Source organism: Wyeomyia smithii, chromosome 2 (assembly GCF_029784165.1).
Source record: "Wyeomyia smithii strain HCP4-BCI-WySm-NY-G18 chromosome 2, ASM2978416v1, whole genome shotgun sequence".
Taxonomy (NCBI): Eukaryota; Metazoa; Arthropoda; class Insecta; order Diptera; family Culicidae; genus Wyeomyia; species Wyeomyia smithii.
In genome coordinates this window covers 92,812,375-92,884,463 of record NC_073695.1, presented here as the reverse complement: position 1 = coordinate 92,884,463, position 72,089 = coordinate 92,812,375, and the positions used below count along the sequence as shown (strand labels likewise).

At 38.1% G+C, this 72,089-nt stretch overlaps 3 protein-coding genes across 5 annotated transcripts; all 3 read left to right on the top strand.

Moving 5' to 3' along the window:
* Nucleotides 1–7,920: 7,920 nt before the first annotated feature.
* Nucleotides 7,921–15,680, top strand: LOC129721334 (F-box/LRR-repeat protein 6). Its single transcript, XM_055673781.1, has 9 exons — nucleotides 7,921–10,150; nucleotides 11,644–11,937; nucleotides 11,999–12,209; nucleotides 12,280–12,449; nucleotides 12,513–12,653; nucleotides 12,736–12,903; nucleotides 12,965–13,197; nucleotides 13,259–13,393; nucleotides 13,468–15,680. The coding sequence occupies exons 1-9, from the start codon at nucleotides 9,569–9,571 to the stop codon at nucleotides 13,673–13,675; spliced, it is 2,142 nt and encodes a 713-aa protein (XP_055529756.1). The 5' UTR covers nucleotides 7,921–9,568; the 3' UTR covers nucleotides 13,676–15,680.
* A 19,545-nt stretch (nucleotides 15,681–35,225) lies between these two features.
* Nucleotides 35,226–46,780, top strand: LOC129721335 (uncharacterized). 2 transcript variants are annotated; one of them, XM_055673782.1, is made up of 4 exons: nucleotides 35,226–35,274; nucleotides 35,548–35,763; nucleotides 37,413–37,566; nucleotides 46,093–46,780. In XM_055673782.1, the coding sequence occupies exons 2-4, from the start codon at nucleotides 35,627–35,629 to the stop codon at nucleotides 46,453–46,455; spliced, it is 654 nt and encodes a 217-aa protein (XP_055529757.1). In that variant the 5' UTR covers nucleotides 35,226–35,274; nucleotides 35,548–35,626; the 3' UTR covers nucleotides 46,456–46,780. The 2 variants fall into 2 exon arrangements, with proteins under 2 accessions (XP_055529757.1, XP_055529758.1); XM_055673783.1 differs by having other exon boundaries at nucleotides 35,242–35,403.
* A 17,675-nt stretch (nucleotides 46,781–64,455) lies between these two features.
* Nucleotides 64,456–69,770, top strand: LOC129724892 (uncharacterized). 2 transcript variants are annotated; one of them, XR_008727978.1, is made up of 6 exons: nucleotides 64,456–65,760; nucleotides 66,449–67,280; nucleotides 67,473–68,515; nucleotides 68,572–68,796; nucleotides 68,855–69,081; nucleotides 69,112–69,770. XR_008727978.1 is itself a non-coding variant. In XM_055680170.1 (5 exons), exons 1-5 carry the CDS (start codon nucleotides 64,602–64,604, stop codon nucleotides 69,013–69,015), a joined length of 3,420 nt encoding a protein of 1,139 aa, XP_055536145.1. In that variant the 5' UTR covers nucleotides 64,456–64,601; the 3' UTR covers nucleotides 69,016–69,770. The 2 variants fall into 2 exon arrangements, 1 of the variants encoding a protein (XP_055536145.1); XM_055680170.1 differs by having other exon boundaries at nucleotides 68,855–69,770.
* The last annotated feature ends 2,319 nt before the right edge of the window (nucleotides 69,771–72,089 follow it).

The following is a 72,089-nucleotide window of genomic DNA, read 5'->3' as shown; positions in this document are numbered from 1 at the left end:
CGATCGAGCGAAACCAATCAAGATTTACGATGCATCAATAATGATGATTATTATTAACAGGTATAGATTTTATCTTAGTCGGTAAATCAAAGAAATGGTATGGAAGGTTCTAGTCAAGGACGTTTTGGTCCCATTTTCTCGATGATCTGAATTTAAGTCAATATTTTACCGTCATCTTACATTTTTACATATTTCGATTATGTTTGTTAATGGCAATCTCAGTATTTTTGGATGTCAGTAAAAAATCAAACCGTATCTTTTGAAAAAAAAACTAGAGCACTGGTGAAAATAAGTTTTTAACACCGGGTGTTAAATGTGTAACGTCAATCATCATCCTTTTATTTTTAAAGGGGGATTTGTTAGTAGCTTAAATAGTTATAATAATTATTAGTAAATGATAAGTTGACCTCTCCTAAATGGTGACTTCTCGACACTGTTAGAAATTTGTAACTTTAGTTGTTGGGAGTTGTTTGCTCTTGCAATTAGGACTTATCACTCGTAGAGATTTAAACCTACTTTTGACCTCAGATCTTTTTCATACCTCAAGGTAGAAACACGTCTTCAAATTCCAGTGTTTTTGTATATTATGATTAATGACTCAAAATACCAAAATTGCGAATGTGCCAACATATCAATGTACCTATAGTTCTATTTAAGGGTTCAACACCTAATTTAGATCAGGGTCGAGCTTCCAAATAACGGAGGCTGTGACGCTTCCTAAAATCTGGCCGCAGCTGTCCCAAAAACCCCATGTATTCACCAAACCAACGAAATCATCAGCTTTTTTCATAAACTATATCATCGTACCAACTCGAAATGAGCTAGTATTGAATATATTCATTCTACGGAACACGATATTTATTTGCGGTTATGAGCATTAGATATGCAGAATAGAATTAACCATGCTAGACGGTTGGCCGCACTCATTGTTTAGCTGGTTTATTATTTTCTCAAGCTTTGAAAATAAATATCAAAACGGTTTAGGGTCGGCCCACGTCGTGTTGATTATGATAGGTAGGTAATTCTCCTTAGCTCACAGTGCTAATGAACATTGTTCCTCTATACTGCGAACAACAAAGTTTCAGAAGATGTAATGAAGTTATATCCAGTAGATAACGAAGAAATAATTCATTTGCTTCAATTTTGTTATGAATACTTTGATAAAATATTATTTTAACAAAAATTATTTCGCGGCCGTCTCGAACAAAATTTCTTCAACGAAAATTAAAAGTTTAGCACGATTCGAACTAGAGCACGATTTTTTTCCTAACGAAATGTATGACACGAAAAATCGTACAATTTGTCGCAATCGAAATGCCATGTTATTGTTGAGATTGTTTAAGATCTGACTGCGTTCAGCATTTCAGACTTAGCTACACAATAATCAATGTAAACTGACTGAAATTAATTAATTCCCTTATCCGTACTGAACAGCACCGCTTCCATATTTATTGCTGAATGATCTATTGAGAACGAGCACAAATGTTATTCAGTGTTGAAAAGTAGGTACGACATCTCCGAGGTTCGTCTTTGTTTCTTCGAACCTATTACGCATTTTAAAATATAAATATGAGAAAAAATCTGTTTGAAACAGCCTTACAAAATAACCATAGTAAAAAAATGATAAAACAAATTTTCTTTTTAATACTGTCCCTTTGCGGTCCAGTAACTTCTGCGGCGACGCACAACGCATAAAATACTGGGATGAGCTGTGCAGTTTGTGATTATTTCAGTTATGATAGGCTACAGAATGAAATTATCGTTACTCATGTTGATCGTGTTCAACATTGGCTACAAATAAGGCTGACATTTTTCAGACCGGCTTTGGATTACTGTTTTTCCCACAGAGCCCATAGCACCGGGATCTCGGCCGATGTTAAACACAAGAAATAAACCATTTCTTGCACTACGTGAACTCCGCACTTTATACACGAAAAGGTCTTGCCGTTCTATTGTTAATCGTCAGCATGAAGTTCAAAAACTTGGGAAATTCGTTCGCAGCTCATTAAAAACTAGATCCGAGGCAAATTGGCTGCGCTGGGTGTCGTTTATGGCTAACGGTGGCAAAGGAGCACAAATTATTAAGAATCATGGAGAAGCTTTCGCAATCGGGCACTTAACCGATGCATAATTTAAAGTTGACCTTGCAAATGAATTATTGCCTGGGAAAAATAATATCCAAAATACAGGTCTTAACTATTGTAGGTGATGAACTTCGAGCAACCAAATGCGTAAGGCAAGGGTTTTTTTTGTTTGTTTTTTTTTTTGCGTTTGTTCGTATGTTGTGAAAAGGTGCTTGTGAAGTTCGAGCTCTGCTTGTTTAGTTAGTAACTGCATCAGGACGGAAAGACATTTCTGGCCTAGGTTTGGTTTCATTACTGAATCGATGTTTGTATGTTACAAAACGTCTCCCAGATGGTTTCGAGGTACGATGCTGACCTAATAAGCCAGTCGTCGTAGGGTCGAGTCTCGGCTCGAGAGTGTTAGTGTCAGTAGAATCGTAGCGCTAGCCCCGAAATTATCCTGTATACTAAACAGTTGGTTGCGTAGTCTGTGTATAACAAACAGAAGGCACCAAGGCTTTGCTTTGCTCTATGTTACAAAACTTGACAAGCAAAATGTAATCTACATGATTTATTAATGTATGTTCTAGGGATTAACAGAACTTCATAGGACTCAATTGTCGTGTACACTGACAGTTGGCTACAACATCTGTGTAGAACTGAATGCTCTAATTACTTTTAATCAAACTTGCACTAATAACATCCATGAAGATTGAAAGTTATAAACATAAATGACGGGTTATCTTATGAATCTATCTCATCTCATGAATCTATAAAATCCAGTCTAGGTGTCGAATTTTCATCCAAAAAATAATTCTATATGTTACACATTGTTTATCACTGAAAGTTAACAAATTCTGTTTGAAAGTTGTACTTCTATTTGTAATACTGTCGAAAAAAATGGAGTGCAGCGATCTATTGTAAAGTTTTTCTATCAAGTCTTTTAGTTGTTTATGAATTGTTGCACATTTTCTAATTGTACATATCTTTACATACCTAGTTATACGAACGAAGAATTTTTTGCAACATTTTCCCTAATACAACAATAACTTCAGACAACTGTGATACAGCGTAGAATCTACTTTGAACCTATAATTGCAATGATTTGTTCAATTTTATCTAAAATCATGTGAAATAAAAAGATAAATAAAAGACTAGTGATATATGTGAAAATTTCTAAAAATTAGAGAAGTTTTCTCGCCAAAAATTGAGAATAAAAGGTAATATATTAAAAAACAGATAGTTTTTATGTTCAATACCATTCGATCTGAAACTGTCCATTTATTTATCTATTTATTTGCGTCAATCTTTGTAGACTACATCTAACATTACAAATATACTTATTGATTTCTAGTGTTTAATTTTTTTCTTAGCACACTACAGGACATTGTTAGATCAATAGCTTTACAGTATTTATTAAAAAGACTCATTATACTGTTTATTTAGTTATGTTCAAAATACCAATAAGAATTCACAAGTAATACATCAAAAGCAAAAAAAATTCTATCTACACTAAAGTCTTTTTTACGCGGAGAATGCGTAGCGCGTAAAAAACCGCGTAAATTCCGTCATCCACGTAAAAAAACTGCTGAAGGTTTTTATTCATTTCTGCTGAATACTTTCGAAAAAAAATCAATAGTAGTGCTATTGCCACCTGCGAACCCGCGTAGAAAAAACCGCATAAATTCCGGAATCTGTGCAAAAACGACGCGTAAAAAGAGTGTACTCCAAAAATCACGCTATAAAATTAACGGTGTGGTATTTTATTAGTTTAATCATGTCAAATACTTAGGATCAATTTATAATCCGAATCTTACTGTCAAGGAGGTTATAGAGAGTACACTTCCAAAGTAAGGTGAGTTATAAAATGTTTGGTAGCCTCTTATCAACAGAAATTCTAAGCTTCGTTAACTCGCAAATAAATATTCAGTCCAGCAATGTTAGATGTTTAGAGAAATCCAAAATAAACTTCAAACAAAGTTGACAAAAAATCTCGACAAAAATTGTGGCCATTTAGTGGGGCCAAAGCCGAAAAACGTGATGCGAACCGTAGGTTCCCGAAAGCTAACCTTAAGAAAGGAGTGTAAAGAAACGCGTGCCTTGCTATTCGAAAGTATAATTGGAACTAATTTTTTATTGAGATGAAATCGGTAAGTAATAGTAGTGGTGTTGGGAATATATAAATCTTGACATGATATCGGCAAAGGCCTTTTCTCCCACAATGGGCCGCTAAGATGTATCGCGCCGACATAAGCCGCCCACCAAATTCCGCTCGGGAATTTCCTCTCCTAGTCTTCCTGGAACGTACTCGTCATGGTCCAAAGGTAGAACCCGAAGTTTTCTTACATCACGCCGAACGACGCCTGTTGCGGTTTTCACCGATACCACCCTAGTGTGTCCGTCGGGTCCCGGAAATGCCTCTATGATGCGGCCTATAGGCCACTGCTTCGGTTTGTCGTCCTCCTTCGCAAGCAAGACGAACGCTCCTACAGATATATTTCGACCGGATTGTTGCCACCTTGTCAGACGTTGAAGAGACCGCACGTACTCTGATTGCCATCTTGATCGAAATTCCTGTGATAAACGCTGAATATAGTTCCATCTGGACAACGAGTTGATCTGACGTTCTAACAAATTAAGCTCTGGAGTTGTCGTGAGGGGTCGTCCGATCAAAAAATGAGCAGGCGTTAGAGCTTGCGGATCATGTACGTCATTGGAAATTGGGGTTATCGGACGCGAGTTCATTGTAGCCGCTACTTGAGCAAGAAAGGTTGACAATTCCTCATAGGTGAAAATTTGGTTACCTGCAGTCTTTTCTAGCAGCTGTTTCGCGGACTTAATTGCCGATTCCCAAAGCCCACCGTGATGTCGTCATTCCCCCCCCCCCCTACCGTGGACAAGCGTGGACATTTGCGTACCCCCTTTGCCCCCCTAGAGATTGTTTACGTGGAATGTAGTGACAGTGAGAGTGTCGTCAAAAGGCAAGCATAATGATTATTAATGATAATAAAGTGATATTTTTCACCATTTATTTGAGTGCAAGTTACAAACGTCGTAATTTGTATACAAACTTTTATCAAAAATAATCCCTCTTTTCGTCTCGGTGTTATTTATTTTTCGCCCTCCTCTCGGCTAACTTTGTTAACCTTGGACATAAAAAGAGGAAATTTGTATTAGCATTATTGAAGAAAAATATTTTCGAAAATTTGGATTTGACTAGAACTAATTGCTTGAGATAAATGCTTACGCAGAAGAGACAAGATCTCTGCTCCGCGTGGCTTGTACCAGCAGGGTTGCCAAATTTATTTCTTTATTTTTTCCGTAAATATCTGTATATCTGTATCACGGACCAAAAAATCTGTATTAAAAATCTGTATTCTTCCTTGCAGAATATATTAAAAATAATCTTGTTTTTTGCTTCAGCTTTAATGTTCTTGGTTTCAAACTTATAATTAGGCGATAATCAAATGTATTAAGCACGGTATTGTATTGAATACGGTATTATTCATTTTTCTCTACGTGAAGTTAACACATGGTTTTGTTAAATTTATCATTTGAAGTTTTTGTTAATTTAATATTAGTAGTGCCTCCTTGGTCTACAACGTAGTTTTCAGCTTTTAAAATTGAGCCCATAAGCTAAGGGGCCATGAGACTCCTGGTTTCAGACTTGTTGAAATCATTTGTTCTATACGAGCCGAAAAATTTGGAATTATTAAAAAATTTATCTCAAATGACCTTAGTAACGGAAACATTAATTCACTATTCCGCCTAGTGGTTTCCAACAACTCAGACCAAGTTAAGTCGTTCGTTCCGAAGAATCTTCCGGTCAAAGTTTGTTTTTAGCTTGCAAAATTCGTTATCCAACCCTTTTCGGTCAGTTACTGATAAGTATTTGGGAACCTGTCGCATCAAATCATTTAAATATTTCAATTTCATGAATGTTTCAAGATTAATTGAAGCTGTCGTTTTTACAACAGGATCGTGAAATCGAATCGCTTCGCAAATTTGGTTCACGAATTCTACATAGAAGTGCCGACGAATTTTTCGAAACATCAGGTTTTGCGTTTCAACTATGCCACATTCCGCTTCTTCTGCATCGATACTAACATAAACAGCATCAGGTTTTTCCATAAAAGTTTAAGATTTTCGAATTTTTTTTTAATAGAACTCACCATTCGAAATTGATTCCAGTGCGACGGAATAGGGCAAGATCGCGCCAAATGACCTATGGTCGAATATCGACCATTTTTGATTTGAATGAAACTTTGCACAACTTTGCTTAGCAAACTGAGCATTTTTCACAGATGGAGAGATTTTTTACACCCATGAGTTACATTCTAAAAGGGCGTATGCCTTTTGGCATAGGTTTTATTCGAAGCATTGTAACCCAGAAACCGTTGGTTGCATAGAAAAACTGTCTGAGAATGAGTTGTAGCGAATCGAAAATGCTTCATAAAAAATATCCGCTGTACAAAAAAAATTTTTTTGACAAAAAAAAATTTAAAATAAACATTAAATTTCAATTTAAAAAAAAAAAGAGTTGATTTTTTTTTAAGAAACTTGACGTTAATACGCAACTTTTTAAAAAAAGTCCAGGATGAAGAAATGAAAAAAAAATTGTTTATGGTAGATTAATTTTTTTTATAAAAATTCTAATTCGAACATTTTTCAAAATATTTGTATTCTGATGATTTTAAAAGATGCAGAGAGTCATTTTGAATCAAAAAGCTCTTGGTAGTAAACATTATAAAGCCATCGGTTTTCGAGTTATTTTAAATTTAAGCTCAAACAATTATTAATATTTCGGAAAATACACTTTTTTTCTTAATTTGTCCATGGTTCTCCAGCAAAAACCATACATTCATTGGAATGCTTGATCAAAAATATACAATTCATTCTTTAACAACAAAACGATTGGATAAATAACTCAAGCGCTAAACCTTAGCCTACCTACACGTTCCCCCTTGGGTGTAAAATATCTCTCTACCTGTGAAAAATGCTCAGTTTGCTAAGCCAAATACGTGTGCAAAGTTTCATTCAAATCAAAAATGGTCGATTAAATTTTCGCGTATTTCCAAGCGATTTGAAATGATTTTGCTCAATAGCCAAAAAATCTGTAAAATCTGTATTTTTGGTAATATTCTGTAATTCTGTAATACAAATTCTGTATCGCTTTTTTAGTTCGAAAATCTGTAAAATACAGAAAAATCTGTATATGTGGCATCCCTTTGTACCAGTACCTTTCCCAGTACTAGCATGTTTTCTTTCAGGACATCAAATTATATTCTAACAGGTCGTAAAATTGTCTGAGAAAGGAAGATCGCCAAACTTAGTAAAAGAGTTTCACCTTCAAGACATCAAATTGGCCTCATAAATACAAACTACAGCTTTACAGGTATATTTTCAAAATCACGTTTTGTCCAAACATAACAAGAATTTCCGTAAAATGAGATTTTCACAGATTTCTTCCACCGAAATATCCAGTAACAAGATTTTACTTTTTATAAGGACTTTTATGATGCAATAAAATGGATTAGTTTTATGCGGAGTTATCGACAACGAAGATAAAACGTGAACAATAAAAGTTAACTTTTCAGTGATTTCGGGGTATTTTGTGTTTGTCCTTTATTTAGAATCTACAGTTTTTGCTCTACTATAGGTAAGTTAAACGCAAACGATGAGGTTGTTCTAACAGCTATTTTAAATTCTGTGCTACCTGGTAAAAGCTTTTTTGTCGAGACCAAGGCGCTCCCGGTGCGAAAAATACGGTGAGCAATCAAGCTTCCCATATCGCTACGCTCTTCTTCGTTTATTTTCCTTTCGATTAGTTTACCTTCAAACACACTTTAAAACATAAACAATACATGTGTAAGCGGTCTAAACTGTATAGGAAGAACACTGTAAAACACGAAAAGCCATCAAAGATGAAACTCTTAACTCCACAAAACTGCAGTCAGTTTGCAAGGCTCTTGGTTTGTTCGGTTTTCTAGCGGTTAGTGCAGAAGTGATTCGCAGTTTAATAGTGGAAACGGGACATTTAGTATCGGACATTGTAGATTATGCTGAAGATTATATTACCCACGCATCGAATATAGTGTATTTTTATCGGAAGTTGCTGTCGTGCTGGCAGAAAAACTTAGTTGAAGAACTCCAGTTTCTGACCTAAAAATAATTCAACACAACACTTTCGCTCCTGCTCTCACCTATACAAGTGCGTCATGAGAGAACATACGCGCAGGAGTGTCTCTCGCTGAACAGCGGCTGGAATGGAGAGCATCATACAACACGAACTTGAATGAAAACGGCGACTTACGAAATATGTTGGGTTGTGCGTGCGACGGTAACGCATATATTCCGCACATACGCATACTTCGCAAAATGTGCTCTGTGCAAAAGTAGGTGTGCTATAAAAAAAGGCAAGTGCTTGACTACAAATGCAAAGTTACAGGTCCGAAAATGACGATATTACAGTCATGAAACAGATAATATTTGTTCAATAAAAAGTGAAATAATAACTGTTCGACTGAGCTGTTTTAAGTATTGAATCAAAACTTATCCCTCAAGCAGACCACTCATTTTGAACACTTGAGCCACTTTTGCAGTTCTGAGTGAGGGAGTGCAGCTTTTGAATTAGGAGCGTGCTAGTGCTGACTCTCACTTATACATTTCATTTGTTCAGTGCGCGATTATGTGATAAGTTGTTAATCTTTTTGTTGACGTAAAATATGATTAACACGATTTCGGAGTATCATCAAGTGCTCATGAACGGTCATAATATTAGAACAACGGAACAGATAATACAAACCGATGAAGTGACTGCCGAAGAGAATATGGAAATCCAAAAAAGTTTTCTTGTTTACAATTTATGACACTGGTAGAAGAGAAAATTGAATGTGTGAGCAATCATCAAAATAGAATAAATGGTGGTGTGCGTAGGATACTGCTGAAGTGTGAATGAAATGCAATAAATTGAAGTTTATCCAACGGGCGATTGTCTATAAACAATGTCTCATAGTAGTGACAATTTTAAAATCATCAAACAAGTGGGAATAATGTATCGTGAGCAAATATCAAGCAAACAAGCTCAAAACAACTAATGGCAAATTTAAGATATCATGGTTGAAAAAATTTAAAAATCAAAGTGAAAATGGTTATATGAAGACACCAATACCTGCGTGTAAAAGTAGAAGGCTAAAGTGATAAAAGTATAGTTTGAATGAAGATCTGTGTATAGGTGTAGAAATATGAATCTTGCGTTCGCAAACTGGCACAGTTCTATTAGGCAGACCATCATCATTTTTTGGACATCAACTAATACATCGGTTTACTGCAGCTAAATCAATGAGAAGCAGTTTTTGCATCAATTACCTGTATAACTGTTCGATCATCGCAGTGGGCTCTTTTATACACAATATGAATTTTCGGGGAAAAAGCGATAAAAGGTCTGATAAGTGATAAAATAAAACGTTCATCATTATCCGCGATCGTTTGTGAACCTGATAAATATGGAAACCTTGACCGAAAGTAGTATCGCAACAGAGCTTCGCTCGGAATCACTGATTCCTACATCTCCAGATGAAGTACGAATGCTGCACGGGCAGCACAACAATAATAATGATGATGAAGTCGCCTTAGAAGACGTGATAAATCCCAATAACATGTCAGAAGATCACTCTCAGTCGTCTCAAGATAGTAATAGACCGATATCTGCGCCACCAGACGGTGATGGGCCTTCACAGGAAACAGTTGAAAACAGCTCCAAGGAACTAAATCGCAGCTGTTCTGAAAATAGCTGTAGTGAGACTATCGATTCGCACCCCGTTCCAGAGACCGTGCAAGATGTGTATTCCTGCAGTGTACCAAGGCAACAAACTAGCGTATCACCATCAATCGAAGTGCCCCCGGATAGAGCTGCAGCTATTGCTGCTGCTCCTACGCCTAAAATCACTATTGCGCCAATCTCGAATGGCAGTTTTTTGTCTAAGCCCGGTGGAAAACCCACTACCATGCGTGATTTGGACCGCAAAATGAACAAATCCCGCGGACGACCAAAAAGACGAGCCATGGTGGCAATGTATCAAAGTGAGGTAAGTTTTTCTTAGGTCGGATTTGCTTATACCTAACTCTGAATTTTTTTCGATTTTTGAAATGGATCTTTGTGGGACGAAAATTTGGGTCTGTGTTTTAAATGTATCCATATTATTTTCCCTTATACCACCGGCTATATATTTTTTGGGGATGTACAATCGTTTAAAAATTGCAATAATGATCCATAAAAACTCATTACGCGTCGTACACAAATTACGTAACGCTTGAAGGGGAGGAGGGGCGATTTAGTATACGTAACTTATTGTTTCGTATGTGGGAGTGGGGGGGGGGGTTGTTGAGACGGTTACGTAACTGTGATATTTGCTTAAAATTGAAAATTTTGGAGTGGGGACAGGTTATTCAGCGTAACGTTATTTTAGGGGGGGGGGGGGGTTATATCGAACGCATGCTGTTTAAAGACATGGCGTAACGGTGTGTCAAAAGAAGAATCGGCCGTATTGGGAAAAAATGCTAGAGACTATGTTTGTTTATGAACAACTTGTGCATAAAAATCATCGCATCTTATAATACATCATTTGGATGCATTTTAAATAAATATATCAATACTGCATACCTTGCTACCAATAATCATTCATTTAAAAAACAATTTTCGGCGTTTCATTTGCCTAGTTAGTAAGCATACATCAACAAACATGAAAAAGTTGTTTGCTGTTGCTTAGTAATGCTTCATCTTTCACCCTCCAAAGCATGGAAACGCTACCCCGCCATGTGCCTACTTTTCGATCAAACCACCATGTTCTACCCGTTATGATCGAACGTTACTTACATAGGGGGAGGGGGTCTGAAGTCTAAGAAGACCTAAGAAGACCCCACGAAAATATCTGCCCTGGGCCCCCAAGATCCAAATCCGGCCCTGGTTAGAAGAATAAACGTTGCAACGATTCTTACTTTAAATTCACGAGTATCGGAAATTGTTGCTCAAGCATTTCGAGGGTTGCTGAGTTTTTTTCCAGTTGTCCTTGAGGATTTCATTTATAGATAAATTGGATTTACAAAAAAAGTTACTTGGATTGGATTTGCAAAAAAATAGTTACGGTATGCAGTTCAAAAAAAAAAATTTCTATCAATTCCATGTAACATTCAGGCACTGAATCAGGCAGCGAAATTTCTTCGTATGAATGGTATGCAGCTGAAAAGATAACATGAACCGAAAGTGACAACAGAGTTCTCTTTGGTGTGAATACTGCTGTGAAGCGAAATGTCATTTGTGGCAGTTGATTGTTTGCTTATCCCTCGTCCCTCAGTCCCAAGATGTTTTGGATTGCAAAAAAAAGGGGCAACCAAATGTAACCGCGCTCACTGACGAATGATAACCTTACTATGAAGCTGAGACTATGAAGCATTCTTTGCTGTCAAAATTCCGTTTGGGAAAAATGGCGAATTTTCTGGACCACCTTTTTTTTCAACTGCATACCATGCCTTACTGCGTATTTATAGCTTGTTAATATTTATTTCTTTTTTCTTATTCTAGATAAGCGAAAACAAAATTGGTATCAAGCTATGTATAAAGAAAGCATCTGATGCGATAGTACAACAACCAAAGAAAGCGACCCGAAAACGCTCACGTAAACCTAAAAGCCTCACGGAAGATAGCGATGAGGAGACAGCAGGCGGAGCGTCGCCAGAAAAACGTACCCGGAAACCTCGAGAAAGCACCGGCCGAAAAACCAATAATAATACCGAAAAAGTGACCCAAGAAGAGCACAAACCTCCGGAAGATCAGAGCGTGTGGGCTGATCAACTTCCGGAGCATATTTTGTGCATGGTGAGTATGAGTTCTTGAATTGCCAAGTTATAACGCTTCTAATGGACTGCGTATGTGCTAGATTTTCCAACACGTCATTCAAGACGAAGGTTGCATTCCATCGCTCGTCCGATTTGGCAGAGTCTGTTCCGCTTGGCATAGAGCATCCCTAGTGCCTTCACTCTGGCGAACAGTGGACCTTGGTAACTGGACCAAGGAACGATTCAAGACAGAACTCAAGTTGAAGTGGCTTATCGATAACCGTCTTCGCAATAGTACCGATGTTAGCTTCGGTAGGATTTTTATTCTATAATAACGAGTATAAGTACAAACGAGCTAATTTTGTTTTGTTTTCCACCGAAGGTAACTGGAAAATTACCAACGTGCAATGTGTACTTGATAGGCTGCTGGCAGCTGCGCCTAACCTAGTTGGGATTACACTGAACGGTTGGAAACAACTAACCTCCGATCATCTGATGTTCCTGGTGCAGGAATTCAAAAGTCTACGGCGAATCGACTTGAGCTCTGTTAATGTAAGTTTTCGTCTATTTGCCAAAAATCATTCCCTTATAAAAAGCATTTGCATAATTATTAAGGCTGAAGTCAACGCCAACAAAACAGCGGTGGGACAGGTTTCATTGTGCAGCGCTATTTCCGAAATGGGTGAACGATTAACTCATCTCTATTTGGCTCACAACCGGCTAAGCGGCATTCCTCAAATCGTCAAAGCTCTTTCGGTAAGTACTATGATGCAAACATGCCCTTTTGATCGCTTAGACGTTTAATTATACCTTGTTTCGAAAAAAATCTCTTCCACAGACCCAGTGCCCAAATTTGACTCTGCTTGATCTATCCAATGTCACTACCATAGCTATCTCACATGGGATACTCAATATCGAGCAGCTCCAGAATGGTTGCCAGAGGCTCAAAGTGCTGAGGATAACCAACTCGCACATTAACTTGAGCACAGCGACCCTCCAAGAACAGGTCTGTTGAGAACAACGTAAACTAAGAACTTTCCTTAAACATGAACGCTTGTCTCGAACAGATGGAGTCCCTCGGTTTTCCAGAGCTAGAGGAACTTTCGGTAGCTTCCCTTGCCGATGAATCACGTCTCTTCAACGATGAATATCTACAGCGGATTCTTAAAACGAGTACCCAGTTGAAGTTGTTGGATGTGAGAGGTTGTTCCAGGTTAACGCATGATAGCTTGATCCGATTACCCACGTGGGACCTTAAGCATCTTTTTCTCTCCGGATGTTCCATTACCAGAGATATGGGGTGAGTGAACGATTTAACGTTACAACTTGAAACACAACTAATTTCTGTCTAAAAATTGCAGCTCTGGTTTGGAATTGATCGCATCGAAATGGGCACACAGTTTGATAGAGTTTGACTTGGCTTGGGCCAATGCCACTAAACCTCTAGATGACGCACTCAAATCGCTGGCTGATAAAGGCTCCGAATCCCCATTGAAGTAAGTTTTCTAACTGTTGAGAACAACCTTACGAACAAATCAAAAGCAAACTTATTTTTTCTATCCAAAAACAGCCATCTCAATCTGTGTGGATCTTCAGTTTCGCTGGAAGCGGTCAAGGAAGTGCTCACCAACTGCCCGCACATCAACTCTATCAATTTATCCTCCTGCCGGGGCCTTCCACGTGGTGTGAAGCGACTTTTACAAGGCCCCACGGAGATTGCTGAGTTGCGAGAGAACTTAGGTGTTACGCTAAAACAGCCCAAGTCAAAGGTGGATTAAGTCAGTCCAGTGTGGTACCGCTCGTTGTATGGCAAGGCAAGTGATCGTGTTCTCAAAACAGTAACATTCTCGATGAGATTATGGGCGCGCAAGATTGTGTTTTTCAAAAGTGTTACTTTGTGATATTATTACTCTGGTGAAAGCGGTTGCACATTTGCCACGAAAGAGGATTGTTCGTCAGCATGTAGTTAAGGAAGCATAATCTATAAACCGGAATGTCTCTGGTGAACACAGTGTAGTGCCCTGTTGTCCCTGTTAAGCAGTTTTAGATCTTAGAGTGAATAACATATATTTATTTACTACACAATTTTCCATAATATCCTTAAATCTATTTTTTGATAGATTGGTTACGCAGCTACAATTTTTTTAATATTTTTTTGATACCAACACAAAGCTCCAGAAACGGGTGCACAGCATTCACCTTACAACTCAGTATTGTATAGATTACATTGGCTCTCTAAATTTGGTTTCTCAACGTTTCAATTCCTCCATTAATTACTCCAAAATTCAGTTAGTATGAGATCTGCAGCGAATCATATTTCATAAAATTCAAGTCTATAATGCATGTAATTGAAGTGCTCCTATGGCGCATTTGATTTGCTGGTTCAAGATAGCCAGCAGTTCTGAACAAAATTTGTAATCATGGACATCTCATCCGTATTTTATCACCAATATTTTGCCATGATTTGTTAATTGGTAACAAACTGATCTCAACCTTAGCCCGGGATTTGTTATCCGATATCAAGACAACCACAGTAAGTGCAGTAAATACTTTCTTCAAAATGCAGAAATAACAACAGTTCTGTTCATCGTTAATGTTACGAATCTATACCTTTCAACCATTACGTTTAACATTACTCCACATCATTGTCATTAATTATATAATGAACACAAAATGTCATATTTTTGTTCGAAAAAATAGTCAGTCTACATTATTATAGATAGACATTTTTGAACTCAATATTTTTTTAAACGATACTCAAAATAATTCTTTCGTGGCAAAGTCTATCTTATTTGTAAGAAGTTAACGATGATTCTCTTTCACAATTTATTGCGACAAATCATACGTTGTACTGTACAGTTCCCTCATGGAAACTATTTTATTGGGCATTTTGTAACCGATCAGTTTCAGCAATTTGGTCATTTCAGTTACTAACTGAGCCTTTTGTGTAGCATAAACCTTTTTAATTATATTGTTATTATATGTATCAAAATGGATTTCCGCACCCATTTATCTTTTAATATTCTATGCAGTCTTAACTGTAGAGTATAAGGTAAAATTAGTATGGTCGATAAATCACGATTTATTTAAAGCAAACAAAATTATATAACCCGAGAAGCAAACTTTTTAAAAAAGGAACACACGTTGCAATAATAATAGTTTCTTTGTGTAAGTTAAGGTCGAATTTAGGCCGTAACACGTAGGTAAGACAACAATGCCTAGAATAATAAGAAACAACATGTTTTGTAACACAGCAAACATTATGTTGATGCGAACGGAACAAGAATATTTCGGCAGAGATTACATATGGTACTGTTATTTTAACAAACAACATAAGTTATCAGTATCAAACAAAAATCACAATGTGAAGGATTAAATGCACCAACCAGATGCAGTAGCAAGAGAAAAAAAATCGAATACACTAGCGGTTAGGCATACACAACATTATTATAGAAAGAATTCAATTTATCCGAAAAACACACACACAGAAATGAAGAGGAACACATTTACACATTAAATATGTACTATTGATATAAGAATTACAGTTGGTAGACTTCTAGATAAGGATCAATTCTCTAAAATAGGCAAAATTTAGAGATTATTTTAAAAAGCAAAATGAGAAACATAAACTTACTAACAAAAAAGTACCCGTTAAATGCCAGAGCACATTAATAGTAGCATGATCAACTATTGAGAAGAAAACAAAAAAAAACTGCTGCTCATTTTGTGGCAGCTCAACAAATCCCAACGGCGATGCACGCCAGAAAACAGTTCGGCTTCAAACACGAGGGCAACATCAAACAGAATCATAGAAAGTATCAATAATGTACATTTTATTGACGAAGTGTCGTTTTGTTTAACAGTAATGAAATGCTTTATTACTGAATAAATGTGTTTTTATAGAAAAATGTTAATGTTTGCTAATTTTGTTCACCCGGGTAGAGGAGGGACTGGACCACCCGGATAAAGGAGGTTTTTTTTTGTTCTGTCAATTAATTACAATCGGGAGTGCGCAGATAAGGCAGACATAGGCCCCTATTACACAAGCCGAGGCGAGCAACTCGTCTCGCCAACAGTCATTGACGATGCGAGCAAAATGTTGTATTACACTATAAAAAATCTGCACGTTACTGCCAAGTGGATTCCACTTACTTTTGTGCTAATAGATGAAACTTTTCATATCTAAGTGGAATACACTTGCGTTTCATGCACAGTACAAAATCAAGTGTCTTACACTTCGGTTTGCCATGTCATGCATACCAAAATCAATCTTTTTACACTCAGATTTCAATGCTAAAACGCGTTAAATGCCAAAACACGTCAAAATGCCGTGGATTCCATTTAAAATGGATATGGGTCGACCTGTTAAAATGATTGGGTTGGATTATTGGTATTCATGTGTAAAGAGCATTTGGTATGAGCGTGTGATTTTTTTTCAGTGTAGGGAACGCGAGTGAAACTTGGCTGGTGACTAGCGAACCTATACATTAGAGAAATGACAAGACACTCACCGTTAAGGCAACTGTCAACATCAAAACGGGCGAGTTGTATCATTTTGCATTGCCGTTATCCGTTTTGATTAGCGAACCTATACATTAGAGAAATGACAAGACACTCACCGTTAAGGCAACTGTCAACATCAAAACGGGCGAGTTGTATCATTTTGCATTGCCGTTATCCGTTTTGATGTTGACAGTTGCCTTAACGGTGAGTGTCTTGTCATTTCTCTAATGTATAGGTTCGCTAGTTTTGATGTTGACAGTTGCCTCAACGGTGAGTGTCTTGTCATTTCTCTAATGTATAGGTTCGCTACTGGTGACAGACGAGCTACTCGTTCAAAATTAGCGAACCTATACATTAGAGAAATGACAAGACACTCACCGTTAAGGCAACTGTCAACATCAAAACGGATAACGGCAATGCAAATTTATACAGCTCGCCCGTTTTGATGTTGACAGTTGCCTTAACGGTGAGTGTCTTGTCATTTCTCTAATGTATAGGTTCGCTATTCAAAATCCAGCCGACATCCCATGTGCAATACCAAAATCGCCATATGCAATACCAAGATCGGTTAGACGAGTAACAGAATACCAGAATACCTTTTCCTAAAAAAGTGTTTGGTACAAACGGCTGTTGAAATTTGTCTGTCGTATTATTATAGCCCTACATCTTAATTTTCAAGCATCTTGTTGACGCCATGCTCAAGAAAATACTGATATTTGAGCATTTTCACCTTTTCAGATACTAGAAGTTGCGTTAGCGTTAGACATATCTTCAGTTTTAGGTTTTGAAAGCTTGTTCAATTTTTCTAACGTTTCAAAAATCGGTAGTCGCCACCGTAAATTTAGGAATGACACCGGTTTTCCGTGTCTTTTCCTGCTTTATAAATATCTAAATTATAAGGGAACATTCATAAATGACGTAGCATTTGAGGGGGGAGGAGGGGGTTTGCAGTTTTGTGACGAAATGTGACGAGGGGGAGGGTAGGGGGTCAAGCCAAGCTACGTAGCAATTATGAAACAAAGAAAAGAAGTGTTTTTTTTTTTCTAATTGTTATATTTTATCACTGTATTGTCTGTTTAGGGTTATTTTTATTATTCTCTTGTTTTTTCTTGTTCATTCATGTGTTTCTGATAATAAAAAAAGGCAAAATATCATCATAGGAAGGGGGACGGGGGGGGGGGTTGCTATAAAGCTACGTAATTATCTAGAGGGGGTCTTGACTTTGTGACGAAATGCTACGATGGGGGAGGGGGGAGTTAAAAAAACCTGAAAAAACTACGTCATTTATGGATGTTCCCTAAGCAGAAAATCAGTTTTCTTAGTTTTACAGACACCATAGTTTGCAGGAGCCGGAAGACACCGTCTTTAGTTATATAATGCCACCGGATTATGTATTTGGGAGGCTTGTGAACGTTTCCCACAGTTTTATAAAGCATTCCAAAAACCGGCAGTCGTCATCTTGGGTTGGAAAATGGTGCCAAACATTATGTTCTGGTCAGACATCAACGTCTGACCTCCCTACATGACCGAGGGCCTGCAAATAGTTCCCATAACGCACGAAAATATTGACTACTTTATCAATTAGAACCTCCACTCCTTTTACAGGTTGCTCCACTCTTTTTCCAATACATCTGTGACCACCTTCTATTTGTAAGTAACAAGTATGACAAATTTAGTGAAAATCGGTTGTAGCATTCCGTTGTGGTGGAACATACATTTGAACTTACAAATCTTGACTTTTATGTAGAGATTTGAAATTACAGAATTTGGTCGACAGAGAGTTAAATTTGTCGGTTCTTTTTTCTACGAATACCAGAGCTTTTTTTCTCATTTGGCATCTTTTGATGAGTTACTATTAACAACTGGTCTGTTTCTACTCTGTTGATGATATCGTACATTTTTTAATATCACCCACAATCGCACCTTCAAGGCGGAACGGTGCTGAAGCCACTTCGAATTTTCAGAGGCACAAGACTCTATAATAGTTTTAATGAGCCACCTGTGAAAACGCTATTTTATGTTTGTTGCGGTGAAGCAAACATAAAACAGCGTTTTCACGGGGAACGCATTATCTATTTCCTTGTCTTGTGCTTCTGAAAATTTGAAATGGTGGCTCGAATTGATCAGCCGTTTGTGACTTCAACACCATTTCACCTTAATATCACCCAACATCACCCTAAAAAATACCTAGGAAAGATGTCAAGAAACGTGTCATTGTTCAGTTCTATTATAAAAATAGCTTATTTTTTTAAGAGGAAAGTCAACAGGAGTACTGGAAAAACTCAGCGTGAAGGAAGGGTATGTTGTGGGGTGTCTAATAAAAAAAACCCTTGTCCTTTAACAACCAAATGACTAAAATTCAAGCCCATGACCACCAGCTTATTGTCAAAGTGGAGCTCCTCAGACAAATCGTAATGATCACCACGGGTTATGAAACGATGAACAATTTTCAATGATAAGAATAAGTGGAATCTTTTCCCAATAGATTTGTAAAAAACTTGTTTTGGTAATGCCGCAGCGGTTTCTGTTATACCAACAGATACCATCAACGAATTTATCTACGAAACAAATGTTTTCTAAAATAGGCTAAATAGCTTGTGTTTTCCGATTATGATCGTAGAACCGTCGTTTTGAAGCACTGTGGGGTAGGAATTTCTATCAATGTTTAAACGTTTTACTCCGTGTGCATTGGAAAATTATGCTTCAAAACAATTTACAAGTGGATCCATGCTTGCGATCAGCGGGCTAGTTAAGAGTTATCTGATGAGTTATGATTGAACACGTGGTTTCAAAGTTTGGCTGCCCTATACGTTCCCATTTAATTTGATTATAATCGAACTTAAGCAACCGTTATGTATTAAATTGTAAATAAAACAACGAAAGCCTATTATTTCAAAGATTACATGAATTATTTGACATAACTAGTGTCATACGAACGAGTCATCTCTCAAACTTACAAATAACAAACTTCATAACAATTTGATATGTGGCTCAAAAGTTATGGAAAGAAAAGAAATTCAAAGACTATTTAAAACTATACCTGCTTTAATCGATATATGTGGCCTCAACATAATTTAAATGTGGTATCGTACTATTTGAACGTTCCAAATTTATTGATTCCTTGCGAAGTGCTTGAAATCTGCAAATGCACGACGAATCGGCCATAGGATATAATCAAAGTCAAATTTCAAATCGTTTAAAATCATTGGTTTTATCGAAATGACAACATCCTCGACTTTAGGCTTCTGTACATCGCCTTAATTCTGAATATATTCATATTGGGTGGTATTCGGTCATTTTCAGCAGATTTTCTAGCATCAATCTAACACCGGAAATACCCATATTGGGAGGTATTTAGTTATTTTGGTTATTTTGGTTATTTTCCAGAACTAAAAGTGGTCGTCTTTAAATCCAAAATGGTGTCAAGGGTCAATGTTTGGTTTTTATGCATCATCTCGATTACGGAAATATCCATATTGAGTATTATTCGGTCATTTTCGACTGTTTCCTAGAAGTTGCCATTTAGCAATTTAAAATGGTGCCTGAGGTCAATTGTTAGCTCCTTGCATCATTCTGGTTCCAGAGGTACTCACATTGGATAGTATTGGTTTATTTTAGGCTTTTTTTCACAAACCGGTAGTCGCCATCTTGGATTTCAAAATGGTATTTAAGATAATTTCTGGCCTCTGAGCGTCATTCTGGTTGAAGAAAACCCCATATTGGGTGTTATTCAATCATTTTCGGCGGTTTCGCAGGAACCGGAAGTCCCCAACCTGGAATCCAAGTGGTCGATTTCAGCTGCTGTGTATCATTCTAGATCCGGAGATACTCATGTTAGACGGAAATCGGCCATTTTTGCTGTTTTCCAAAAACCAGAAGTTGCCATCCTACAATCCATAATGGTATCTGAGGTGAATTTTCAGCTTCTTGCAACATTCTGACTCCGGAGATACTCATATTGGGTTGTATTTGGTCACTTTGGGCACTTCAGAAACCGAAAGTCGTCATTTTGGACTTTTAAATTTCCTATGAAATCAATTTCTGTCATCTGGGCGTAATTCTGGTTCCGAAAACATTCATATTGAATGGTATTTGGTCATTTCCGGCTGTTTGCCAGACACCGGAAGTCACCATCTTAAAATTCAACATTGTGTCTGTGATCAATATTCAGTTTCTGTCCATCTCTCTGGTTCCGGAGATACTCTAATTTAATGGGAATCGTCCATTTCAGGCCGTTTTCCAGAAACCGGAAGTTGCCATCTTACAATTCAAAATGTTGTCTGAAGTGGATTTGTGGCTCCAGTGCATCATTACGGTTCCGGAAATACCCATAATGGGTGGTATTTAGTCGTTTGCCGCTGTTATTTCGAAACCGGAAGTCGCCATTTTGGATTTCATGATGGCATTTGAAGACAATTCCGATCGATTTTAGCTCCTGTGTATCATTCTAGATCCGGTTATTATTATATTGGGTGGAAATTGGCCATTTTTGGCTGTTTTCCAGAAACCGGAAGTTGCCATCTTACATTCCAAAATTTTGCCTGAAGTCGATTATGGAACAAATTTGTTACCCCTAAAAAACATTCACATGCTAAATTTGGTTCCATTTATTCGGTTAGTTCTCGAGATGTGCAGAAATTTGTGATTTGCTTGGTTTGCTCTTGAGGTGTGCAGAAATTTATGTTTCATTTGTATAGGACCCCTCCCTTCCTGAAGAGGAAGGGGTTTCGAACTATCATAGGAACCTTTATCGGCACCAAAAACCCCTACATACAAATTTTCACGTCGATCGGTTCGGTAGTTTTCGAGCCCATATGGCTTAGACAGACCGGACTGCATTTTTATACGTATAGATTACAACATCTATATTTTAGAACCTAAAGATTGAATATACATTTATTGGAGAAGCGTTCATGTAAATCTATTTAAACAAATAAAAGTTAGAATGAGAAAGGCTGGGTCTGACCGCTAGGTGGATTAATTTAGGTTTTTTTTGTAAAAGGTGCTGTATCTCTAAAATCTCAATTCCTAGAGGTTCGAGTTACTCGGCAAACAGTTTTGTAATAAAATTATGCACAACTTTGCAAAAGAAACTATTCGTCTAGCAAGTCACGTTCAAAAGTTAGGTGTGGTGCCCTCTATATGATGAAAATTGAAGCGGGTTGCATTGAAGCATATGAAGGACTACAGTAAACGAAACAAACTGATAACATTGGACTTCAAAATTTCCTTTTTCCGTCCGTTTCTAGATTTAGCCCCATTGTGATGTCTGTTCGTTGGGCATAGAAACGGAAACGTAGTGTACGCGCCGGCCTTTGTGCTATAAAGAGCGCACAAATGCATGTAAAAATCGGAAACTTCAGTTGGTCATATATTCAAAACTACAAATAACCCACTGTAGTTTTGTGTTTTCCTGTTAGTCAGAAAAGTAATCAATCGGATGGCTTCATAGAAGCTTGGATTCGTTTGCGCCTTTTCGAGATTCAACTCAAATAAAAGAAGCCTTTAAAAACACTTTTTTCCAGTTTTTTTCATGAATACTGTATATAATAACCAATATATCATTATAAGTTGTTCATCTTGATTTACCACGGCACTCACAATTACATACAATCATGTTTTAGGCCTCAGAGTTGAACGTATGGATGAAAAACTGCTTTTAAAAAGCCTTTTTAGAGAACGTCTTGTAGCTCTGAAATCTCAATTTCTAGAGGTTTGAGGTATTCAGCAAACAGTTTTGTAATAAAATTTTACACAACTTTGCAGAAGAAACTATTCGTCTAGCAAGTCACGTTCAAAAGTTAGGTATGGCGCCCTCTATGCGGCGAAATTTGTAGCTAATTCCATTCGAGCATATGAAGGACAGCAGTAAACTAAGCAACTTTCTTGAAGATATGGATAACATAGGACTTGAAAAAATAGTTTTGCCGTCCGTTTCTCGATTTGGACACACTGTGCGACGGGCGAGCAAGCACACCGCACGCCCGTGCGAGCGGACGAACGGGCGGCCCACACCACCACACGGCCGAACGCCCCGGAGTGCGTTGAGGCAGAAGCGCCGGCAGGTCCACGGCGCGACACCCGCACGAACTGGGAGCACCCGAAGTTACGGGTCTAATTTGCCGACTTCCCTTACCTACTTTGATCTATCGACTAGAGACTCTAAACCTTGGAAACCTGCTGCGGATTCGGTACAAGTTGTTGAGAGTTTGCGTGCGCTAGTCCTCGATTTTCAAGGTTCAAGAAGAGAATATCGACACAGCAATTTAATACCATGCTCTACCAGCCTGTCCAACCATACCTCTCTATGAAAGACTTCCATGGCTAGTAAGACTGTTAACCCGTAAAAACCCGGGACGGAACTCGTTTTTTGAAAATGCTCGTTCTCAGCACTGGAATGGCCGATTTGGGAAAACTTGGAATTTTATTCCAGGGGAATAGTTGCTCTAAGTTTTGGTATAGGTGTCACCCCTCTGGACCTCTCCCCGTTTTTGTGAGACGCAAATATGTCTGTGTTTTTTTCTAATTTTTCAAACAGATTGAGCAAACACTGGGAATTTTCATACGTATCAATTGCTCCATGTATCAAATCATGTCAGGTGGATGAAATATGGCATGTTAGTGTGAATATCGTAGTTTCTAAATTATTTCAGTACAAAATCACAAAACTACGTATTTTTATAAAAATTCCAATAACAAAATCTTTCTTCAAATTTTAAGCACTACATTTTTGAGGTAAGGTCTCATGAATCCATCCATTTTGAGGAAAACGAGTTCAAATTCACCAAAGTACGTATTTTTATGGAAACCTGATTTTCTCAGTTTCCCACGGTAGGTTTCTACTTAGCTCTTCAATTTTCAAGCTCTATATTTCTAGAGTAACGTCTTCTGAATCCAAAGAATAAATCTTTCACAATCTTTGGATTCAGAAGACATTACTCTAAAAATATAGAGCTTAACCCGTAAAGACCCTGGACGGAACTTGTTTTTTGAAAATGCGTTTTTTGAAAAGCACTGGAATGGCCGATTTGGGAAAACTTGGAATTTTATTCAAAGGGGAATAGTTGCTCTAAGTTTTGGTAAAGGTGCCACCCCTCTGGACCCCTCCCCGTTTTCGTGAGACGCAAAAATGTCTGTGTTTTTTTCTAATTTTTCAAACAGATTTAGCAAATACTGGGAATTTTCCTACATATCAATTACTCATGTATCAAATCATGTCAGGTAGATGAAATATGGTATGCAAGAGTGAATGTTGGAGTTTCTAAAATATTTCAGTACAAAATCACAAAACTACGTATTTTCATAAAAATTCAAATAACAAAATCGTTCTTCAAATTTTAAGCTCTACATTTTTGAAGTAAGGTCTCCTGAATCCATACGCGATGAAATATTTATTTTAGCATGCAAATATTTTGAGAAAAACGAGTTTAAACTCACTAAAGTACGTATTTTCATGGAAACCTGATTTTCTCAGTCTCCCACGGTAGGTTTAAACTTAGTTCCTCAGTTTTTAAGCTCTATGTTTTTAGAGTAATGTCTTCTGAACCCAAAGATTGTGAAGGATTTATTCTTTGGACTCAGAAGACGGTACTCTAGAAATATAGAGCTTGAAAATTGAAGAGCTAAGTAGAAACCTACCGTGGGAAACTGAGAAAATCAGGTTTCCATAAAAATACGTACTTTAGTGAATTTGAACTCGTTTTCCTTAAAATGTTTACATGCTAAAATAAATATTTCATCGCGTCCAGAGGGATGGCACCTATTCCAAAACTTAGAGCAACTATTCCCCTTGAATAAAATTCCAAGTTTTCCTGAATCGGCCATTCCAGTGCTGAGAACGAGCATTTTCAAAAAACAAGTTCCATCCCGGGTCTTCACGGGTTAAAATAGAGTAAAACACTAAAAACTTTATGCAGACTAGTAGCATATTGAAGAAAAATTCCGAACTAAACTGTTAGCCAACCAGAAACTCTTGATCTTTTGAGTAACTTTACTGAAAATCGCAACTCTCTAAATGGCGGGATTATGGAGCTAAATAACGTTCAAAACACTCGAAACTACATGCACACTAGCGCGGCGTTGCGGCTGAGTTCCGCACTATACTGTCTGCCAATTACAAGCCCTTGACCTCCTGAGCAACTTTGCTAAAAACCAAAATTCTCTAAGTTTCTTGAATCAAAAGATAGAGTTACATAAATCTGCTCATTTTAAGTGATGCTAAACTTTTCGGGGTGTTGCAATATTCAAACTGGGTGTTGCAATACTCAGTAAGGCGATTCCAAACTTATGACGGGTAGTGTAGGTGTGGAGGATAGCAGCCCAAGACCGAGTGATATGGTGAAGTTTTCTGGATTCGGCACTGGATCAAATTTGGTCTGTTGCAGCAAAAGTAAAGTAAAGTAAGTTAATAAGTAAGGCCAGAAATTGACTCCATATGCTGATTTGAAATCCAAGATGACGACTTCCGGTTTCTGGGAAATATCCTAAAATGACGAAATATCACCCCATATGGGAATTTTCGAAATCGGGGTAAAGCCAAAAATTGAATTCTAAGATTGTTACTTCCGGTTTCTGAAAGACAGTGAAAATGGTCAAATACCACCGAATATGGGCAGTCCCGGAACCAGAATTTTGAGTAGAGGCCAAAAATTTACCATATCTCCGAAACGATATGACGCAAAGCATCTAAAATCTAGGACGAAGATGTTCTCATTCCGATAAAACGATTTCGAACGATTTCGCTTCAACCGAAAATGTCACCACAGGACAATGACTTAGTGCATCCAGGAAGTGAATAGAGAAGATCTGAAATAAGTACAGTCAGGTTTTTACGCGGATTTTTTAATCAACGCAGATTAGAAACCAAAAAGCCTAAGTGTTTATTTAGTAAAAGACTTAGTCAAAAAAAAAAAAAAACCCTCCGCCCTCTGAAAGATCCGAGATGACCGTCAAAAAGTACAATTTTAAATACTGGTCGTAGAGTGTCTCGGGTTTTCTCTAAAGCCTTTCTTGGTGGTTTACTTTACGCGGATTTAATTACGTGGTTTTTTTATGCGGATTTTTTAATTGACGCGGTAGTTTACGCGATGTTTTTTACGAGGTATGATCCTCTGCGTAAAAAAACTGACTGTATGTTGTAGAGGACTGAACCCTAATTTGAAGACTTCGAAGTGTAGTTCCAGTGGGATAGCTATTCATCTCCAATAGTTGAATTCTCATTGGTGACATCATCCTGATAAGAATAATTCAGTTTACCAATCGAAGAGAGCAAACGGGTTGAATGATCACTGAAAGTCTTCACTGAATTGGACGAGTTATTTTCACGTCTTTTCACAATTTAGGAAGACATGCAACATTTGAGCATTTATTGATTGCATTCTCACGTGCATCTATGTTTAATTTCTGTCTGTAAATCTGCATACATTTTTCTAACGAGCAAAATACTGAAGATTTTCGTCAATTATTGATGAATCAAATTTTGCTTGACGTATTCCTACGTAGAATAATGTGAAAGATGAAAACACTCACATCAACCGAACAGCAATGTAGAGCAACAACAAAAGCCTTCGAATAATGATCTATAAATTCCACGTAAATATGATTTCTAGAAGATTAATTACGATACGAATCAATTATCATGAATCCTTTTTTCTTTTTTTTTTTCTTATTAATCAAACGAAGTTTGTTTTATGCTGCATACGATCTAGAATCTAGAGATCACTCTCGTTTCTGTTAATGCTATCCCCGCACAAAAGTTTCCATACTATCGCATCAAAACAAGAATCTCGCTTTACAAGCTTCTGCATCAACTGCCCCTCATCGTGATACAAATGAGTGAAATACCCTCCAGCACCAGCCGATCGATCGATCACCTAAAACGTATAGTCACGCATGCTGCTTTTTCCGTTGTCTGCAGCCACTTTATGTAACATTTTGGTTTAAGGAACGACTGTGAATGCTACATTATTCTTTTTTTTTTTTCGAAGACCTGTTGTAGACAAACTCAAATGCAGACATAATGTATTTCAAAAAACCATTTGCAGTTAATGTATAGAATATCCAAATAAATTATTTGATTGAAAAACGTGCTGAACCCAACTGATTCGCGAAATTTCAACATATAAACATGAACCACTCTAAAATAAGTCTTGTAACCAAAACCATTCGCGAAAAATTCATATCATCGTATGGTCAACTGTGCCATTGGAAATGTAAATTCCAAAGCGGATGCCTGTGATAACGTAACAGCCTCTAATGTATGGCTATGCCGCGTAAATAAACCACAACAGCTCTTCTTGGTGGCTTTTACGTTTCGTCAGTCATCGGACAGACCGTCTCAGCCGAGGTTTATCCTCCCGCTTTTGCTCGCGCTGAAGGTCGCATTAGTTGCATTCAATACTCACGTGCGTTTGGGAAGCGTTTGAAGTCTTGCCTGACCCAATTGGTATTCCGATGCGAGGAAGAGTTCTAGGTTGCGCTCATGTGCAGACGCAGTTATATGAGTCAGATGTCCTTTCGTGTCGCGCAACCGGCTTTATGATGAGATAACCATCTGATTGAAAAATAAAACAAATATTTAAATCTATTGTTTCTTGTCAAGCTTATTTACGCTTCAATCAATAGAACGCTTGTTAAGATGTGTATTTTAAAGCTGACGGTATCTTGAGCTTGAGCTAGTTGCATGCATGATCATGACCTTAATTTTTCATTCAGTTAATGTGACGATTGCAATCGTATCTCTTTATTTACTATGGCACATCAACGAGGTAACAGGCAGCCAACATCCGGTTTCTGATTACATTCAGACATGAACAGGGCAAAAGAATCTGTTTTGTTTAATCTTTGACATAGAACATCACGAACCGAGTTCAGTTGACGCATCCGTCAATTCTAAAAGCTACAAATTGTTTTGTCAACCGCTTGCTGATGATGCACCTTTCTATCTTATCTGATGCTGAGGATCTTGTTCACGGGCGGTTGCAGACAAGCTTATGCTCTTCACGCTGAGATTTATCATGAAGCACAACGATCAACTATATCGAATCAGTCCAAAACCTGGAACGATTAAAACGTGTGTTTAAATCATTCCGTGAAACTTCCTGGGCGTTTCTAGCCCACGTCTAATTTCTAGCTATTCATCTTTCTTTTGACCATTCTAACTCCCACTGTGAGTGATCAAAAGGATAGAATAGAAGGGCCTAAAGAATAATCATTCATTTTCCATTGGAAATCGGAGGGTTTCAGTTTCAATCGATCAATATCTAAGGTGTACTTCTAGAAGACATGGGATTTTAGAATTTTCTTTCTGCATCTGTTAGATATTAAAACTAGATTATTTTAGATTAGGTTAGACGTATTACTACGTTAGACTCTATTATCGTGATGATGTTTTTATACTTTGTTGTCTACCTTACAGGGTATTGATAAACAAGTTAAATCCGGCCCGAATTTTGAGCTTGCTTATTACACAACAGGGTGTGTAAAACGATGAGGGACAAATGGTTGCACCGGTACTGTGATAATGATCTCGATTGATTGGGTCAATTTGTCTTTCTCTCTTTCTACACCATATAACGTTTAATGTTTTCATATACGTTTTATCGTAGAGATGATTTGGATCAAATCATACAAAAATAACTGATAAATCGGGTTTTTGACCAATTAATTTACATTTTTACCCAATACACCCTAAACAGTAGGTGTGGAATATTCGCCAATAATGATCATTACGGTGTTGTTTGCATATTTTATTTCCTGCTGAACCGGCATTTCAAGACCGGACTTAAAGAGAAAGTCTATTTTGCATTTAAAAACTATACAGTTATTGCATACTCCAGCCCTTACGGGGGATGTTTGTTGCTAGTAAACACAATAATTCACAATGAGTAATGTTATTTAGAGTTTTTTTTTTGGTTTAATTGTGAACGAGCCGTTCGGTGAAAACGACTTGAAACTCAATTCGCCCTTTTCACCGCAAAGGAACTGTAAAGCAGATCCGCACAGACGCGAACAATAGGTGATACTTTCGATGTCAACCATTTTTAATTCTCAAAAGATTTTTTTGAGACTTTTATTTCGAGAACGAATGATTTTATTTTGACAAAAAATAAGTCAATCTCTATCTTTTCAATAGTGGACTAAAATAAAAGATAGAAAAATGATTTTATAAATGAACAGTATGAAGCTGGCTGCCAAAAATACAATAGCAATTTTTTGCAACTCAGAACAGGCAGAAGCTTTAGTAAATTCGATAATACTTACTTACATTACTTTTACAGCGACACACCGATCATCGATCCAATGCCGAATCCAAATAACGTCGCCATGTCACTCAGTCTTGGGCTGCTATCCTCCAATTCCACCAACACCTATTTCGCGGGCATCCAACGAGTGCGGGATCTCGAAGTCGACGGCCTCTATCGGAATTTCTGCTAAATATAGTCTTCGCTAGTCGTTCTTCCGGCATTCTAGCTACATGTTTAGCCCACTGCAACCTGCCTTGTTTTATCCGCAGAGTAGGTGTTCCGAGGTCTCATTTTCGAGTCCGCAGAAGCGGCATTTCTCGTCATTAAGTTTACCTATCTTCTCCAGATGGTACTTGCTCGAGCAGTAACCAGTGAGAAGTCCTGTTATCGTACTTAGGTCTTTTTTTATTGAGCCTAAGTAGCGTCATGGTTTTTGCGTAGTTTGGTTTTATAATTTTTTTTTTATTGTCGTTAACCAGATACAGTAATTTTTACTTATGACCATCCCCTCCTACTCATCTAGTTCTGTTTTCAAAGCTCTTGATGAGACGCCACAGAAGGGCTCTGGCCTTATTAAATTTTCAGAAGTCGACTTTTCCATTTCTTTTAATAACGCAGTGTCCTGGCACCCAATATGGTAAAACCTGTTTTTTTTTTTGTGCAAGCTGCTGAAGTGCTTTTGGTGTCAAATTGTTAGTTTTTGTAGATGATTTTGTTAATAAAAATATGTGTTGTAGTGATAAGGGACTGTGCCCGGTCTGATCATCATAGAGAGTTAACTTGGTGCGGTGGCGAGTTCTACTCGGTCGTCACGAGCTCGTTGATCACCTCGATTTCATCATCACCAACTTTAACTCGAGATGGGAGGTTAACGCTGTCTTCTCGTGAACCTCTTCCTTTCACGTACTTCGTCTTCGATGCATTGACGACCATGTCCAATCCGTTTGGCTTCGGCCTAGTCCGGTATACGCCTGGCTGGCAAATAGTTGGACACGTGTAACTTGGGTTTCAAGTGGTCATTTTCCTCTGTCCAGCAACTCCTATCCCAACCTTCACGAAGTGCCGACCGGGATACGAGTAACCTTAGCGGAGATCGGGTAAACAACCCCCGGTTGAAACTCTGGTCGTATGCTGACTGGGAAGGAGGTCATATTAGGGGCGGTGTACAACGACGCTGGTCTGACCCGGAGCGGGTGGCTGAATTATGGAATGCTGTATCCCGCCAGCTACACCTGAGATGGCAGCCCCATCAGCAGGATGTAGGTATCGCGACCCTGGTAAGGTAGCATACCGAAACCTAACTTCAACCACGAACAACAACATTTGTAACACAGAACGGATCAATCGGCAAAGACCAAGGCTACGACCACGGAAAAAGATCAAGGAAACCATTGGAAATTGAGTACTTGGAACGTCCGATCTCTCAATGAACCGGCGCGGGCTGGCTTGCTTGCTCGAGGCATGGAGTCGAAAACGCAGCGATTCAGGAGGTTCGGTGGCCAAATTCCGGGGAAAGGGAATTCCGTGCAGTAGACCCTATTGCACGCAATTCTTTCAAGTACCACATTTCAACAGCGGAAGTGCTGGGAAATCAGAAAACAAGAGTCATCCGGTGGAGGCCCGTAGAAGACCGTATATGCGTGTTGAGGATTAAGGGCAAATTCTTCAACTACAGTTTAATCAACGCAACGACAAATCCGATGAAGTCAAAGATGAGTTCTATGGCAAGCTTGAGCGAATTTATGACGAGTGCCCAAAACACGACGTAAAAGTCGTCATCGGAGACGCAAACGCACAGGTTGGGAGGGAGGAATTCTTTCGTTCGGTCATTGGAAGGCATAGTCTCCACTCTTCAACCCATGAAAACGGCCTGAGGCTGATAAACTTTGCCGCGGCCACAGGAATGGCCATATGTAGCTCCTATTTTCCACGTTTGAATATTCAGAAACGCACCTGAAAGCATTCAAATGGAGAAGCCTGCTCCCAGATCGATCACGTACTGGTTGACAGTCGGCCTTTTTCGGATGTTACTGATGTTAGATCTTTTCGGGAACCCAATATTACTACCCAGCGTTGCCAACCCTCCAGTTTTTTCCGAGTACGCCAGCGAAACAGCTAAAGGTTGAATATCTCCAGTTTTTAAAAAATTGTTCCAGTTTTAACCAGCTTTCTATTCGTCACCTTTCTTTTTATTACTTTCCCCTCAAACGTATGGTCTTTTAAATATTTCGTGCATTCATGCCCTTCAGTTTTTTGGTTTAAATCGAATTCCAGTCGCATCTTCATAACTTCGAGTACGTCAGACTTTATACCTAGTGACTATAAATTTCATCAGTGAAAAATCTAAATGGCAACCCGCGTTATCAATAACCATAAACGGATGATAATCCATATTGTTTAACGATACCCCATACAGTCGGGACTATATCCCGAACTAGTTGTTAGGCACGTTTTATGGTTATTGATTATGCGGGAATGCATCGTCTCTCCCATCCTTTTTGTTTACATTAAATAATACGATGTAATATATGCATGTAATTGTTATTTATGCAACATTTTTGTACCGATCAAACAAATTTCTACAGAAGCTTCAAATTTTTTATATCCAGTTTTCTCCAGTTTTTTATTTTGAATTCTCCCAGTTTTTCATGAAAAAAGGTTGGCATCGCTGTAAGAAGGGTCATCGATTGGATTGTGGCAACTATCGAGGTATAATCTTGCTCAACTCCGCATATAAAGTGCTCTCATGTATCCTGTTCTTCAGATTGACACTGTTAACGGAATCCTTTGTTGTCGAATACCAGGCTGGTTTTCGACAGGGGCGTTCCACGACGGATCAAACTCCGGGAATACAACTTACCGACTCACTATCTGTTTGTGGATTTCAAGGCGGCATACGATTCAGTGAAAAGAAACGAGCTGTGGCAGATCATGATGGAAAACGGTTTCCCAACGAAACTAAATAAGCTGAGTCGTATGACGCTGGAGGGATCGACATCGTGTGTGCGGATAGCTGCCGAGACATCAGCCGCGTCCATAACGTTGGATGGACTGAAGCAGGGAGATGCTAACTTTCTGTTCAACATCGCTCTTGTAGGTGCAGTACGAAGAGCAAACGTGGAAAGAAACGGTACGATCATCACAAAATCTCACATGCTTCTTGGTTTTGCGGACGACATCGATATCATCGGTACCACCATCGGTACCTTTTAAGAGGGAAGCAGCGAGATTGGAACTTGTCATTAACTCTGCCAAAACGAAGTACATGGTAGCTGGCAGAGAGCGTGGGAGTCCCCGTGGTGTTGGTGCTGAGGTGGGGATAGATAGGGAACGATTTGAAGTGGTTGACGAATTCGTTTATCTTGGTATGCTTGTGACATGTGACAACGATATAAGCCGTGAAGTGAAACGACGAGTTGCAACTGTGAACAGGGCCTTCTACGGACTACGTAACCAGCTAAGGTCCCGTAGTTTGCAAACTCGCACAATACTTGCGCTGTATAGGATACTGATGCTCCCGGTGGCCCTTTACGGACATGAAGCATGAACGCTGAAGGAAGCTGATCGACGAGTGCTTGGAGTTTTTGAGCGTAAAGTTCTGCGATCGATACTTGGCGGTAAACTGGAAGATGGAGTGTGGCGCAGACGCATGAATCACGAGTTGTACCAGGTATACAAACATGCTGATATAGTGAAGGTAATACAGCGGGGCAGGCTTCAGTGGGCTGGACATTTAGCCAGGATGCCTGACGAGAAAGCCGCCAAAACTATCTTCAGTAGTGAACCAGGAAGAGGCCGTCAACTCCGTGGTAGGCCTCGCACGCTGTGGTAGTGCACGGTGGAAAAAGATGCACGATCTGCTGGTGTACGAGGAGACTGGAGCTAGCCAACAAAGTAAGTAAGTACGCATCCGCCATCTCCACAAAGGTCCGAGCCAAACTGTCGATATCGTAGACGAAGCCAAAAAGTTGAACCGACTTTTGGAATATCATGTTACTTGTTATAATCCCCGCTCTACTAATGACACCTTCCAGGTCAATATTAAACAGTAGGCACGAAGAACCATCACTCATCACCCTCGATCCATCGTCACTTTGATTAACCGCGTTGAATTGTTCAGAAACCTGCAGTCATACCTAATTTGCCATAATTGGTCTCGGTCGATTGTGTCGTATGCCGATTTGAAATCGATGAACTGATGGTGTGTGAGCACGTTTCTGCATAACCTGCTGGACCACAAATATTTAATACGTGGTGGCGCGGGTACCCATGAATCCCACTTGGTAGTGCCCCACGAACTGCTTCGCAATTGGTGATAGTCGACGGCAGAGTAGTTGGGAGTGTCCAGGAGATTGGGGGGTTATCTTCTGCTCGTGCACCAAGATCAATTACCATACCGTCCTCGCCTGCATCACCGTTCAGATGCTCATCAAAGTACTGCTTTCACCTTTCGATCACCTCACACTCGTCCGTAAGGAGGTTGCCGCTCAAGTGCAGGAGCACACATCGTAGAACTTCCGAGTGTCGTTAGCTTGGTATCGCTCCTCTTGCTAGCGCTTCTTCCTGCGGAGGACTGTGTTTTTGGTGTTCCGTGCCTGTCGGTATCGTTCCATGTTCGCTCTCGTACGGTGTTGCAGCATCCTCGCCCGTACTGCGTTCTTTTGCTCGACTAACTGTTTGCATTCGCCGTCAAACCAGTCATTTCTATGATTCGGAGCCCTTGTATCTAGTAGCGCTACAGAGGTACTTTCTATGGCAGATCAGATGCTCCTCTAGCCATCTTCAAGAGTAGCTGAGCGAGGCTCCTCTTTCGTGGGTAACGCTGCCTCCAGCTGCTGCGCTTGTTCCTGTGCAACCCCGGCGTCACGCAGTTCCTCGTTATTTGGTCGCGGCGTTCGACTTCGGCGGGTGACAGAGCTCCACTTAGCGGTGGAAAAAAGAGCAATAGCACCTTGCCACACAACTAGAAACGTTTTGATTATTTGATTATCATACCTTATTTATAGTCGCTTTGACCTTTTTTTCAATTGGGTTCAAAATTATCAATTCAAAAGAGGTAAAGAATAAAACCTCAATAAATTCTAAATCACCATTACAACAAGAGGGAGCTGATATTGAATCTCGAGCAAGATCAGGTACTCAGCTAGTTAGTTCTTATAGGATTAAAAATAATTGCGATGCAGAGATTCTCTTGATGATGAGCTAATATATTTGACTTACACTTGAAGATAACAAAACTCTTTTATCTGTAACCATAACCGAATTGAACAAAAAATGTGCGAAATAAACAGGTTGTCTTGTGAACCCTTGACTAATGAAAACTATAAAGTTTGAGCATGTGGCCGAATATTACAGAAAGAAACGTGATAAAAACCGTTAGAAATTATATTTGAAAATGTAACACAATTCCATTGCAATTCGAAAAGTACTGAGAAACCTCCTCCAAATGTAACTAAAATTGTTATAATTAGCCGTGTTCAAGCTTTAGGATACGAATATAAACTATCTATAATTGAAACAATCTTCACTTGAATGTTTATACGTAGTCGTATGAATGCATTTGTATACTGCAATTTTACTATCTATTACTTTGCAGAAGACATCATCTCAATCGAAAATCGCCATTTCTTAATAACTCTTTTCGGAGAAGCGTTTATGTTCTTGAATTTAAACTGATATCATGAAATAATATCAAAATCAGAACTGATATCATAACCAAAGCAAACTTACAGGTCAATCAGAAATCATAGGTTCGAATTGATTCGCGAGGTATCGCAGAATGCTTCAAAAATAAACTATTTCGCAAACGTTACAATACTTTCGGCAGCAATGCGTTCACCCTATTTTCAATCATATTTACATCTTCTAAAATAATTCAATGCAAGCATTGTAAAAAATTGAATTTTTTGCATATAGGATACAGCTTGTTATCAAAAATGTACAATTTTTAGCCTAATATAATGCTTATTGTTTTGGTTAACTTTAACCGGCTTGTTTTATACGCATTACGGTCCACAACGGTATAACATAAAACAATTCACTCCAGATCTACCAAACTAGTCGCAGTGAGTTTTAAGACAGGAAAGAACATAATCATTTTCAAAATCGTCGAATTTTACCAAAACCAATATTGAAAATAATATTGAAAAACAAACTCCAATCAATTTTTCACAAGCACCTTCGAAAAATTACAATCAGGTTCTAGTAAAAAAATAAAGTTTTAACAAAAACATTTACATTATATGAGTCTTATCAAGCAACAAATATTGATATGTGACATATTTTTAATGTAACACAATATGTATTGAGAGCTTATAAATACGGTTAAGTACAAACAATTATTACAACCGAAGTGCAATTCATGAACAGGTACAGAAACCATGTTTGAAAAATTTGAAAACGAAAATATTCTAACCTCGCATATACCAATTCATCGTCGCACCGGCACTGCAATTGCAACATTTGTCCCGAACGCCAGCGATCATTGCGCGACGCAACATCGCTACGGTACGATCGCATCTCACTAGACCCGGGAATGCGAGAGTGTCTCTATAAATAAAGGTGTATCACCAGGTTTTTTGTCCAGTCTCGAAAAACCTGCTAGTGTGTGATCCACAACGCGCCGTAAGGTAGCTACCTGAAAAACCTGAAGCGGGATTTATTTTTGTTTTCAATAGCTTCATTGTCGATGTTTTCTCTCAAATAAAGATCGTTTTTGAAACCGCCCGTCAGAGTTTTGCACAACCGCAATCGAGCAGGTGGAAAAATTTAAAACAAAATTCAAGTGATTTTTATCAGCTTTGGGATCTATTGTGCGCTTGTTCGGTTGGGAACGCGAGTGTTAACGACTTATTTTAATTTTCCTTCTTTTTTACATTTTCCTTGTCTAATCCGAATTGTAGTGTAAAAATAAGTGTTGATAGAGGCAGAAGTTGCACATTTAACAGCAGCGGCATCGGTGGTACAAGCAAGTAAAACAAAATGCAGCGCTTTGTAGTGTTCGTCGCTCTGATAGGCCTCTCTATGGGTCAGTTCCCCAACGGAAGGATACTGGAAGCACCGAACCCACACCTGTGCGCGAACCGTATTATCCACGAGCGAGCTCCCGATGGAAAGGGGTGAGTTATGTTTTGTTCCGTAGGTACCTGCTTTCAATCTCTCTCAGTGCCGATGCGTGGGAATCTCTAGCTGCGGTGACTTCAATCGTAGAAAGCTACGAACTCTGTGAAATTAAATTTCGTTTGCTGCGCTGAATGATAAAGTTTGAAATTACAATTAGGTTTGTGTAATAGTGCAACTTATGTAGTAATTAAGCTAACGGGAAGATGTTTTTCATTCAAAAACGCATGCGTAATAATACTGTTCGATACGTTTACGATTCCGGGAAGTTGAGCGAACTATGTTTAAATTCCCAGCTATCGAACTTGAAAACGAGAAAAAAAATCCTACTAAACTTTATAATAATTAACAACTTGCATTTAGCACTATTTTGCACATTTGTTGGCCACTGTATCGTCGCATGTTGTTAATCGCATGGTCGAAGGGCAGACAGAAAAATTTTGCTTTCTAGGCCAAATTTAGCGTTTTGTTCAATTAAAAATATGTCTGGAGAGTAACTTTTTAGAAGTATTCGTTCTGATTCAACGTTATAAATGTGTGCCCATTTTCGGGGGTTCATTCCTTCGAAAAAGCTAATCCAATGAATTGAATTACTGAGTTTTTGAATTGGACAATGTTTATTTTCTAAGTCATAGGGTCTAAAGAGCATAGGACTCACTTCTTGGCGCAACGCAATGAATTACCTAATTCAATTCAATTTTTGAATCACAACAAAACACGCGATGCAAAAGTGATACCATCTGGAAATTCCGGTTAATGTGCCGGAAACTGGATTTCACTGGTTAATATTCAGTTACGATAGGAAGTTGACCAAAAATAAGCGCTGATTAAAAACATTTGATAAATAATTTGTATTGTGCCTCGTAATTCCAATTAAATATTCAGCTTGCAAATGTGTTTAAAAATTTCGCGATATTGATAAAAAAAACTTGGTGCGCTCCGATCCTACTAGTGGACGAAACAGAACTTCCCATTTCAATGTTTCCAAATAAGCTTTTACGACTTTGTTAACATAAGGTCTGACACTGTCGTGAAGAAATATCACTTTGTCGACGAATGTTTTTTCTTTCATGCCCAGCTGAAACGCATCAATTGACGTCTCTAGAGGTTCTGTTCACCATAAATATAAACTAAAATACGGCGACTTTTCGCGGCACTTTTTTCTCTCGACATAATTGCCTTGCTGCATCCTTTCAATTGCAAAGGATAGATTGCAGTATGCACTAATTTAACGTCTACTTACCAGGGTGTAGGGAGCTCATACTACCTTTCAAGAGGTTAGATGATGTAAAAACATATGTTAAAAATAGATGTGTTAAAATTTTAAACCGTTTTATATGGCATGAACCTAATCAAATAAATTTAGCTAATTTCGTTCAATATTGATGTCGTTTAGCATAATCCAACTTTTGCGTGTATCAACCTTCAGAAAACCTTGTGATGGCACTAGTGTTAGGCAATTCTAAGTAATGTGATGTGGTACACAATAGTCAGGTTCTGGCAAAACGAAACCATCTCTAATGATCTATTACATTCCTAAACGCGAAGCACTTCAAAATTGATAGTTGTTTTGTTGTTTATTTTTCTGGTCCGTGAGCGGTGGGATCTTATCATCATTCTCCGTTTCTTCTTCCCTCTTCTTCTTCAGCTATTTCTTCTCTTGGCGTGACCCTACTCTACAAGGCGCTGAGAAAGACTGGCTAGATGCGAGAAACTACTGCCGGCAGCGGTGCATGGACAGCGTGTCCGTCGAAACAAGCCCCGAAAACGAATGGATCAAGCAGAAGATCGTCGACGGAAAGGTAAGCGAAACAAGGTGACGGTGGTGGGTCCTAACGTATACGAAGTAGAGACATTTTTCTCACCAACTACTAGTTCTGGGAAGTTCGTACAATGATGAATTTGTGAAATAAATTGCGAACACTATTCCTTTCATTACATAAATCAGAAACAAGTTGAGCTGATTTTTATTATCAAATTTGCTTTAGTATAACATGAAATGATTTCAAATACTAATAAATTCTGAAAAATTATTCTATTTTTTGAAATACATTAGAAAACTGACAAAGGCGCCAACTTTAGGGAAGCAAGGCACTTTATGCCCTCCCAATAATTTATACGAGGGTCATTTTGGGCTGTTTAGCTATACCAGTTTCTTATATCTGCGTTTTCTGAGCAAAACATGATTTGAATTTTTTTATAACGTTCCTCGATTTTCAAATAAAGCATAAAAATTGCTCGAAATCTCCTGAACAATTTAAAAACTGAAGTTAATATTTAAAAATCAGAAAATCGTGTATCGCTACACCGTGTTCAATAAATTTGGATACAATTTCCTTAAGTTGAATATTTACGTCAAATTTATCTCCTGAGTATTATCTATCGAAAATGCTTTTCATAGTGAAAATCTATAGCATTTTTTTTGGAAAAACCCTTCCCTTTGTTAGCTTCTCCAACTTTGAACGCTTTCCTGATGTAACAGGCGGCACGCACGGATTCCATGGGCATTTCATTTCAAATTTTCTGGGTAACCACTGTAAACTGTTCCAAGTTTAAGATCTCTCAATCAGCAAGCTTCAACATCATGTACGAACAGACAAAAAGTCTATTGGGTTCAGATCTGAGGAGCTTCGCACCCATTCATTTTTATCCAGCAAATCCATCAATTATCCCTACACCAGCCTTGAACCAAGTTCTCAGTATGCGCTGGTGCACCGCCTTACTGGAACGAATAGTGATCATCTCCGAAGCGTTTCCGAAACCTCAGATTTTCTCGAAAACTTTCGTTTGATAATAAACAGCATTGACTTCGATACCTTTGTCGATTAAAGCCAGGTGAAACTTACCTCGCTTTCAAACTACAGGACAAATAGCTTCTCATCAGAAAAAATGAGCTCGTGATCAGCGTGCTGTGAAAGCATAATAATTTTCACTCTTAGAGCCTCTTTTTCTGAGAGGACTAGAGAGGACGCCATAAACTTGACGCTTCTCACACATCCAAGGTCAGTTGCTAGAAAATTGTGGGCAGATTCAACAGATATATTTAGATCTCGCTTATTCTCACACGATTTTAGACGTTTGAATATTGGAAACCGCTTTCCTACGGTATCCCGAAATTGCTTCATCGCGCATCAAACACAAAATCCAACTGACAGACAACCAACACCATGCGCATTTGTGAGTGCATACGTAGAGTGAGAACTCTCACTAATACTTTCATATAATATACGGAAGGAACAGAAAACACTCGAAAACTTTCGAACTACGAAGTTGGCATTTTTGTTCGCACTACCACAAGAATTCGTATTCCTGATCGTTTTATTTGTTATTTTGAAACTCCACAACCCGCACGCCATTTTTTTTTTCTAAACTATCTTGTCCCCTCAATAATTCTATAAAGTTGGCGCCTATGTAAACTGATCGTTTTTATTTTCGGCAAAATTGGCACATAGCGATTGTCGAAAGATTGTAAAATGTTGGCTGTTAATGAGGACAACAGATATGTAGATTCCTGTTAATTTGCATTTCAACTTATGTTGAAGTCGTTTTCACTCAGCTGTCATATTTTTCTTACGGCATTTGACAGCATTTGTTTTTGTTGTTGGCGTTTTCAAACCACAATCTGTCTCTTTCAAATGTAATCTGGACAGGAAAAGTGTAGTTGAAAACCTAACCTCCACTCAAAAGATCTTGTAGACGGAGCAAATAAATTGCCAACGTGATACTTGCAACTTGCAGCGTTGCCACTAAGTTTCAAATAAAATCTGGCAAAACGAAAATAAAAAGTCTGGCACTCATTTTTGGAGAAAATTCCTGGCAGAATTAAAAGTGATGACCTTTTTTTTTGCTCTCGCCGGGCGTAGGTAGGTAAAGGCCATTCACTGCTCAACTTGCAGTAATGACCTTTTTGCGAGACGACGCGGATGAAATCTGGCAAATATCTTGATTATTTTCAAATATCTGGCAGATTCTGACGTTTATCTGTTTGTCTGGCTCGCAAACAGAAATCTGGCAAAATCCAGATTTATCTGGCACGTTGCTTGCAAGATACACAAAACAATAGACCATCTCTCCGAATCCCTTTAACCTCACTTTTCTGACAGTCAGTAGCAACATTGTTCAGGTTTAGAATTTTGTGCTTTTTTCTGGAGGAGTAATTGTGAGCGTAGTGGAAATGTTGTTCAATTTATAATTGTTCTTAGTGTGCTGGCACTTCACGTACAACATTTGAAGGGCATTTTAGTCACAATTGAAATTATAAATGACAGCAAAATTGCGCCGCCCAAAGGTAAACAAAGTTACCAGTACGTCTCACAAGGCAATCAATTCACATACGGAAATGTTGCTGTGATGATAAAACAATGCTCTCTACAGCCCTTGTTGCAACTTTCGATATCTTTAAAACGCAAGAGAGGGAAATATATTAATAACGTTGCTCATGTTACTAATTGACCTTTTATTCTACTGCGACGTAACTTTTGATACTTGGATTAGAAGTCACCCAGAACCCTTTTTCACAATTTGGTAGAGAGTTTATAAAATGCAAAATATTTTTAAGATCGTAGCTACGATTTAAATAATTCTCGAAATTACCAACTGATAAGTGGATCAAGTTGCTGGAGATAGTAAAAGATCAATCCTTAGTCAGACAAACTTTCGTTTACCACAACTTCATGCAATTTCTATTTCGTCCAAGTTGCTTCTACGATTTATCTACGTTACTGAATTTGATGGGTGTTATCTAATTTCATACGTAAGTTTATAGTCATTGCTGTTTTATTTTTGAAATTTTTGTTGAAACAACGAATATTTTGCAACCGGCTCCACCTTTTGCGTTTTTTTTTTTCATTATAAAATAAACTGAAATGTAGCTGCAACTTAGTTTCACATAAGAATTTGTTACTGTGATGCCCGAAGTTCATGATCGAAACAAATTTTGTTGCTTGGGAACCCTATTATTGTCGCAAAACTATGCCATTGTTTAGGTATCAAATCTTTCAGCTCTGAGAAGGGCCGTTTATATAGTTTACGTGCACGAATATGGTTAGGGTGATATTCTAACTATAGACCCAACTAATTAAGTTAATTTAACCATATAATTTTCAAAACCAACTTCAAGCACTGTTACAACTCTTCTTGGTATGCGTCAGTAAAGTTGTGCGTTTTTCCAACCCTAACTTGTTCTACAACATTGGAGGGTAACCAACTGATCACGGGCCTTATTTGAATGAGACTTATCCGACGTTAACTAGCTACTAATTTTCTAATAATCATAATTTTCTTTCATTTTTGAAAGTTATTTGAATTATAGTCACAATGATACTCCCCTGTAATGCGGCTGTTGAAATGAAGAAAGCAGTAGAAATACCTAAAAGAGTGAAAAGTTCACAAATGCACTTATTTGAAGATATAATGTAGTTTTTAATAAATTTTAATGTATCTAAACTGGCAGAAGCGTTCTTGAACCATCTCTGCAAATCTCTGAAATTTCATGCGTAAAAATAAACTTAAGGCTCAAAAATAAACTCGGAAAATGTCTGTTTTTTTTTTGCAGAATTAATGCTAATAGTTAATCACATGAAACGTAGAAAAAGTCTTTTTGCTACAAGGCTTCAAGTTACCGCGTAGCTGATTGGTTCAATACGAGTCGATTAATCATCGGTTACTCCGCTCAAAACAAGCAACAAAATCTTGATTCACTACTGTCAGTCATAAGCTTACCTACCACAGATTGAAAGGGAAAATAAAATTATAAACAACTGACGAAATGCCGATTCTGCGAGAGTTTCTCATTCACAACATCTTCATCAATTTTACAACATCATAAGGAAATTGATGCTGCATTTGTGTGCTAAGCAGGCATAATTGCTGTAAGCATTTGTATCCGCGTAGATTTAATAAGGTATTTAACCTAGTAGTGAAGATTGCAAAAGCTACTTTCGATGATTCCACCCGGCTTCAAAAATGAAAAACGAGAATTAAACGATCTTTCCTAAGGTTTTCAACATTGAATCTTTAAAATTAGTGCACAGAATCACAAAATACCGCTGAAAAACGAATATTTTATTATATTCTCCAGACAGATTCTATAAATTTCTCACCTGTTCTAACCGGTCATTAATATAATGAACGAAAAGTGATGTAGAAAAGCTTCGATGAGACTTTAATACGCACTTTGCATAGTAATCGCCAATCCTCAATAAATGTTATAAAACAGACAGACACTCAACGTCAATCACCTTTTCGCAGATAAATAACTCGTTACAAAAAACCAGTTTGATGTGAAATTTTCAGCCACCGCCCAGTGTCCTACTTAGGTCCTTCCGAAAAATACGACTTACGTAATTGTCTGGGTCGCAGCTACCGGAACGTAATATGGCTATCATATAGGAAACCTTTAAGGAACTGCCATCATTCATTTACAGCACTCGATTGGAAGAGTGTTACAAACGACCAAAAGGGAAAGTTTTCTTTTATTTCTCTTGACTGGTTTGTGTTGTTCGAGCGTGTCACGTTCCAGTGTCAACGAATCCTGCGAGTCTGAATTCCACTCTGAATTCATTGAATGAGGGTCGTCTCGTGATGCGATGCCTGCTACTCGAGTGCCGAGTCCCACTTTCACCTTCTGGGTGGAGGCTGACCGCAATGTGCGAAGACTGCTGCATAAATTATTATTGTAATTTTTTTTAAATAAATTTTATGCCAAGTCTTTTTTTTTTGCCGGGTGGAAGCATAGTAAACAGCTTCTCTCGTGTGCGTGTTTTTGTAACCATTATGCTTTCGGTATACGATTTGGACAGTCTGGTGAATTTCATAATTGAGTTGGCCCTTTTTTCCCGACATGTTATATAAGGCATTGATTGATGGTATTTTGCCATCATAATCTTTTCAAACCACGACAACTGATTTATTGAGCAGTACTCAACCGTCATGGATCTTCGATTCTCAATTGTATAATTACAACTACGAATTTAATAAAAATGTTTGATGACCCTCGAAACACCGACCGGTATTAACACTGACAATGATTATTTTGTTTCGAGCCACTGAACACGGAACAAAATGCAACAGCGTCATGAGAAATTTTATTCTGTTATCAGCATCGGTTGCATTAAAGGTTGCATACAAATTCAAAAAAAAAAAATCGTAAAAACACGAGTAGGTACTGTGAAGTGGAGGTTTCACGCACATCAGTTAAAGCATGCATCCCAAGTTCAATCACGCTAAGAAAGTTAAATATCACATTTTTCGATCATTAGTAACCAAGAAAATGAGAAGAAAATCAAAAAATCGAAAAAGACATTAACTATTAAACGACGAACCCAACAACATAGGACACAAAGCACGGCAATTTTTGCTATTATTTATAGTAATCATCAAACTCTTATAACACTTATGTATCAATATACTTAGCGTCTACACCGACAAGGAAACACTCCACACTAATAGAGTATTGTATGGTATGCAGCATCAATTTCAAGCAGTAGTCACATTTTAAAACACATCTCGTATGAAGTTAAGTACCTCTACATATGCCTATTGGTGTGAAAAATTGAAAAGAGAACCCGGATAACAACAAGCCGCTTTGCAGTCACATATTTTGCTCAGCATCCCACGGCGTTTAAATGGAATTTATGAATCAAACAACACGAGACAGCGAGAGTGAAAATCGAAAGTTTCACATTTTTTTTAAACTAGTTGTGTCCATCCTTGAAGACAGAGGGAGCTTAGATTTATTTAGAATACTTACCAAAGGTTGTTACTAACCAGAAATAGTGTTTCATCCGACAACTGCAAAGCTCGGATATCTGATGCGACAGTAATGCTTCATCTAGTGTTGTTTCACGTCCGCCAGCCGAAGACGACCCACTTTGTGAGATAACAATTATCACATATTACGTAAACTACCAGGTTGCTATATCTTTGCAAACCGATTAATGTTATACGTGCGTGTCGCTTGTGTGGCCTCTGCCTTCAATGCAGTTCGAATAAGTAGCATATTTACAGCATCTGTGATCTGTTGAGGATCAACATCTTCGCTTATACATACACGGGTGCTTGTTTGTGTCGGGTTTCCAATGTTTTATAAACGTTTTTACGGTCGAACGAGAGTAAACTTACCGTACCCAATTCCGCGTGACTGCACAGCTGATGCGGTTGGTTTATTTGTCCGCATACAGTTATGAGGAGAGGAATTTACCACTTCACTGGAGAGACCTTAAATCGAACAGTTTTATGGTCATGAGCAATTTTGTTTACACTCATCAACTCCCGGCTCTTCCACAGTATTTGCTCCGCAATGTTTAACATAGGGCAGCGTAGTTTCGAAAAATAGCCCATCTTAAGGCAGTTTTTGTTGCGTAATATATTACTTATTTTTCTACACCCGCATTTGCATGTAGGAAGAAAAATCCGCATTGAGAAATAAAACATAATAACACCAATCATATATTTTGATACATATTGTTAAGTATATTCAAGCATAATATATTCCTGTAAAGGTTATTTCGTATCATATTGAACCTGTTTATATGATATCGTTAGATGCATTTTCTCTGGAAATAAACCATCACAGTTTTTTTTTTTTTCAAATTCTTTTTCATAATGCCAAAAACCACTTGACATATGACAGTTAAACGCGGTACCTACATTTCCGTATTAGCCAAATCCCCCCAGGGCTATCATTCCAATTTCTGTATGTCACACTAGCTAGCCTCACTGAACTAAGTGCACTTCAATTAACACTATATCAGCGTACATATATCATTCACAATGTCGTTGGCGCATTATCGAAAGCCTTAACATCAGCATTCAAAACAATCGATGCTCGGAAGCGTGTTTTCCGCATTTATTGTCTCTCCTGAATGACGATTTGAACTTTCCGAGATTAAAATCAAAGCATGTGTTCGATGTTTTAGACCAATTCCGTTGCATAATCTATGAATCTTCATTTCAAAGTGGACAGACCGGCGCGGTTGGCTCAGCTTGGTAGCTGGGGGGGGGGGGGGGGGGGGGTGCGGGCATTATTCCGGCGGCACGTTGCTGACGTGCCTGTTGAATATTCTTCTGATCAATCGCTAGACACCGACGACACCTGACTACTGGTCAGTATGCACAGAAGCTACCGATTGAATAACAACCAATACGGCGCTTTGCAAGCATCCGAAAACTGACTACAATGAAACTATCGTCATATTTTGCTATGTAACAGTTGCAAAATTGTACGTTTTACCCGATGGGATTTATGTTATCAACAGGGACGGCCAAGAAAACGGTATAGTATTCCATTATTACGACGCGAAGCGACCTAAATCTTCATAAAACAAATGTTGAATAATTACGATCGGACACACCTGCTTATTGGGTACGAATTACAATGGCAAGCGCTACAACTGCGTGCAGTTATGCCTCATTATTTGTTTTATTTATAATGCGTGATCCGAAACTCTTTTTTGCTGACATCATCGTAGTTTGACACGGTTTTGATAAAACTACCTATATGTTTGGGATAAGAGGGATATTTGTTTAATACAAATTAGGGTTGAGGACCCAGATGAAGTCGAGAATTCCTTACCTTTAGGTCCTTTATTAATTATCATTATTCATGAAAAGATGTGGTAGGGTGGATCGCTGCTTGTCGTTTTTGCCTATCCCCGTCCTGTCAAACAAAAATTATCCATTTCAATTCTCACAGTTTGAAAGTGTAAATTTACAAAATATACATTTTACTTAGAACAGTATTCCTGTTATAAAACATCGAATTAGAAAACACAGGATCTAAAATAAACTAAATTTCAACAAAATTGAATACAAGCACCTCTGAAAGATTTTTTGTTGAAATTAAGGGTGCTTATTAAATCATCTATGATTACCTTTTTCACATGAAATTAATAAACATAAGATTGACAGATATGAAAACTAAAAGAATCGGTGTTGTTTGAACCGATTTCTCATAGAAAAATATTTCAAAACATAAGTTTTCTAAACTAGTTCTTTTGGGTAGACTTGATTCCTCAAATTCGTGGAAACATGATCCCTTTGTGCCGAAACAACAAACAACAAATATAATAGAATATACACTACCTACTACAATCAAAACAAACGTTGCCAGAAGAGTATTGTTCACTCACTTGAAATTTTAGAGCATTTATACATAAATTTTAAAACCCACTTTAAGAAGTAAATGTGACCGCTGTTCATTTTAAAATCACATTTTATACATCTCAGGCCATAACATGGTGAAAAACGTTTTTTCAAATAGGTGTTTAAAAAAAGATTCATACTTCATCCTTTGACTAATATTTCAATTTGCATATTTTCTTTCATAGCAAAAATACATCTGGACCAGTGGGCGGCAGTGTGACTTCAAAGGTTGCGATCGTCCGGACCTGCAGCCGGTAGCAGTGAACGGCTGGTTCTGGACTGCCGAACTGCAGAAACTGGCACCGGCCAACGTGCGAAACCAAAACGACTGGTCCGAGAACGGAGGAATCGGAAAACCGCAGCCGGACAATCGAGAACTGCTCCAAGGTGGTGCTCCTGAGAATTGTTTAGCTATTCTGAACAATTTTTACAATGATGGAGTGCACTGGCACGATGTTGCCTGCCATCACGTGAAGCCGTGGGTTTGTGAGGAAAACGATGCCTTGCTGAAGTACGTCAAGTACACAAACCCCAATCTACGCATTTAGATTCATCAAGGAAATGCTAAACGTCCTCATGTTCTTAAAATGTTCAACTTTACCGTTCTTCGCTAGGCTTTAACAATTTTGTATCAAATGTCGTATTATCCTTTTCATGCTAGTGCTGAACTACTACGGATGTTACTGATTTAAGTTTTTATGCATAAATTATATTTGTACATGCGCGTAAAACATAAGACTTCACTGTTTTGAAAAAGCGTTTTCGACTGCCAGGTTTGAATGAAACGTTCGTTTTTTAATGTTTGTCAGTGAAATGATTGTAAGATTTAATCTCTAATCTATTTATTAAATAAAGTTTTAAAATAAACTGAAATGATGTTTCCTTCTCATAAATTGAAAGTTTATACCATATGTTTGCATCAGAACTAGGTATAGTATAATATAACTAAGAAAGAGATGATTTTAAAATATCTGATTAAAAGTAAGTTTTTAAGTGAAAATTGTTCGATATTGATTATTTATAATGTATCAGTTATGCATTCAGTGTTCAATAAGTTGAAAATATCTGAATCGGTTATTTTCGTGATTTTTAATGCAAATTCATGGTTTGTTATTGAAATATCAAGCGTTGTTATTCATATAGTCTTGAAGGAACAATATTTTGGTATTATTATATTTTTTTTATTTTACCAACTATGTAAACCATATTAAGATCAAAACGAGGTGTATTTCCAATATCTGGTTGTGATATTATAATGATATTTTCTCCTGCTCGGGATCGAGCATTTTCTGCATGTATGTGCACCTTTTTTTTCGCACTCACTTTTCTCAGAGATGGTCTGACCGATTCTTTCTATCTTGGTGTCAAATGAAGGGTCCATTGGCCGCTTAGGTTGCTATTGAATTTCATTGTTATCAAACTTTTAGTTTTGGCGCTGCGTCAGAATGTAAAATTATCATTACTCTTATATCTCAGAAGCTATGAACATAATTGAATTCAAACTAATGGGCTTTTAAACCGTTAAACAATGAATTTCATAATGTTTAAACGTGTGGTTTGAAAGTTATAGAAAGAAACGTAGCCCGCAGACTGTTTAAAACTATAGCTACGATCAAAATATGTGGCCTCAACATCATTTAAATTTATTATTGTACTATTTCAATGTTTGCGGCCTTGCTCGGGATTAAAGTTGAAATTAAAAGTCATTTCTATCATTTCACTTTTTGCCTTTCTCCTAGAAAGGTATAGCAATCACTGCAAAAACTAAAGGTATAAAAGTGCTCAAAAGGGCTGAATGTCGTATATCACTCGACTCAGTTCGACGAGCTGAGCATTTTCTGTATGTGTCTGTGTGTGTAACGCTTTCCCAATCTCACTCGATGTTCTGAGATGGCTGAACCGATTTCAATGAAATTAATTACAAACTAATTGAATATTATTACAAACTATTGATTTTTATTGTAATTGTGATTTCTAGTTTAGAGGTTATGTATCAAAATGTGAAAATCACGAAACATCAGTATACCAGAAACTACACAACCGATTTGAACAAAATTGGTTTCAAATGAACGGGCTATCTAAAAAACCCTTAACTTTTAAATTTTATGAAGATTGACCTTGTGGTTCAGAAGTTATGGAAAGAAACGTGTTCTGGAGACTATTAAATAGCACTCATGTTTCTCAGAGATGGCTGGACGGACTTTCATAAAATCAGTGTCATATGGAAGGTCTCGTTGCCCCATAAGACCCTATTGTTTTTTTTTTTTTTGCAAACGGATTATTACTTTGCCTGTTATGTTTAAAAAGGTGAAATCCAGCTATTAAAAGAAACATATTCCGAAGACTACTTGGACTCACTCACTTTTCTCAGAGATGGTTGACCCGATTTCCACAAAATTAGTATCAAATAAAAGGTCTAGCTGCCTCATAACACCCTATTGAATTTTGCTGTAACCGGACTGTAACTTCGTCTGTAATGTAACGAAATGTGAAAATCACGAAACTTCATTATCTTAGAAACTACACAACCGATTTGACAGTATTGATGTCAGATGAACGGGCTAGTTAAGAGTTAACTGATGAATTATGATTGAACACGTGGTTTCAAACTTTGGCTGCCCTATACGTTTCCTTTTCATTTGATTGTAATCAAACCTAAGTAACCGTTATGTTTTAATTTGTAAATCAACGAAAGTCTATTATCTCGAGTATTAAACGACTTATTTGAACATAACTAGTGTCATACAAATGAGTCATCTCTCAAGCTTACATATAACAAACTTTATAAAAATTTGATATGCTGTTCAAAAGTTTTGGGAAGAAAAGAAATTCAAAGACTATTCATCACTAAACCTGCTTTGATCAAAATATATGGCCTCAACATGATTCAAATGTGGTATCGTACTATTTGAACGTTCCCGGTATCGCTCATGATTAAATTGTTCGAAACTAAGAGTCATTTCTTTTATTTCGCTATTTCTTAAGCAATAACATTACGTCAAATTTCATATTTTATACTTTAATTACAACCTTACAAAACTGTCAAAAAGTTGTTTACAAAATCAATGCTGCATTTTTCGAGTGGGAACGAGACAAATGCAACCTCCATAAACCACTCAAACAGTGTTTTTTTACAGAGGAAATGTTTTTGTAAACATTTCGCTAAAAATTCAGTGTTTTCTATGTTGTAATATATCATTTTTGTTGGATTTTGTCTCCGGAACAAATGTCTAGAAGAAACCAAGGCTCAAGAACTTACAGCAGACCAGATATCTGAACGTATGCCATCGAAGGTTGAAAAAGCGAAATTCAGCGATGGTGTCGCGTTACAAAATGTATCGGGTTGCAGTGCATGATACAACCACATACATAAGACATACGTAACATTGGCATTTTTTTCTGGTACACGTTGCCCCACAGTACTCCGTACCTCGTCCGGTCCAACTGCTCGACAAATAATGAACAAAATGAATTTTCTTTGTCTCGGCATTTTCGAGCCCCAAAGAAAATCCCATAAGAAACTGTCAAAAAATTATTTACAAAATCAATGCAGCATTTTTCGAGTAGGAACGAGACAAATTCAGGTCTGCGCGGGTACACTGCCTTCAAAAACAACTCGAACAGTAATTTAATTCAGAGTTTGTGAAATATAGTGTCTTGCCCCATGGCTGTGTAAAATACAAAACAGAGTAAAAGTTACATAGTTTAGAGTTAGCGTTTGCATGCGTAAAAAAAGTAAACCCAAGTGAAAAAGATGAGATCCACAACCTTCGTTTTCGCTGGATCGAATTTGTTTACAGTTCCAAGCGAAGTGAATTTTTTGCAGGTTGCATTTTTCACGGGCGTGAAAAAATGAACATTTTCTATGAGATTTTAACTTCGCTTGGAACTCTAAATAGGGCTTAATTGCGAAAATCGAGAAAAAATACTCTCATATGCACTTGTCAAAATGTGCGGGATGACAAAAGCAAAAAAATCCTTCCTTCATTTTCGCATGTAACACGAATTGCGAAATTCGTAGGGTTGCGTCAAACGTCTTTTGGCCGTGTTGCCAACTGCTGCAAATCTGGTTTTTGTTGGTTTTCAAACATGATACTCGCGATATAATGTAGCCGAGGTGATATCAAAGATAACTAGAACAAGATACCTAACTTCCATATTTTTCATACATTTTGAACACGACCGGTTTTCGACGGTTAGTGCTGCCATCTGATAACTTGAATTCTCATAAAATTGTCACTATGAGCAAAACCGATTTATCGTGCGTAGTCCGTCATCGATCGTTAAGCTGTTCAAGATGTATATGAAAAAGGTGTAGCAGTTTGGTCAGCTCGACGATCAATATAACATGCAGATTGTCATTTTTTGCACTTAATGCTATTGCCCTATTTGCCATAAGCTACCATGAAGGATGATGAGACAGCAATGGACGCGCTCGTGCTTATTTATTCATTTTTAATTGTACTGAAATAGTTTATTGTATTGTATTGTATTGATCCTTGCAGCCTTTCAGTTACCAAATAGCTCTCTGAAATTATAACCCAGTTTAGGCCCAAATCGGGTTGTTTAGCTATTCACGGATTTCTGATTTTTATATTCCAGCTAAATGAGTGTATTTTTCTGAACAAAACGTGATTTTTTCAAATTTTATATCATTGTCCGTCGATTTTTTAATGAAATATAAAAATCGTTCCAAATCGCTACAATGATAGTTGGTATATGGGCGAACTGTCATTGTAGCGATTTCGAGCAGTTTTAATTCGTGATTCGTGATAAAGGACAACGATAAATTTTTTTTTGAAAATCACGTTTTGCTTAGAAAATGCAGCTCTTTCAGCTGATATAAAAACCTGATATAGCCGAGGGGCGAGACAGCTTTTATCTGAGTCACTCTTATGCTTGGGAGTAACTCTATTTTACTCAATATTACTCCGAAATTACCAGATGATTCACATCTTCGATTACTTTGAGAATAAGACAAATATATGAGCGGTGAGACCGAGTAACATTCATATTTATATTCGCGGGGGGAAAAGGTTTAAGGATGGGTTTTCAGAGACACGAGAGTTACTCAGATTTGCTCTTTATTTTTCACGTTTTCTCAGAAATACTCAGAGTTTCTCACTTTTATCTGAGTTACTCTTTTACTCGGGAGTTACTCTAATTTACTCAATATTACTCTGAAATTCTCGGATGATTCACATCTTTGATTACCTTGAGAGCAAGAAATATATATGAACGATGGGACCGAGTAAACATTCATGTGTATATATGCGGTGGGACAAAAATCAAGGATGGATGTTCAGAGACACGAGAGTTACTAAGATTTGCTCTTTATTTTTGAGGTTTGCTCAGAAAAACTCGGAAAACCTCAAATTTACTCACTGTCTTACCCCTCGGATATAGCTAAACAACCCAATTGGTGACAAAAATAAACAACAAAAATCGACCAGTTTCAAAAGCATCAATCAGCAAACTCGCGGACATCCTCCACAAACAAAATGTATACAACAAATATATGGTTATTTTTCAAAAGGTAACGTTTGTGATTTCATCCTTGTTAGCTTTAAATATGATCATGTTAGCAGTTCCATAGCATCATTTGTCATCTCATCCATATATGGTCCATTTCACCATTTGCTTTTAATAGTTGCATAAACCATAGAATAGTAGTCTGATAACCACCGTAAAAATTGCGTAATGCAATTTTTCATGGTGGCCTCGTGCTGTTGAACCCTTCGTTGAATCTTAGATTATTAAAACATAGATTCCCAACTCAACCAACAATAGATCATTGCACGATGACGTCACAAAACAAGTAGAAGAAAGAGATTTGACAGTTGTCGCGGGTTTGTTTACATAGTAAAATTTTCGGCTCGATTAAAAATGCGGAAGTGTCTTGTTAAAAATTGCGTTTCCAACAATAAATCTAAAGATCACAGTAATGAATTCGCATAGGCGGAGAATTTTCCATCTTTTTCGTATTCGTATCATTCATTTTCACTCCTATCACATAAAAAGTGGATGGAACGCCTTGTAAACAAACCCGTGGGAAGTGTCAGAAAGGTGAGGTTATTCTTCGTGTGCAATGATCTATACGGGCAACAAAAATGTGGCGCCCCTCCGAGTATGATGGCGGTTGGGTGAACTACATTTCAAGCGCACACACAGAAAAATATTACGGTAATTGCCAGGACTAAGCTATCGCTGTCAAATCTCATATATTTGCTGCGTACCCAACATCTCAACGGTCCGCGGTTCCCCTGACAGATATGACAAAAGTCCAGCAAAAATTCCATTTAACTTAAAATGGTTGCAGGAAGAACTCTTCACTCTCACATTAGAAAGGGATAGCATGATGTCATCCCCTTGGTAATTGCTATCTTTTTAGGCTTGGCCAGATTTGTGCGGTGTCTTCAACAGACTAATCTATATGGTCTAGATAAAAGTAATAATTTATTACAACAGGACTAAAAAGCAAATCAATGAATATCTGCACACGGACTCCAAAAATCTGCGTTTTGCAGACAAATCTGCACATTTGGTATCCCTGATACTGTTAATTTGGTGATGACGACAAGGTGGTGAAAGGTGAAGCATTTTTTTCAATATCATTGTACACGCTCGGCCATTTTTACTCTAAATTGAGTAAAATATGACTCAGTTTCGTTAAAAATGGATCTACCCTCAATAGAGTAATCATGTTGTTACTCACTTTTGAGTAGCCCTAGTATATGTCAAAAACTGAGTACTACTTACTCATTTCAAACACAGCAAGAATTAGGCAAACTTAGTAACTGTTACTCAGTTTCGTAATATTGACGTTCCTACGCAAGGGAAAAAGACTGGAATTTCGGAAATTCGAATTTGAAAACAACATAAGAAGCATCGCATAAATGTTATAGATTTATTTGGTTAATAAAGTTTACATTTCATATCATTTCCATATCTTCCGCATTGATTGCCTCGCGGAAAGAAGCGGCTATTTTGTTTACGGTTATGCGGCAGCTGTGATCTAAAGTTTTATTCAGAACGCATCCTAAAAAATCCATAATCATGCTTAAGCTAGTTGGAATTTTTATGCCAAACACACTGTAGGCTTTGTAGAAGGTGTCTATGGCATGTAATGATGCCCCGGAACCAGAATCCGGCATGAAGGAAGATGACAACGAAATCCTTCAATAATGATTATTATTTATTTTTCCAAAATTTTTATTCAAATAGCTTACCTTTCAATTTATCTCGGCGTCTACTTTAGCTGCAATTTTATCCATTTCGGTCCTTTTAGCAAATTTTACTCCTTTATTTCACTTCACGAATTAGGTTCTGCACATCCAATCACGAAATTAGCGTTTGAATCGCGGAAAATAAAATGGCCAGTTACTCAAAAATGAGTAAAATAGAAGAATACGTAAACTGAGTTAAAGTTACTCAGTTTCGTTAATTAAAGTTACTCATTTTTTGACATTTTTAATTAAAATACGAAAGTGAGTACCTTTTACTCAATTTAAAGTAAAATTGAACGAGCGTGTATGGTCCTGTCATCTAATTTTCAATATCCTTGTATTGCCATCTTGTTTTCGTTTTCACCTTGCGGATTGAGCATGATAAATCGATTTTGCTAATAATTACAGTGTTGCTGATCGGTCATCAGATGGCAGCACTTACCGTTATAAAGGTGTTGCGGGCAAAATGTATGAAGTCAGGTATCTTGCTCTAGTCATCATTAACATAACTCATGCATTTGTTGTTTGTACCAATTTTAATAGTCGATTGAAAAACAACATACAGTTTTATTCCTTTGCGGCACTGCTTGGGTTACTAATTCTGCCTCAGCCGTCATGAAATGCTGTAGAATGTTCTCCTATTCTGTTTGTAGCTTTCGTTGCAGATTATTGTTTGTGATCTTATACATTATCAATTTCAATATTCCTTGCTTAAATTTTCAAATCGATTTATCAACATTTGCTAAGACCTGAGAAATTCAAATTTGGCAATTTTCACTCATCCTTTTAAGTCCTACTTAAAAACGAAACAATACTTATTCTGATGAATACTGCTAAACGCTATTTTTAACTAATGTTTTACATTACTGCGTTGAATATTCTAGTTATGTTTGTAATTAAATGAGTTTTTAGCAAAAGTAAAGTATTGATCAAGATTTTGTATCAGACTGGAAATCGTTGTTCTATTCGTCTCTTAATATCCTCAAAATTCACTTACAATGAGTAGCAAAGCATAGCATAACATATTTCGCCAAAATTCACAAACGTCAAGTACAACATAAACAATGTAAAAAAAATTAAAGTGAATGAAAAGCATTTTTTTCTCTTCGTCACCTTCGAGATGTTTACATTTTGTGACTCACGCTAATTTGTAAAATTACGTGGGATTTGATTTTTAGTATTGTTGTAATAAATTGAAATTGCAAATCATCTAGACCATGGATAGTCGATTGCAAACCACCGTACAAATTTGATTGAAAGTAACATGATATTTTTCTGGGTGTGCGAATCTGGTTAAGCTCACCACTGAAATGATAAGAAGTACCATGATATTTTTCCGTGTGGATATGCTTTAGTTCACCCAACGGCCTACAGATGGCAAGTTCATAATGTTGCCTTGAGATTATATGCAGCAAAGCCCAACTTGGATATCTATGTTTCTTTAGTTTATGGTTGAATACTGCGAGGGAGAAACGGATACGAAGCTGTGTGAGTGTCAAAATGAACCAGAATGAGCTGTCATTGACTGTCAATTTGAACCAAGGAAAAAAGAGCATTTTTTTGCGATGAGTATTCTGACGTGATATGACATTGTGACGTAGATCCAAGTGATCAGTTTTTCAGTACGGCCCAAAAACGAAAGAATTTCTCGTCACTTTTGTATGGAAATGTGCGCCAACGTCACTTTGTTTTTTTTTTTTTTATTTCATGCAACGTACGAATAAGTAACAACGAAAAAAAAAGATACCAAAAGATAGGTCTTCGGATAAAGAACAAATTGACATGAAAAACTCATATTCGAGAAAATGGCACTTACGTCACTTTGACGTTTTTAAATAGTTTATTTGACACGGCACGATACAATTTATGTTTAACTGAGCCAAGTACATTTTTGAAGTAGAATACTTCTCTCAGGAAGTTCGGCTACATAGGGATGTGAAATGAAAATCTAAAACCGAAAAAAGTGAAAAATATGTCCAATTTCAAATGCTAATAAATCGGTTAGTATTCGATAGATTTCCTTCGTTCTTGCAGCAATAGATTGGAAAATCTTCTAAGATTCTTCCCAAAATAAGATCATTGTAATTTTATTATTCACACTATTGTACTATTGAAAATAGTCAAGCCTTGTCAAAACGAAAAATTCGACCTCTAATTGGTCGTTATATGCTTGCTTCCCAAGCACGGTCAACAGGATCATATACCTTGCAATTGAAAACATGCTATTTGGCCTATATAAGAGCCTGTTTCAGCCGGAACCGCTCATAACAGTTCTAGACAGCGACAACAGCAGTCGTCCTTCCTTAGCAGCAGCACTAGCTCTGTGGTTGGTCACCACGTCTCAGGAGCAGCGCGGTTTTTCTCAGCGTGTGTCGCCAGACAGCCATTATTCCCCCCGTGTTGGGGCAGCATGAAGATTGCCATCAGGAAATCCAATTTTGGGAATCAAAATGCCTTTTTGAAGGCAAATAAACAAGTCATTGGAAGTTAATAATTTTTGTCAACGCAAGCAAGTATTCTGTGTTGCATCCTAGCAATTTAAATTTGTCGCACCCGTCTAATTTACTGAATGTGAAATAGCTTCCACAGTGCATGTTGTCCGTGTATCTTAATTCCCCCAATGTTAGGGCAGCTCAAAGGTTGTAATTAGCAACCGATTTTGAACAGCAAAATGCTTTTTTGAAGGCAAATAAAAAAGTAATTGAAGGTTAATAATTTTCTGGCATCAAAACAAGCAGACTAGCAATGGGCAAAATCGATCCGATTTTTGCAAAATCGATCTTTTCGGGCCGATCCATCGATTTTTTGAATCGATTTCTCTGCGCGCGATCTTCTACTGAATCGATCCTTTGGATGGCAAGATCGTTTTTTTTTTCGCCTGAAAAATAAATGTGTGCAAAACGGATTGAAGACAATAGTGATTGCATTTATTGTTGCTAACGTAATCTGCGGCCGAATTCCGAGAACACTTTTTTTTGAAGAGAAGAAAGTTTCTTCATTGATAGTAATATATATATGTCTATGTCCGGCGGGTTGCTTCTGATTGAATAAGTAGTAGTCATTTGCTTTGATCCGTAGCTTATCTAGTTGGCTCTTGTTAAGCCAGGACGCGGAAACAGTCTCTAAGAAGATACAGGTAGAGGTTATCAAATTGTTCCGTTTAAATAAATAGAAAAGATTTTTACTTTTGAGAAAGGGTTTCTTCTTTTGATTTTTTTTTAAATGTTTTCAAGCGACACAAAGAAACACATTTGTTTTTATTTGAACGTAACTTAAGAGTTAAGAAAAAAATATCAACAAAAGAAACATACAAAATGGCGGACATATTCACAATTTCGTAATCATGCAATTCATAATCATTGTGAAAATCTGTCTGTCTATTATGCTATTGCTACTATGTGGCAATAGAAGTTTTGAACATTGTAATATTTTTTTTTTCTTAACTGTGGTAAAATTAATTGTCTTCCCGGTCAGAAGAGCACAACTAAAACATTACAAAATTCTATCAACGTGAGAAACAAATAACATATTTTGATACAATTTTGTATTTTTCCATATAATTTTGACTACAAAATTGAATCTGAATATATATATAATAACAAAACGTGTAATGAAGTAGTTCTGAAACAAGTCTAACTAACTTTTCGTTTTTATCAAAACCTGTTGTTTCTAACAACAATATACCATCTTATTTCGTTAGAAAGCTAATATGTTAGTAACAAATTTTAATATGTGTTTGATACTAGTAGAATCATTTCTGTTAAATTTCTGTTATTTTAACACCTAACGGGACCAAATTGAAAACACAGCCTGGAAGGTTTTTCCCGTAACAAACTAACAACTTCTGTTACATTTTTGTTTTATCTTTCTGATCGGGTTTGCAACAAATGTAAATTTGTATAAAAAACTTAAGTAATTGTTGTATACACTAAAGTCGCTTTTTACGCGAGGGATACGTGTCGCGTAAAAAAACCGCGTAAATTCCGGAATTCGCGTAAAAAACCCGCGTTAAAAAAACGCCTATGAAGCAACCTTAGTTTATTTATGCACGCCAACCCAGCACACAAGATTGTTAAAATATGCCATTTTGTGTATTCTTAATCAACATTCATTTTCCTATGCCCAAACCTATCTTTAAGTGTATGCAAAAGATTATTTCGCTGTATCGCATTTTTCACCCCGAAAATGAAACTAAGAAAAACCACCTCCGAGCAATGAGAAAACTTTGAAGAAAGCGCTATACCTTTTAAATAAAATCTGTTGGTTGCAAATTCGTTATTTCATCTCCAAGATAAATAAATTAACCCTCTAGTACCCAGTGCCGCCTTTAAACGGTCTTCAGTTGAACCTCTAAAAAGTTTCAATCAATACTTAAAAAATGTTTATAAAGTTTCAAAGTGATTTTTTCGAAGTCCGTCTGAAAATCAATTTGGGCACTAGAGGGTTAAAGCTGCAATTTAATTATTTACCGTATATTGCAAACATCGATTAAAAAATAATTTTTAAATATTTATGTAACCATATTTACCGAGTACAAGAATTATTAGTAAGCACACTAACTGTTCGGATATTTCAAAAATTTGGTTATTCGGATTGAAATATTCTTAAAAATTCTAGATAAATGAGACAGACCTCGCAAATTAAGCAAATGATTAGTTGTATTAATTTACAACTAACACGGCGCTGCCATGCATCTTCAAAAACCGAGAAAAATATGAACAATATGTTCCCCGTCGTCAATCATAATAAATTCAACTAAATTTTGTATGATTTCCAACATTAATTGTTTTCTTAAGAAACTATGCTCGCTGTTTTATTGAATCCTCACGACATAGATACAAAAATAAAAGCTTTTTTGATCCCGGCCGTATGAACAAAAAAGTTTGTCCTGCTTGTCTCGTAGTATTTGCAGCGGCGAATAAAGCCAACGCTTTAAGGCCATGAACATACTAGCGCCGTAGGCTAATGTACAGCCCTAAGTAAAGCCCTGCCGCAGGTTAATGTACAGCTAACGCACGGCAAGGCGAACCGTCTCCGCAGTGCAAGACGCGCCAGTATATTTTCGGCCTAACTCATACGGCCTATTGTCTCATAGCACCAGCAAATGTATGAACAAGCTCAGAAATTCTGGTAAGCTTCAGTGAACGATTCGATGCGAATGCTATTTTGTCTTCGTCCCGATTTTATTTGCCATGATGAATCTATCAATGCCACGGTGAACCGATACAAATATTTACTGAGTTGCATCGATGTGATTTTGAACCGTATCCAATCGGCAAATAATGAGAAACAGCAGGAAAAAGGAAAGACACGAATCGATCGTTTCAGTTCATCCGAACACATGTACGCGCCCGATGAAGTATGCGTTCGTGTTACATTGACATTAGTCCACAGCGAACGGTTCACGAAGCGAATGAAGATTCAATGCAGGAATCAGGAGCCCTGGATAGTATACAAAATTTTTTTCTTCACGGAAGAAGTGTGTGCTCGGAACTTGGACACTGATCTGAAAAATGTGTCAATTTTTTACCGGGATGACCATAGTTGAAGAATGGGCTAAAGTTCAATAGACATGAAACCGAGGAAAACGCATTTTAAATGTTTTTGCTGGTTAAAAAAATTGTCTACGTCCATGACAACTTTTTTCATGAATATGTCACCACCCCCACAAGGTTCCAGAATATCCAGCTTTCCACGAACGGTAATGGCGGATAGGGCACGCTGCCCATTTTGACGTTTTCTGTAGGTCAGGGAAGCTGGATAACCTTGTCGTCGAGCTGAAAAAGAACAATCTGCAGCCAAATTAAGTCCCTCCAGTATTTTTAACGCAGTAACCATTTTTTTGCCTTTGTAAACGCGACATCAATAGACAAACCCGTATGAAATTTGGCTAATACGCATGCGTTGTGAAATATATCAAGGATTAGGGGTGGGTGAAACGGCTCTTTTGCAAGAGCGGCTCTGAACTGACTCATGGTTCACAATGATTCACGAGCGTTGACAGTTCGTGTTGTCTCGGTAAACTTCGGGTTCACGCGAACCAAACAGTTCTGCTGCGCTTAAAGAACCGTGGATCTTTTTCGTGAGCTGTTCGTTCTTTCGCTCTTTTCTAAGAACCGGTTCATATGAACGGCTCGTGATAAGTTTGCACCTCGAACTGAATATAAATTACCGACCACAAGACCGCCTCGAAAGTTTGACATATATTGTATACAATCATTACTAACTGATTGGTGTAGATTGGGGTGGCAATGGACTTTGACAGTTTTATTTAGAAGTAGTGTTCAATGTTCACAGTTAGCAAAATATCGATTTTTTGGATAACACCCGACCTCGACGTTTTATGTATTTCTAATAACCCGTTCACATGATGTAATATTGCTCATCTTGATTTCAGATCCCATACTCCAAATTTTCCGTGAAAACTAGATGTATGTATGTTTCAAGATACGCGATATCACGTGATATCTGCTATAGTGTGAACAAGGCATAAGACATTTGGCACAAAAAAAAACTATTACAAACTGTGCTTTTTTTAATTCTAAATTAGCAGGGAAAAGAGGGAGGCACATTTTTTATATCTCGTGGCCGACTACGAGCTAGTGGGGATTTAAGGTGAGAGGAGGGGTGTTACAATTTTGTTTTTAACTATTTTATATTACAGAATGTATTCATTTGTACGTGGCTAACCAGTGATGTTCTATTTGAGCAGTTTTGGTCTGAGGTGTCTGCGTAAACATAGAGATGCCGAGTCTTCGTTTTAGTGTCTCCAGCCGGGTGTATTCTCTTTCAGTTTGTGACAGAAATTGTATTCTAGCAAATAGATAGAAGAAATCAAATTTTAATGTCAGCATTTTTTATAAACCCGTATAGCTGTGTCATGTACTGGAGATCACCGCTTCCCAGAATGTCTCTAACGGGTACGTTCGGTTGTTTTCCTCGGGCCCGAAGGGAATCTATAAGCTCAGACCTAACACCACAGTATTCGGTACACGACCAAACAACATGCTCGATGTCATGGTAGCCATCGCCACAAACGCAGTGATTACTGTCTACAAGCCCTATACGAAAGAGATGCGTGTTTAACGTATAGTGATTGGACATAAGTCTGGACATCACGCGAATGAAGTCCCGACCTACATCCAACCCCTTGAACCATGCTTTCGTCGATACCTTAGGAAAATGGAATGTAGCCACCGTCCCAGTTCATCTGAGTTCCATGATGATTGCCAACTGTTGAGTGTTCTCTGACGCAAAATGCTATAAAATTCATCATAAGCAATTGGTCTTTCATAAATATCGCCATCAATAGCACCCACCTTAGCTAAAGCGTCAGCCTTTTCATTGCTCGGAATGGAACAATGAGAAGGGACCCACGCTAAGGTAACCCGGTAATTTTTATCTGTTAAAGCACTCAAAAACCGCCGTATTTTCCCCAGGAAATACGGGGTGTGCTTCACAGTCTTCATCGATCGCAGAGCCTCAATGGCACTGAGACTGCCTGTGAAGATGAAGTAGTGGTCTATGGGCAGGGTTTCGATGATCCCAAGAGAGTACTGAATAGCAGCAAGTTCTGCGACGTACACGGAAGCAGGAGCATCGAGTTTGAAGGAGGCGGTAAAATTTTCGTGGAAAACACCGAAGCCAGTGGACTCATCTAGATTAGATCCGTCAGTGTAAAACATTTTATCACAACTAACTAGTTTGAACTTATTGGAAAAAATCTTATGGATCTCTTGCGGTCGCAATTGATCCAGGATACCAATAATGTCTTCTTTCATGGTGGTGTCGAAGAATATAGCATTATTAGAAGTATCTAAAAGTGCGACATTGGAGGAATCGTATGAAGAAGGATTAATATCTTGAGCCATATAGTCAAAATATAAAGTCATAAATCTGGATTGATATTGAAGGTCGACCAACCTCTCGAAATTTTCAATTACTAATGGGTTCATAACTGTCCATCGAATTAGCAACCGGTAAGAGAGATTCCAAAAACGATGTTTCAACGGAAGAATACCCGCTAGCACTTCAAGACTCATCGTATGGGTCGACTGCATGCAACCTAGGGCAATACGCAAACAACGATATTGTATTCGTTCCAGTTTGATCAAATGTGTGTTTGCTGCGGAGCGGAAGCAGAAACACCCGTACTCAATTACAGACAATATCGTTGTTTGGTAAAGCCTTAGAAGGTCTCCTGGGTGGGCTCCCCACCAGGTTCCGGTAATCGTACGAAGAAAATTAATCCTCTGTTGGCATTTTCGTTTCAGATATCTAATATGGCAAGCCCAGGTGCATTTAGAGTCGAACCAGATCCCGAGATATTTAGCGACTAAAACCTGAGTGATTGTTTTACCCGTTAGTAGGAGCTGCAGCTGAGCTGGGTTATGCTTCCTAGAAAAAACGACCAGCTCAGTTTTCTCCGGAGAGAATTCGATACCCAGCTTAAGAGCCCATTCAGACAAATTGTCTAAGGTATCTTGCAATGGTCCTTGCAGATCGTTAGCCTCGCTTCCAGTAATGGATACATCGCTATCGTCTGCAAGTTGCCGTAGCGTGCATGAATTTGCAAGACATTTATCGATGTCATTGACGTAAAAATTATATAAGAGAGGGCTTAAACATGAGCCCTGGGGAAGACCCATGTAACTAATTCGGGAAGTTGTCGAATCATCATGTGAGAAATACATATTCTGACAACAAATTGAGCAAAAAATTATTCAAATTTGGTGAAAGTCCCTGCGAATGAAGTTTCTCGGTTGAAACTTCAACAGAGACAGAGTCAAAAGCCCCCTTTATGTCCAAGAATGCAGAAGCCATTTGCTCTTTTCGAGCAAAGGCTAGTTGAATTTCAGTAGAAAGCAACGCTAGGCAATCGTTCGTCCCTTTGCCCCGGCGAAAGCCAAATTGAGTATCTGAAAGTAACCCGTTTGTTTCGACCCACCTGTCTAACCGTAAGAGGATCATTTTCTCCATTAATTTCCGGAGGCAAAAGAGCATAGCAATCGGCCTATAAGAATTGTGATCAGAGGGGGTTTTCCGGGTTTTTGAATAGCAATGACTTTTACCTCCCTCCAGTCGTGCGGAACAATGTTTAGCTCAAGGAACTTGTTGAACAAGTTCAACAAGCGTCTTTTTGCAGAGTCGGGTAGATTCTTCAACAAGTTGAATTTAATTCTATCCAACCCTGGAGCTTTATTGTTGCACGAGAGGAGAGCCATTGAAAATTCCAACATCGAAAATGGAGGCTCTTCCGTAGCTACTAAAAACGCGTCGCGAAAGGTCTTCTGTTGGGGACAAAGTCCGGACAGACCTTTTTGGCGAAATCGAGTATCCAGCGATCTGAATACTCCTCGGACTCATTCGAAACGTTACGATTCCGCATGCGTCTGGCGGTATCCCAAAGAGTGCTCATCGCTGTTTCCCTCGACAACGCGTTTACAAACCGCCGCCAGTATCCGCGTTTTTTTGCTTTTATGAAGCTCTTCATCCGTCTATCCAGTACATCGTACTTTCGGAGCAAATCGATAGTGCCTTGTTCTCGGAAGGTCAAATACACCGAGGACCTTCGCGCGTACAGGTCTGAGCACTCTTTGTCCCACCACTTGGAGGGAGGGCGCCGTCTAATCGTTACCCCTGGTATCGGTTTCGTCTGAGCTTGAGTCGCGGCGTCGATGATCAAGCGAGAAAGGAACGCGTATTCTTCCTCCGGAGGAAGTTCCACGTGGGACTCGATTCTTTGCGATATTATGGTCTCATAAGACTTCCAATCAATGTTACGTGTGAGGTCATACGCAATATTGATTGGATCCGTTGGAGTTGACCCATTAGCAATTGAGATAACGATTGGAAGGTGATCACTACCGTGGGGATCGTCGATTACTTTCCACCGGCAATCTAACGCTAGTGATGTCGAGCAAAGGGATAGGTCAAGCACGCTTTCACGTGCTGGAGGATAAGGTACACGTGTCGCTTCCCCAGTATTCAAAAGTGTCATATTGAAGTCGTCGATTACGTTACAGATTAAAGAAGATCGGTTGTCGTCGTACAGCGACCCCCATAGCGAACAGTGAGAATTAAAATCTTCCAATATCAAAAAAGGCGCGGGAAGCAACTCTGCTATTTTAGTGAGATGCCTCTGTTCAATCCGCGCGGATGGAGGGATATATAACGAAACAAGGCATAGGTCTTTTCCATTCATATTCGTTTGAATGGCAACGACTTCAATATTCGAGATCGATGGGGAGGTCGATTCTGAAGGAGGAATAGCACTTTTTAATCCCTAAAAGTACCCCCCCACCGTGTGAGTCTCGATCTCGACGAATAATGTTAAAATCGTGGAAATTGAGTTGATCGTTTGAATTGAGAAAGGTTTCACAGAGCGCAAATGCGTCACAATTGTATGTATTTATCAAATGAGAAAATAGATCGAATTTGGGGACGATACTTCTGCAATTCCACTGTAATACAGTGATAAAATTCCTAACCTTTTTCGACGTATTAGTCATCGAAAGATATGATAGCTGAAATGAGGGGCCAAGTTGCTGCTAGTTGCTTCAAAAAGGTTTTCACTGTAGGAAGAAGGGCAAGAAGAATATTTTGTATGTTGAATGTTTTAAATATCCAGTCCACAACATCAGAAAATTTTACGAACCCTGTTTCTTTTTTATCTTCTGATCGAGAAATGGGTGCACGAGGGGCTACGTCACTTTGTCATCTCACGGCAGTATTGTTGAAACTGAAAGGTATCGCGTTGCTCGCAAAAATATTCATCGCAAATAGTTTTTGTATTCATTGTCGTTTCATTATATATTTTGGTTTGTTTTTACGTAAAATAATAAATTTCATTAGCTTTAAGTAATAATCATGCTAGCGTACTTCGACTATTAAACTTGCGCTTCTCTGGATTTAAGGCTTTGGTTACAACTTCGAACACACTTCATCACGGTCGAACTCAAAACTCTGAAAAAACTTTTATACAACGGCAAATTGAAAAAAAAAACATAGACTCGAAAAGTTAGTCTGTAAAATTTGCACATTCAGTATTCCTGATGTTACTGAAAACTTCATTTGAGTCATGCATGCCTACAGCCAGAAGACAGTTACACACTATCAGAAAACGACGCATGTGCGTGTTCTCTGTTTTGAGTGTAGTATTCGTTTCTCCCTCCCAGGTTAAATACAATCTCCCACCCTTCCTGTGCGCGTTGCGTATTATACAAATGTTCCCCCAAGCTAACCCCTGAAATACAAATTACGATGATATTTTTCTGTGTGGTGTGTATCGATACCAAAATACGATACCGTTGTCATGAATACAAGTACCGCCCATTCCAACAATTTCGTAATAAGTGGTGATTGTAAAAATAATACCGATTTTTGCTTATTCTGCATTATTCTTCTAATAATATAAAAGTTATTCGTTGTTTGTATTACCTGCCTATGTGCATTAAGTAGATTTTGCCATGGGTATTCGCAAATGCATTATAAGTGACTGTCCAAGCAGCTCAGCTCGGAAAGAGGATCGAGGCGTTACCTATCACAAAATTCCAGCTAATGAGCAGAACAAGAAAAAATGGGTTCTCGCTTGCCGCTTACCAGATAATTACGTTATAAATAAAGGTTCAAACGTTTGCAGTCGGCATTTCCGTAAAGCAGATTTTCAAGATTTCAAAGGTACCAAGTATGTTTTGAAGTTTGGTGCTGTTCCAACAATTTTCTCTTGGAGCATTGCTTCCGTTCCGAATAAGAAGAAGAAAGATGATACTGCGAATTTAGACAAAGCGAAAGGGTCGTTTAAAAAGGATTTAATAGATACAGACAAACCGGATGAGCAAAAACAAGATGTTCCCGTAGAGTCAATTAAAATTAAACCAGATCCAGATTCCAAAACCGAGGATGTGTCAAATGATAACGAAAGTGCAGAACAAGAAGAACCAATCAAACATGAAGTCGCAGATGACGATGTGATCTTGAAGGAAGATACCTTAATAACTCCACTGCTAGGATCTAAGAAAAGATCCGCGACGAAAAGGAAGTCTTCGCCTAGAAAAGCCCCAGCGCGTGGTGCTTCAGCAAAAAAGTCTCGCAAAAGTGAGCCTGCCTCTGTTTCTTCAACATCTAAAGAGAAAAAAACATCACACTCACCTCGTAAATCAGCTTCTTTCACTGCTGGCCACAGTCAGTCACCAATAAATTTTATATCAGGAACCAAAATCGAAGCGCAGGACTTTGCAGGCAAGTGGCACCCGGCGAAATTGGTAGAAGTAGACACCGAAGAACGCGAAGTACTTGTTCAATTCGAAAAAAATGGCAAGAGTAAGTCAACTTTGAACGACGAATGGATTCCTATGGACAGCGTCCGACTGAGGCCGCTCCAGGCACCGAAAATACCTAACGAGAAAATCAGCTATGCTATTGGGGAGAAATGCTACGCACGCTGGAGTGATTCACGCAAGTTTCGAGCTACAATCCAGACCATATTGGAGAATGATATGTATGAGGTGTTGTTTGACGACGGGTTTATTAAAGTTTGCAAAGCAAGTCATATAAGCAAATTGAAAAAGAGCGATTACAGTGATCAGGATGCAGAGCCGTTGGCTACACCGATTAAACAAGAAAAAGGTAAGTTTGTTAAAAAAATTATAACATCACATCACTCCCAGTTTTCAGCTATTGCTATATTCTTATGCGTTGCTTTAATCTAAGCATTTTTTAAACATTCACCTACTGAATAAATTCAATTCATAAATTGTAAATAATCACACGGATGACATTGAAGATCAGTTTCAACTTGAGAGAATAAAAAAGCTGTTTATGTCATTTCCGTTTGCAGTTCCGAGAATTTGCAGCCCTGAACTGTGTATAGTTTTCAATTGACTTGCTCAATTCAGTTTGTAATTAAAATGTCGAGTTTAACATTTGAAACAGGTATTCAACATTAACGAAAATTGCAAGAATGTTAGGAATTGACAAGTTTAAATTCTTGAACTGCCTTGAAATAGTGATCGTCTTATATCAAAAATATTTTTGGATCACTATCTTGAAATTTAAGCAGCCAATTAAAAATCTGCTTTCATTCGCGCCTTAGAACATCAAATCGGATAGTGAGTTCTGTTAGAAAAGTGTATCCGATTTGGGTGTAATGTATATATTATAGACAACATACATGCACACGATAGACATTGATCAGTTCGTCGAGCCAAGTCTATTGGTATACATATAACATTCGGCCGTTTTTCATCGATTTTCTAAACTTTGTTTTAGTATAATAAAATAAACACGTTTTTGAACAAAAATATTTACGTTTCAGATTCAGCATCGGTTGAAATAGCTCCGAATATTCCGATCACACCGATATCTGCTCTTTATGTTCCCCAGATTGCTAAGTTGAGCGATTTTCCGGAGGTTCCTAAAGGAGGTGAATGGTGTTGTCACTGGATGAATGATTTTCCGGTCGGAGATGAAGCAACTGCTGATATAGCCGGATTCAAGATACACAGCGTTATTGTACCTGATTGGCGTTTGCCAGACGGATGGGTGAAGCACGTCTATCAGCGTATAACTGCCTATGGAAAGCTAGATGTATTGCTGATCAATCCGGAGGGAAAAGCTTTCCGCTCGCGACAGGAATTGAAATCTCATTTTGCAAACAAAGGTCAAGAATATGATATAAACGTGTATGACTTTGGGCTACACAAAAAACGAGCTAAAGAGCTAGGTTTTTGCCATTACACAAAAGAGTACAAGGAATCACTCATTCCGCAGCCGATCAAAACTGAACCCGTCTTGCTAAATACGGAAGTAAATATCGGTTCGGTAAAGGTTAAAATTATTGACAACTTGTTTCAGTGTCCGGAATTAAATTGCTTGAAAACATTCCGCAAGGAGAATCACCTTCAGATTCATATCAAGCATTATCATAAGGAACTCGCTAAAGGTTTAGGTGAGATTCCAAACATGCAAGATTTAGCCTCACTCAGGACGCCAGTAGAAATTCTAGAAGCTCCACACAAATTAACCAGACGCAAGTCAATTTCTGCGTCTGCCTTAAAAAATTTACAGAAAGAAGAAACAAACAAAGAGGATATCATTGTCAAGAAAGAACCTGGATTGGACGATCTTGTAAAAGTTGATTTAAAAAGGTGAGTTTATTCATCAAAGGGCTATTATAATATTGCCGTTCAAATCATAGTAGTCCCATGTTCTACACAAATCTTTTGCACGATGGGACAACTATACTTTGAACGGCAGTATATAAATAAGAAGAAAAGTCCATCCTAGTTGTAAAATCATGTTGACTAATACACTGAAACCATTAATTTCTTAAATCACAGGGATAGCGCTATAGAGCAAGCATGTGACGTCAAGAAGGAAAATACAGATCTAGGTGTTAAATCTCAGGACTTCACTGAAACGGCTGCCTTAGCGGATATTAAAATACCAAAGCAAGAAATTTCGGCTACTACGATTGCTACCGATGGCGATCCTGAGGAAGCTGTCGAATCTCATATCAAACACAGTGCAAGAAGAGGCGTTACAAAAATAAAGCTCTTTTCAAAGAAAAAAAGAGGGCCCAAAAAAACAAAATCTGGTAACATTTCGGAACGAGTTGCTGTGGTCGCCGCAGGAGCTGCCACCAGGAAGAGGAAGCGCAAACTAAAACTATCACGAACATCCATAGATTATATTGATGCTGACGAAACCTGCCACTCGTTTGCTGGGGGTAGCAATGCTACCGGCACTAATGATAGTTTCTACAGACAAGGCTTTGGCTTTGAAAAGGATACAGAAACGAGTCAAACGACGAACGCAAGCATTTGTGGACAGTATGGTGATGATTCGATCAATGCTGCTATTAGCAGTCCGCGATTCATTAACGAAAACGGAGAAGTTATAAAGATTGTATCGATGAGAAAAGAGGAAATCATCAACTGTCTGTGTGGCTACGGTGAGGAGGATGGTTTAATGGTACAGTGCGAATTGTGTTTGTGCTGGCAGCATGGTATTTGCAATGGATTCGAACGAGATACACAAGTACCAGATAAGTACGTGTGCTACATTTGTCGTAACCCGCAAGGTGGTAGAGAGTCCAGACGTTATATTCACGATCAAGATTGGTTGTATGAGGGTAAACTACCAGTTGCTAACTACCACGTACCAAACCCGAAACATTCTACTCGATTCGATATTCTCAAACAAAGTCACACTTTAGCGGGTAACTTACTGGAGCTAAAACGGTTCATGCATAGTTTGAAAGTTAAGATCAACATCGCAGATAAAAAAGACCATCCTAAAATGTACCTCTGGTCAAAGAAATGGGAAAAGAGTCCTCCGCGAGGCGGTAATGGTGATTTATCAGGAATCGTACCTCCTAATCGTACGTATTGTATTTCGTAAAATAACACACTATAATAAATAAAATATATCTTATAGCGTCTGTTACGTCTGCCGCGACACCACCTACTACGCAAGGATTGCTCAATGCAACAGTAAATCGAAACGACTCATCTGCACAGAAAGCAGCTCCTACTTCTCAAATTCCTGTCCCGGAGGCTCCCATCGATCCAGCTGAGTGTCAAGCCATACTACTGGAGCACATTCAAAAGCAGCAAAATGCCGCAATGGCTCGGCTTCAAGCTATCGAAGCTCAAATTATAGGTAAGTTTATCGATTATGATCAAACTTTTATCCACATAAAGATCTCTATTTTTTCCAGCCCTTGAAGCCTACGATGATAAGTCGGAGCTACTTGAATCTCCTACGGCTAAAAACTACCCTAAGACGAAACAAACCATTCACATGCTATTAAACGATTTAGTTAAAATGAAAAAGATCGCTGCGATTCATAGGAGTGCACAACAACCTCCCCAGTGTTGAAGCATACTTCATGAAACAAAAATATGTGGAGTGGAGCTCCCATATTATACGGGTTAGTAACGAAAGGCTGAAATTAAAAAGGCTGAAACTCGAAAGGCTGAAACTTTTGAATCATAATCGTTGAAAAATTCGAACACATGGATAACAAACCTTTATAAGGTCACAGAGTTCAATGTTTGAGTATTAATTGGTTTGTCCAATGGATAATTAATTTTCGGCAATATTTGAATCTATACACACTTGACTCTTGTACACGTTTCCTAGATGATTCAGGGCGAGACGGCCGAAGGCCGCGAGTGTGCGCCGGCGACCCGCCGTCGGAAGCGCCGGCCACTGCGGGGGGGCACCCCCCCCCCCCGCAGAAATCACCCCTGTATAGGTTCGTTCGTTTTCCTAGGTCTACTGACTCGTAGGGGTGATCCCCTAGTTTAGTCCGAACGAGCGATAGCGAGTAAGGACAGCATACAACTCGGACAATCAAGTCGGCCGTAGGCCGCGAGCGTTTTTTTTAGAAATGAACTTTGTGAATTTCAGCCTTATGATTTTTCAGCTTTCCGTGATTCAGCCTTTCGTGTTTTCAGCCTTATGTAGTTTTCAGCCTTTCGTGATTTCAGCCTTTCGAATTTCAGCCTTTCGTGTTTCAGCCTTTTGAGTTTCAGCCTTTCGTAGTAGACCCTATTATACTATGTTGTGATAATAAAAAAGCATTTCACAAATTTGTTTACAATAAAACAAACATTAATTGCAGGTTTGAAGTCTGTGTTTTATTTCGTTACCTTTTACGGTATGTGAGTCTGTTAGTAGAAACCAGAAAATATAGCAATCAATAAAAAAAAAAATTATATATAATAGGTAGCATATTTTACAGTGAAGAAATCGAGAATGAACCCTGTTCTTGGTCACTAAAGCCATTTTTACAGTCCGTTCAAAATGAGTAACTGTTGCGTAGCATTCTTCACCCATGTGACAGTGATAATTAAATTTTTCTCATCAACACATGAGGGCGCATGTGAGCTGTGCAAATTTTATCAGCTGACATACCTAGAAAACTATTAACATACTTAATTGGGAACATAAGGTGTTTTTTTAAGCAGGCTACTTTTATATAAAGGCTGAAAAAACATCAACAATAAAATTATTTTTTGCATCTAATTTTCTTCTCATCGATTAAGCTATCGATTGTCTTTTACACGACAGTTAACGTTTTTTCGTATTTTAAATTAGCTGTACTGATTGAAAAATAATTTTACATAAACATTATTTCGACTAATCGGTGTTGAAAGTTAAACTACATTGTATGTTTTTGCGATTTCGTTTATTCATGAAAGATAGATTACACTGGTCGACAAAAGCGAAATAAAAGTTACTCTAAAAGATTGTTTTTTTGATCAGTCATGTGAATTTGGGGTCATTAATAAATGCGCACTTCTGTCAAAAGGCCGCAGAGTAATTGCTTACCGAGTTCTTCATTTGCTTCCATTTGAAATAAAATAGTCTTCCATTTTTTCCCATTGGAAATAAAATAGTCTTCATTAAAAAACTAATTACATATACAATGCATCTGCAATTTCGATGCATTTAAATTAAGTAACGCCTCTTGAGCATGAACACTCTAGAGACGTTACGAAATTTAAATGTCCACACGGTCCACACCGAACGAGAATTTAAATAACGCTCAACGGTGTTACATTGCAATTCGTTCCCGCTGTCAGCGGAAGTAAGCGATGAAAACAAAACAAATAGTTCAATTCACTTATCAGTGTCGTCTGATGTTATGCTATATTTCCAAGAGTGCCTGTATATAAGGGTGGCAACATGTCATCCTGGATTTAGGCAAATAATCTCTAACATACTCTTTTTTCCTCCCCACGAGTTTACTGCCGTTCCACGCATAATTGAACAAATCACACTTTTTATTAAATCGTCAAAATGGGAAAAATGAATCAAAAATGCATTAAAAACTTAAGAAACAAAGGTAATTATGCCTATTAAACAGTCTTACTTCATTTCTTTGTAGGCAAACTTTTAAAGAAACTTAATTTATTTGCTGGAACAACTGTATGAAGCGTCGACAGCAATGCTTGCTTTCGTTCCGCGTCAATCCCTCGAGGAGACTTTTGAAACGAAAGGTGTTGGTGCAGCGTGAAATTTTTATCAGCGATCTTTTTTTTTGTTTCTTGGAGAATAGGTTGCAATAAACTAGGTTTTTGCCATCTACGGAATCTGAGTATGCTATTTCGTATCGACCTTTGTTGAACTGGACGTTTCTTATATTATCAATAAACGGTCGAGGGTGAGTCTGGTTCAGAGTATATTGACTGACTGTTAATCTCGTTTGGAAAAAATCAGATGTCTGCATATCAAGTACTTCGACGTTCTTCGTGGCTCTGGCAACTGCAGACATAAAATCTTCGAAGGTGACCACACGTTCATGCCGCATCGACTTTTCCACCGCAGCATGGAAGCTGTCGGGGGCCATGAACGTGTGTCCTGGCTCAAAAAACTTCAAAACGATTTGTTTTAGAACAGTGTCGGTCTTGTTCAGCAGTAGGACAACGCGTTGGAAGAATCCCCAATTTTTGTTTTGGGTCCAGCCACAAAGTTATTTGTTCGAGGTGTCCATAGTGCTGGAAGACTCTGTGGAAGCAACTCAGCACATCGTTACTGCTACGCCCAGCGATTTGCTCCGACCACAGGCATGCAACAACAGGGAACGAACGGGTGTACCTTCCAACGGGCGCAAATGTTTCATTGTATGCCAAAATTCTTACCATCCATTCGAGGCAGTTGTATCACCTAAAATTAAAAAAATTAAACCTATTAAAAATACAAAAACAAATTCAAAATATATAACAACTACTTTTTGCAGATCCACTGTCATAACAGGCTGATTGGCAACAGCTTTTTCGCCATCTGCGTGGTATTCTGCTCGGGCTTGTTTTGCGTAGTCCAGATGTTTGGCTTGAGTAGTGCATACAGTACATTCAGAATTTCCAACATCATGTCCCGAAATCTTCTGGTGCTCTTCCGAAGCGACACACAACTCGCACTCTTCGTGTCCTAATTTCACAAAA

What these genes read in the sequence shown, in the direction of transcription:
- LOC129721334 (XM_055673781.1), top strand. Translation starts at nt 9,569, where the DNA reads ATGGAAACCTTGACCGAAAGTAGTATCGCAACAGAGCTTCGCTCGGAA. An exon ending in TCCATTACCAGAGATATGGG is followed by an intron (nt 13,198 to 13,258) that starts GTGAGTGAACGA and finishes TAAAAATTGCAG; the next exon opens with CTCTGGTTTGGAATTGATCG. An exon ending in GGCTCCGAATCCCCATTGAA is followed by an intron (nt 13,394 to 13,467) that starts GTAAGTTTTCTA and finishes ATCCAAAAACAG; the next exon opens with CCATCTCAATCTGTGTGGAT.
- LOC129721335 (XM_055673782.1), top strand. Translation starts at nt 35,627, where the DNA reads ATGCAGCGCTTTGTAGTGTTCGTCGCTCTGATAGGCCTCTCTATGGGT. An exon ending in CGAGCTCCCGATGGAAAGGG is followed by an intron (nt 35,764 to 37,412) that starts GTGAGTTATGTT and finishes CTTCTTCTTCAG; the next exon opens with CTATTTCTTCTCTTGGCGTG. An exon ending in AGAAGATCGTCGACGGAAAG is followed by an intron (nt 37,567 to 46,092) that starts GTAAGCGAAACA and finishes TTTCTTTCATAG; the next exon opens with CAAAAATACATCTGGACCAG.
- LOC129724892 (XM_055680170.1), top strand. Translation starts at nt 64,602, where the DNA reads ATGGGTATTCGCAAATGCATTATAAGTGACTGTCCAAGCAGCTCAGCT. An exon ending in ACCGATTAAACAAGAAAAAG is followed by an intron (nt 65,761 to 66,448) that starts GTAAGTTTGTTA and finishes TTTACGTTTCAG; the next exon opens with ATTCAGCATCGGTTGAAATA. An exon ending in TATCGAAGCTCAAATTATAG is followed by an intron (nt 68,797 to 68,854) that starts GTAAGTTTATCG and finishes TATTTTTTCCAG; the next exon opens with CCCTTGAAGCCTACGATGAT.